We start from the raw sequence: 72,089 nt of genomic DNA, 5'->3' as shown, positions 1-72,089 counted from the left end.
TGTAGTGTGTCACGATGTGTCCCACAGTGTGTCTGTCTGCACATCTTCAGTTGCAAATGTTCACCGCAATGACCGGTCTGATTCCAGGGCTTAGGCTTCTGTGACAGCAACATTGGAGTCTCACTAGGTCCCCTTCCAGTTACCCTGTTGTTGCCCTGTGTCATGGAGACGCTGCAGCACTGGAGCAGTAGGACCTGCCCTTTATGGACTCCAATAGTTCACACAGTAGGCAAACTCAAAGCCAAGGAGCTGGGCCTGGTTGGCAGTTGAGCTGGTCAGCCCACTGGATATCATTCAACTACACCACCAGGATGAACTCTGCAGCACTGGCCAGCCAGCCTACCCAAAGCTGCCACTGGCAGGGTGCAGGGCCAGCTCACACACACACTTGCTGCCAGCTCCACTGTGCAGCCCAACTGAGACGGGAGTGGGACCTGTCTTCTAAGTCGAGAAAGAAAAGACATGGAGTTTGGGAAGTGGGAAAGATCTGGGAGACATTGGGGGAACAAAAAAGTGTGGTCAGACTATATTGTATAATTTTTTCGACAAAAAAAGATTTTCCAGAACAGTGGTGGCACACACCTTTAATAACAGCACTCAAGAGGCAGTGACAAGCCGATCTCTGAGTCTTGGGCCAGCCTGGTCAAAATAATCAAGCAGGGAAAGAGGGAGCTTTAGGATGTTGAACTGATAAGAAGTGGAGTTCTTGGTTAATATTGTCAACTTGACGGGACTTACAATTATCTAGGACACAAGGTTTATGCATGCCCATGAGAGATTCTAATCAGCAGTTCTCAACCTATGGGTTACATCCCCTTTGGGGGACAAAAAACACTTCCACGGGGGTTCCATATCAAATATCCTTATATTAGATATTTACATTAGAACTCATAACAGTAGCAAAAATTAGTTATGAAGTAGCAAGGAAAATACTTCTATATGGGGTCACCAAAACTGAGGGTCGCAGCATTAGGAGGGTTGAGAGCCGCTGGTCCAGACTAAATTACCTGGAAGGGGAGACTCAGACTAGTTGTAGGTGTCACCGTTTTGTATTTGGGGTCCTGGACTGGATAAGGAGACAGGCACCAGCATTCATGACTCTTGGCTTCCTAGGTGCTGTCATGACTTCCCTGTAGGTTGTCCTGAAACTGTTGTATTTTAATGTTAATTTTACTTCCCCAAGAAGGGAGGGCCAGTCAGTGACTCCAACTGGACCTTCCCATTTTAATTAGTAAAATAAAGGAAAGCCAGTGACTGGGTGGGGCGGGCAAGTAGAGAGGGCTGAGAGGTCGGAAGGTGAGAAGATGGAGGTTAGAGGCTGAGGCAACATGGAGCTTCCCAAGGAACACAGAGTAACTAATTCATCCCTCAACTGAATCTCTTTTTTCTGACTAAGTTTTATGTTTTCACTGGGTAGAGATTCCTTTTTGACATAAATCTATCTACCTAGGCCTAAGGGACTATGGCCTAGGATAGGGTTATATCAGACAGAGTTTGGATTAGTCATAGCCTAAGCTAAGAATTGGAATCATTATTTTAGGGTTGGAACTAGGTCTAGATGTAGGGTTAAAGTTCAGGTAGGGTTTGGACATGGATTAGGTTACAGTGATGGTAAAGACCAGGTCTAGTGTTCAGATCGGGTTTACAATAGAAAAGTTAGGGTTTGGCTAGGCTATGGGCACATTTAGGAATTAGGATAATGCAAGGATAGACTTGTCTATGTTTAAGATTACAGTTGGGGTTGTGTTAGAATTAAATTTAGGGACAATACTAAGCCTAGGCTAGGATTAAGGTTAGTGCCTGATTTCCGTTAGGGCTGGGTTTCTAGTTTAAATTAAAGCAGGTTGGGAATATGACTAGGAGCTAGGTTACAGTGTGAGTAGAGATTGGGCTAGTGTTCTAGGTTTGTGCTAAGCCTAGTGTTAATATTAGACTCAAAGCATACCTACAGTGGTTTTCCTGCTAGGTTCAGGGTTAAGACTGGTATTATGGCCAGGGTCATAGGCTAGGTCAGGGTTAACTTTATTCCTAGGGTTAGAATTAGAGTTAAGACTGGGCCAAAGCCTAGGGCTCAATCTACAAATACAATTAGGGTTAGGGCTAGAGTTAGAATTGCAGTCAGATCTATGACTAAGGATAGGGCTAGGGCTAATGTAAGGTTAGAACCTGAATTATGGCTAGAGCCACGATTATTCTTAGGTTAAGGGGTTAGAGATTGGTGTTAGGTTGTTCAGGCTAGGGTTAGGATTATAGTTGGGGTTACATAATGTTGTCTGCATACATTAGTAAGACTGTTTTGTCAGAACTCATGCCAGGTGTCTTTGGATACCTGGGCAATGGAGTTACAGATGGCTGTGTATCATCATGTGGGTCCTGGGAAATGCAGGGTTTCTGCAAGAGCAGATGAGTCATATCCATCTCCCCAGTTTGTAATTTAGTTATCTTTAAAACAATCTCTTAGCTCTAGATTTTACAGGCCACGAAAGATAAAATTGAGCAGCACTTGCTAATACTGCATAAACATCGAAAGCTAGTAGCTTCCTGAGGCTGCTGAACCTGTGGTTGTTTTCCATTCTCTCTTAGGAGTTGCTAGGACACAGTCCAGCAGCAGGCTGCCGAGGGAGTGTCTGTAGCATGCCCTTTCTGACCAAGCACTCAACTGCAGACTCCATCAAGTGGGGGGGGGGGGGGGCGGGGGCTGCAATACATGCCTTATCCACTCCTCTGCAGGCCATAGGAGGGAGTTCATGGGGAGGTCTGGGTCAGCACTGCAAGAAGTTCTGACAATCCCAGCCAAGTCCCTGAGGCAGTTCTACAAGACTTTAGTAGAAAGCCAAGGTCACCCATCATCACACCACTAGTATGACGTAGGCATGCTGCTGCCCACTTTTCTGAGAAAACCTAGCAATTCAAACCAGTTAAATTAAATCATAACCAATGATCATTTTCTTTTTATTAGGTTCAAAGAAACTCCCAATTCCCCAAAGACAATCCAAATAGACAGGAATGAGCTCAACATAGACAAACAGAATTTCTGGCAGTGAGATAAAGCCAGTATTCCTCAGGAACTGGAGAAGCTAGTTTCCCTCAACCAAAAGGATTAATTCCTCTTACCTTTGGCAGAAGAAACATATGGCTACCTGTAGCACCTGTCAGGAGCCATCCAGGAAAGGCTAAGACTAGTAGGTAATTTTCCCAAGATGGTTTATTATGGACTGCAATGAATGAGCTCTGGGAGCTAAGGAGCAAAGAGACATCTCAGGATTGATTTGTTTTTTAATTTTATGTGAGTACACTGTAGCTGTCTTCAGACACACCAGAAAAGGACGTCAGATGCCATTACAAATGGTTGTAAGTGGTTGCTGGGTCAGTGCTCAATTGTTGAGCCATCTCTCCAGCCCTTCAAGATTGATTCTTGCTATTGATATGCCTTTCCTGTCATTAGTAAATCAATATAACAAGCACTAGGCATCAGCCCACCCTACTGAGCAGATTATCTGCAGATGTCTTGTAGTGATGCTGTAGACAAATAGATTTAATTCCTAATGATGATTCTATAAGAATTCCTAAATTTATAAGTCTATTAATAGTCCTAAATTTATAAAAAGGTCTATTAGATTCAGCTGTAGTATGAATACCACAATTAGGATCCTGCAAGTCCTCATGTGTCGGGGGCTAACTGTTTTTCTATTTTTACATAGAAAATAGACAGACTCACAATTTAGAATACATTCCTTTGGGCAGTTAAACCATTAACTAAAGGCCATAAACTGGGAATGAACAGTTTTTTGTAGGTGCAAGAACAGAAGGTAAAATATTGGCTGGACTTATTTACAAACCTTAAATGCTAACTTAGACCTGAGAATTATAGTTTTAGACTTTCAATGAGCCAACCTGTAGAGCAAGTGACAGATAATGACTGTCTAGTTAGATAAGTATTAATGGAATGATTTGAATTTATGTTTAAAATTCTTGTAAACTTTAAAAAGAAAATGGATATCTGGAATACAATATGATCTATTCTCCTAAGACAGTAAGAATAGAGGCATTACAGAGATGAGAACTGAGCAGATAAGGAAATACAAAGAGAATTAAGAAGGTGGAAAACTGAAGAGAGTAAAAGCAAAATAGAGCAGAGACAGAAGAATACGCAGAGCAGAGCTGGGGTGAGAGAAGTGGGGTAGGTGGTCCTGAAGCTGCTTGTGTTTTAATGTTAGTTCCACTTCCCCAAGAAGGGCTGCCCAGTCACGTGACTCCAACTGAACCTTCCCATTCTAATTCATAAAGGAAAGGAAAGCCAGTGACTGCGCGGGGCGAGGGAGGTGGAGAGGCCTGAGAGGTCTGAGGTCAGAGGACGGAGAAGGTTGTGGCAAGACGGAACTTCCCAAGGACCAGCTGGACCCAGGTGGGATTGATTGGTGTTAAACAGCTATGAACATTAAGGATTTCACAGGTCTAATATCTCATATAGAAGGGCAGTTTGTATCTTTGTCTATTTGATGTAATCTTGTTGTGTAGAGGGTTTGTGGATTGAGAGTTGAATATATGAACCTGTATGAAAAGCTGTCGGGCTGCAGAGTTGTGTTTGTGTGGAATTTTGGGGTACAGAAACACGAACAGGTGGTGGAAAACCGCCAGGGAAGGGAACTGAGCGGATGAGTTGGGTTGTGCTGGCGGCTCAGACCGGGTGCCTGAGGTGCGCGCGGCTCCGTATCAGGGTCGGGCCTGAGGAGTGAGACCCCAGGGCTGGTAAAGAGATAAGCATTAGTAATTTTTAATATTTACTGCAACAAAGTGTGACAGGATAGGACACAGAACAGAAAATACCGCAGAGAAGAGCAGGCAGGCACTCCTTACCGTGCGACAGGGTGTCTTCTGATAGGACAGGGCTTTCTCATGGCAGTAGAAAAGCAGATCCTCTTTCTCTATGGAACACAGGCTGACGCTCACCCCATCCAGAGTGAGTGAGCTCTTCTTGCACTGGCACTTGTTCAATGAAGCCTGCTGGTGGAGGCTTTTGCTCCATTAAATAAAATGCATGTAAGTCTAGGTATGTATATGTATGTAAGTTGGTAAGACAAATGGCTGGGCCCAACTGGAATGTACGGAGGTATGTGCACATATGAATGTTTATGCGATATTTGCTTGTGTAAAGTTTTTCTTTATGCGAGCACGACTCTCTTCTGGTTCAACAAGAGTTAGTTGCTCCAAGCCTCCCCCTTGCTGGCCAGTGAGAAAGGTGTCTGGTAAGAAAGGAGCACTAGAATTAATCCTTTATTTAATCTCCAGATTTTTTTTTCAAGAAACCACTTTTTAAAGATCTATTTAATGTATATGAGTACACTATAGTTGCCTTCAGACACACCTGAAGAGAACATCAAATTCCAGTACAGATGGTTGTGAGCCAATAGGTGGTTGCTAGGATTTGAACTCAGGACCTCTGGAAGAGCAGTCTTAACTGCTGAGCCTACTCTCTAGACCATACCCCCATTTGTTTAACAATAGGGTGTTAATTTGCCTTCTGGCCTCAGAGTAACTTAGCATCAGGACAGGTAAACATTATATTAAGCAACTTATACTCCCACAAGACCAAGTCTTCAGTCCCCACTCACCCCATGCTCCAGCCACTTGGCTGCCTCAGGGCCAAGCCCTCGGGAGTCCAAGCTTCAGTCCCACCCCTTCTCGCCTCACACCCTAAATGCCCTCCAGCTCCCTTGATGTTCTCCCTCCATGGAAGACAGCCCAGGCCGTGTTCAGTCTACTTAAGTCTTTCTGCTCTAGACTATTCCAGATGCCTCTGGCTGCTCTCTTGGTTACATGTACAATAAAAGCCTTCCGAGAAAATGTACCGTGGAGCAGTCACGTTGTCAGTTTATAGCCTTTTAAAAGAAACCCATCAAAAAAATTCCTATTTTTTATCTTTCAAATATTAGTACCTAATTTTAATATTACCTTTCAAAATTAATTTCAAATATTATTTCCATAAGAAAGAATATGCTGCATTCACAAAATATCAACCGGGGTAACCCTTTTATGTAACCCTTTGACACCTCTCCTGTCATTGTTTGAGTTACTATTTTACCAAAAGACTTAAGTGTTACTGAGGGGAAAAAAGTAAATTTTCCAGTTTTTCTTCTGGGCTGAAAAATGACACTGAAGTGCAATGCTGCTCAGTGTAGCTGGGACTGATAATCAGCGTTATCTTGAATGTGGATGGATGTTAAGGTGATACATGATTGGACAGTAGAGAGGTAGGTGGTGAAAGGCTAGGAACACGGAAGAGGCAGGGCTGGGGGGGGGGGGGTCCAGGAGGAAGGAGGCAGATGTTTATGTCAAAGGGTGTAGTGGAAGTTGGGATGTGTGTCTAAGGCTTGGCACAAACACGCCAGGGGAAGTAAGTGAAAACAACACGCTGGGGTGGTTGTATCCACCCAGCACAGATGCAGCAAAGGGGAATGAACTGAGCCACAGGGGGTGGAAGGCGGTGGGAGGATAAAACATTAAGACATCCATTTAATATTTCCCACATCATAAATCTTACTAAGAACTGTAAATTACTGGGCTGTTTCAGAATCTCCAGATAAGCAGCTGGCCCCTGTCCTGGAAGGGAAATGTGGGGAAGACACCCCGGCACCACCCTGTACCTGTGTACGGTATGTAAGGCCTCCAGTCCTCACACCACATCTGAAACTGTTTCCTCTGAGACAGTTTAAAGCTGGAGCTGGTTGTTCATTCTGTTAAGTATTTACTGATTTCACTATTCTCAAAGAGGCGGGGGAGACAAGGAATGTTCCATCTGGGAAAGTTAAGTATTGGCTTAATTAAAGACAAAGTAACCTTTATTTTCTTCTAAGATTAATTTAGAAAAGGTGGTGTTCTCTCTTTAGACTTGGGAATGTTACTACATAAATTTCTTAGGAAAAGTTGAGAGTGAAAGATAGGACAATTCTTTGATATTCCAGACAAAAAACAATCACAATGCAGTTAATGGCTCAGTACCGCACCTGCCAATTCTAAAGCTTAGGAAAACAACTTTAAGGTCTAAAACTGGTACGATTTAGTCAGAGATAGGGGGAAAACCTGGCTGGCTAAAAAAGCCTTTAGAAAGCAAACACTAAAAGTTACTAGATGATAACTTTTAGAATGCAGAATTCCTTGAACATATTTACTACATAAAATATACTAGTACAGAATTATTCTCACAAAGCAGGGTTCCTTTCACATTGGCTTATTTATTTTCACAATGCCACAAAGAAGTCCCAAATCTTTACAATTCTTTACCTGCTCTCATTTTTTTTTTAAAAAAGAAAAGCCCTAGAATATCAAATCATGTTTAAAAAATTTTAACTGAAATTATTTAAGTTATGACAATGATAAAATGTGCCAGTCAACCAAAATTCCAAACTACTAAACCTCTGAATTAAGAATGAACCGTGACTGGATCTCACCCCGTTTCACAGCTCTGCCGGCTGAGCACCCATCACTAATGCTAGTGCGCGGCCATGCCGTTCACATTCTCAGAGCATGTGTCTATATCCAACACGCTGAGGTGTAAAGCCATGGCTTACCGACTTTTTATTCATACAAAAATCCTTCCACAATGGCAACTGTGTTGAAAACTCCAGTAAAACTAGCCGGCCTGTGATACATCCACGATCATCTGATTAACAGAGCACGGACATTTTGTAACTATACAATTTATAAGCAACTAATAAATTTTGAAATGTTAGTAATATAATAAAGTTATAAATAGTTTATCTTCTTCTTTATATATTTTTATATTCATGCACCTCATTTATCTGTCTAGTAGACTATTAAACTCTGGATTTAAATATGACTAAGCATAAAATAAAAGAGATGAGTGTGAATGTCTAAGCCAGTAAAAGCTACTAACTTGGAGACAAATTCAACCTAAGGCAAACACGGAGAAAGTTGGATTTGACATTGGGTTCTTCATAGTTCGACCTGTCAAGCACACATGGCTGAAATTATGAATGTCTATGTGCCATAAAGCTAACTCCATCACCAATGGAATGTCCACTACTTGAAGAAAGGCCCCTCCAGTGTTAAGCTCTGCAGGATGTGGAGACTGAAGTGGTAGGCAGCCATATTAGCAAGGTTTCAAGACCTAGTCAACATACACATCTATGTGGAATTTCCATTTAAATTACAATGTCTTATACCAAGAGAACCTAGGCTAGCAGTGCTACAGTGCTGACCAAAAGCTACCATTCCATCCGTTCTCTCCTGTCAATCATCTGAAGGCCACCGCAGACTCCACTTAGGCTGTAAGAGGCACTGCCGGGATGCACAGGGTAAATCCAGTGGTCAAGCTGCTCTCAGCATCAAGTCCCCACACTGTGTCCCTTAAGCTCATAACCTCACGACCAGGTCATGGCAGCCTCTTCCACTTAACCCTTCTGTTGCCACAGCTGCTATGTAACTGCTACTCAAAACTAGTCTCTAGTTCTGGAAAATCATTCTTATTGTCTTTGTCAACTCTAAGTTTTTTTTTAGAACTCTGGAACAATATGAAAACATTAAAAATATTTTTAATTTTGTCCTTCAAATACAATAAAATTCCAATATATGATGTTTTAAGATAATTCAATTACTAGACAAATGATCTCCGTTTACATAATACCTACTTTGTAAAGAGGTTTCATTGAATTGCTCTTTAGTGAGGTGAGTTTCACCTGTTCTAAAACAGTAAATTAGCTCATTACTTGTGTGTAAATCTAAAGTATGTCCGTTATGAGATTATCTTTTAAGTCAAAAACAAAAAAATTAGGCAGATGGTTATTTAAAATAATGCTAACAGATACACTGAGCAATAAACTTTTTCATTTAACTTAACATCTGCTCAGTTTCTTAAAATTAGTTTAGTATAAAGGGCCCATTAATTAATTCATTAGATTGGTCAAGGCAGGACATTTGAACTACACAATAGGATTTTTAAAGCAGTTGGTTTTGTCTTTCTTGATAATCAATCTCTCTCTCCCTCCTTCTCTCTCTCTCTCTCTCTCTCTCTCTCTCTCTCTCTCTCTCTCTCTCTCTCTCTCACACACACACACACACACACACACACACCACACTTACTAGGCAACACACACACCCACACACCACACTTACTAGGCAACACACACACACACACACACACACACACACACACACATACACACACAGAGTATTCTGGATATTGGATTTCCTCCCATAATCCTGTATAATTTACTGTTCACAAACTTCAGTGTTTTCAAAACTATGTATTAAACATGGCCAATTAGAGCTATCTGAGGAACTCTTAAAAATTATTTGGGAACTTCAGTTCAAAAAACTGATGCTTAACTATTTTAAAAAAATGAAAATTCATATAAAAACACAACTGACTTAACACAGGTGATGAAAAAAACTCAAGTTGTAACTCAATTCTGTACTTTCTCAAACATGACTGAAAAAGAATTACAAGTAGTAATACTATGTAAGAAGAAACTATTAACCATGGGCTCGGGAACGCTACACAGTATCACTGCACTACAAGTATGTGCAGAATTCAGCATGTGCCAGCATGGAAAACTGTCTTGCACTGAGGTTTTCCAAGAGGTACAACGAGCCTGCCAAGAAACATCTGGTCTGTACTAACAGCTTGCTGTCTTCAGTACAGGCCTTCATAATGTCAGCCACGCTGCTCTTGCAAAATTCCTTAGTGTCTGAAACAAACAGAAAAGAAGAACATCATATTTCAGTAGTCACTCTTATACAGACCCTTGGGAAGCTAACCCACTGATCCTCTTTACACTTACACATCTGCTCAATCTTAAAGCATGTTTAAAATGGCACACATGCTTAGGAACTAATTATTTGAAAGTAAGGAGAAACTATGTATCTACAAACTGTAATAAAACCATCAGTTCTGACTACTAGGAGGTCAGAGTCTGAAAGACATATTCATCTGTTTCATTTTAAATTGGAAATTGAGCTAGTATAGAGCATATCCTAGCATTTGTGGTTAAGATTAATGGAAACCAAGAAATAGCTACTACATTTTAAAACTACTTACAAAAGAGTTTTCAGTGCTGATAGGCAGGGCTATGATCGATGATGTGGGATTGAATCCATATGCACATTGAGTTTCATTTCATTGTCAAGAATCTGAACAAGTTGTTGCATGGATGGAAGATGTCCAGACTCCAGCTTAGACCACACTGGCACATCTATAAAAATAAATAGCCAAAAACCCCAAGCCCACCCCAAAAACACATTAAAGATGCTTCCACAGTAGACAACAACCCCACAAATATTTATTGAGTTTCACACACAATTAGCGATATAGTAGTGTACTTTTTATTCCTCTTTCAAACTACTGAAATATGAATAAACAAACAAACAAACAAACAAAAAAACCCAAAGGCATTACAAGTCACCACAGATTATACTTGGGATTAAAACCTGAGTGTTACAATGCTTTGAGGAGCATCAGTTAAACAAACTAGAGCTATAAAGAAAGAGAAGTCACTAAGGTAGAATCATTTTACATGTCTGTCACACTTAGTTTGCACAGCAACCTGAAGGCAGCGATGGGAACACATTTTAAAATTGGGCATAGTTGTGTTCAAATAAAACTATTAGACGGGCAACAGAACATAAAACATAGGACCATGGCCCCAAATTAGATTTTGTAGAACCCTTGCTCATACTGAATACACTGGCATTATATTGGGGGAAAAAAAAAAAAAAAAAAAAAAAAAAAAACAAACAAACCACCTTACTTAAGGAGTCTAGCCACTCAAGTGTAACAAAGATCACCGTGGCAGCAATGATGGCACACCTGTAACCTGACCCTTGGAAGAAGTGCTAAGAGGGTCACGAGTTTTAGGTTAGCCTGGGCCATTCACTGCATAACTAGAGAACATACTTCTGTGAACGTCCCCTTGATTAAACTCCAATGTTTTCTTATAAACACAGAAATCTGGATTCCAAGTATTATTTTCATCAACTTAAAAGTGGCCAAGCTTGGTAGTGCATCCCCTTAATCCCAGCACTCAGAAGGCAGAGGCAGGTAGATTTCTCTGAGTTCAAAGCTAACCTGGTCTACAAAGCAAGTTCCAAGACACAGAGAAACCCTGTCTTAACTTAATCTAAGCAATGTAGGACGAAGAACAGAGGATCTGGTAATCCCTTCACTATGGAATGGAGGACTGTCCTATGTCTCTGTGAAATTAGACAAATGCTGAGATTAAATGAACAAAACCCAGAGGAGAACCAAAGCAGCACATAAGAACCAAAGGTAGCTAAGAGCTTGTTTTGAAGCCAGCTGTTAAAGACTCCCAGGTAAAGCAGCCCAAACAAGTGTAGAGCATCCTAATGCTAGGCATTCAATCATTAAACAGTGTTTCCTTTAAAGCCATGGAATAGAGAATATTAGCCAGATAGTTAGCACACTGAAGCTAACTCATCCAGAAATCCTAAAACCTTAAGTCGTAAAGATTCTTCAATTTATATCATATAAACTCTTTTATATGAATATCAAAGAATTTTCTCATGAAAAATAGGAAGCCTACTGTTGTTCAGCATGTAAAACTTATCACAAATGCACACTGCTCAGAACTTACCATTTAAAGTTATCTCAAATGCACCTGTTGACATACACTGGTTCTCAATCATGTTGCTCAAGAAGAAAACCATCATACATGCATAAACCTAGGAGTCAAATAGCACAAAACAAATTAGTTTGATACACAGGTTCAACCTTAATTTAATAGTGCTTTATTTTAATGTATGGCTAGTGTCCATATAAAAAGCTATCTCACATGTTCAGATATCATCTACACATTAAGAACAATTCAGAGCTCTTTACATATGAAAGAACAAACACGAAGCACTCATGTTATATACACATTTTCTAAAACATCTCAATAACTGCAGCTAAGTTAAAAAATGCCAACTTAATGGTTAGCTTTACCAAGATTGTATGTAAAATGTCCGTATGTTCAAGAGGAATGATACAATCACCAACAACTCTGTCTAGTACAACAACCTACTTACCAGTTTTAAATCATTTTAAAACCACCTGACGTTTAGAGTGCCCCAGCACAGAGAAGTACATGCATTCGCCTTTCAAAGGCAAAACTGCCTTTTTCAAAATGAGAGCAGAGACACTGTGCTTTAATTTAGTGAACTTACTGGATATTGTGAAGACGCAAAAGGAAATGTCTGTAAGAGAAAGGGCTTGCTGGACTATTCTTTTTGTTAGGTGGTAATTGATGTCACAGCTTTTTTTTTTAGGAACACAGAAGGCATTGTCATAAAATCTCTATGGCTTGTCCAAAGCTAACCAGGAATAGCAACTGTACGTCCAGAAGCCAATGCACTAAGCACAGTCTGCTACAGACACAGCAGCAGACACAGGAGCACTGGTGAGCACTCAGCTGCACACCCACATCTACAGATGTGACCAATGCCTTTCCTAGAAGAACCGTATAGGAACCTGTTAAAAATATCAACACTGGAACTAAAAGGCAAAGCTAGAGCACTCCCCAGAGAACCTTGCTTTATAAAGGAAGCATCTATAAAATTAGACCCATTTTCAATAATGGAAAATGACTCAGGGGAAAAAGATTTTAAGTAAAAAGATAAGACTACCAAGCAGGTTACAGGCTGCATCCATGAAGGAAGTACGCCCACCTGGCTGAATAAGAAAAGCCAATACTGAGAAAGGCGTAACCTTTTCTTCTTTCTCTATCCTAAGTATGTCTTCCTTAACACTTTGGACTTTCCATCAACATGTTGGGCTTCCTTACTCTTTCTCTAAAGCTTCCCTCCCTACTGTAAAAATGGCTGCTGACCAATCACAGGTCTGACTGCTGAGGTTTGACTGCTTGTTTCTCTTCTGAATGCTAACTGTCCCCATGGCTTAAAAAAAGTGATCTAAAACTGTATGCTACAAAATTACAGATGAGAAACAAAGCATATGATTTCCAACTGTACTCATATTGATTCTTTGTAGCAATCTGTCAAACAGCCCTCTACGAACAGAAAAGTCAAAGGGTAAATCCTAAGAGTTTCGATAACAAATTAATGGGAGCACATACCCATTAACGCTATATTACAAAAAAGGGCTGCATTACAGAGATATGCTCTGCTAGATATGACTTAACCTAAGTCATAATCAAAATCTGGTAAAAAATGGGTGTGTGCCTAGGTTTTACTAGAGAAACTAAAAGGGTTATGAGGAATGCCCTGCAAAATATTCAGCATTCACTATGCAAATTGAAGCCAGGGGCTGCCCCAGAGACAGGAAATGGGGCAAGTTAGAAGATATAACAGGTCAATCACTAACAGTGACAAAATAATCACAACAACCACACACACACACACACACACACACACACACACACACACACACACACACAGCACTCTCCCAAGCACTTGTTCGCCCTCCTCCCAACACAGAGTCAGTCACTACAACCTAAAGGCCCACAGCCACATACCTTATTTTCTTGGCCCCACTGCCAGATGCTAGGAGCTTGCATGCCGAAAAAAGCAAAAGGGTCTTTGCCAACAATTATTAAGCCTATTAATACTAGTTTGAAGACTGACAGGAAAGATGCTATGTGTCTATCAAAAGAAAAGAAACAAATTAATCAGAAACAACAACTTCTTATCTATTTTGAAATTTCATAAAGTTGATGTAAAGACATTTACTGGATATAAAACCCAAGTTATTAATTACATTAAACTTAGAATCACTGATTTTCTAGGCAATGTGGGAGGCTTAGGGTATGGTTCAGTGGTAAGACGCATGCTCAGATAATAGTTTGGGTTCAATCTTAGCCTAATTTCCCAGCATAAATTACTTAAGGAAATATATTTTTTTTAAAGTCTTCATCCCATGTATTATTTACAAAGAAGTATTCTCTGTAATTATTAGAAGCAAATAAGAAATTACAGGAACCAGTAAAGGTGACTGAGCTTGTAAGTTCAAAGACTATACTCAAGTTACTGAAATTCACTCACCTATAAATTGGTTGAGGAAGATAGTTCTCCCCTTCAATACGGATGTCTGGATACCGCTGGCTAATAACCCGCATGTACTCCTCAAACACCCGCCTGTACCCTCAGGATACACTGCCAAGAAATGATGTTTTCATTAAGTGTTCTGAATGTATCTAGACTTAAAGTAAAATTATCAGATTACATTTTTTTTCTCAGAATCCTTTAAAATTACTAACTAAACTCAAACAACAGATATATAGCAGGTTTTCCCTCCCATTTAATAAATTTGGTATGTTTATATCTCCAACAAATCAGCCAGTTATAACAGTACACTTTATAGCTTTGTGTTCGGCAACACCAACTTACATATGCCTGTACTGAACCCTCACACCAACTGATCCTCTGATACGACTACAGAAAACAGAGACTACAATACAGGTGGCAGAGAGCATTTAGAACTGCTTACAGAGCCCTGGACCTGCATCTCAGGAGTTCTCAAAATGACAAACAAAACAGGTCCAGCACCCGTGAGAGACCAATTAGGGAATCCGAAAATCCAAGAAGACCCCCTCACAGGTTTCTGATTCACATCTGTATTTCCCTAACAAATGTATATATTTTTCTCTTCTCAGTCCTATTGAAAGATTTTAACTTTATGTCCTCCATAGATTCTGATATTAAATGTTACTTAATAGAGAGTAACTTTTAGGGCTGGAGAGATGGCTCAGTGGTTAAGAGCACTGGCAGCTCTTCCAGAGGTCCTGAGTTCAAATCCCAGCAACCACATGGTGGCTCACAGTCATCTGTAATGAGATCTGATGCCCTCTTTTGGTGTGTCTGAAGAAAGCCACAGTGTACTCATATAATAAATAAATAAATAAATAAATAAATACTTTAAAAAAGATCATGTCTTCCTCCCAACCTCCTTTAAAAAGAGAGAGAGAGAGAGACACTCTAGACTTCTTAAATCTAAACTTCCTAACTTTCTAACTTCCTACGTTTCTGTAAGTTTCCAGTTCCACTGTGTGCATTAATTCTCCCCAAATATAGTCTCTGAAGCCTAGGTCCGCCTACTACTGTTCACCGGTGCTCCCAGAGCCTGCGGCACACTGAAATAGCATGAGAATAGACATAGGTTCAATTCATTTAGAGGACTGTGGCTGTGTCAATCAGCTTTAATGCGGTTTTCAGATAGAAGTATTTAGTCTACAGAGATAACTGTAAAATGTCAGAGAAACTTTTTAAGTCTATTCTCCTAATCCTAAATTTACTCTTCCCTAAAACACTTACAGCCAACAAATGCTCCATTTATTGTCATGTCTCATCTGTTTTCAAGTAAGAAACCTTTGATTTGTTTAACTGTTCCTAAATCAACTGTATCACACACAAATACAAAAACCTTTCTCATAAAAAGCCATGCTGGTCACGCCCCAACCCCATACTAAGTGTTCTGGTTATCCCATTTGGCTAAAGTCTAACCTGAACCAGTTTAAGAACTGCCAGCAGGGAACCTTGCCTCGGTGTCACACAGCACAGGGGTCATCAGCAGCACAACAGCCAGCTGCCCCTGACGTCACACCGACGTCACATGCTTCCTTGACTGTTAGCTGTCTTGCTTATACCGATTATTACATTAGCTCCCATGAACTCACTGTTTTTTTGAATTAGATTATTTCCAATGGATAATAAGTTCAGAACCTGGATCAAAAATCAATCTGGATAAGATAATTCAGCAAGCAAAGGTACTTGCTGCCAACCCTGAGCCACATGACACAGGTGCTCATGCAAGAGCAAAACATTCGAGTGCATGAATGCGCATACATGGCCACGTGAATACTAATTAAATGGCCTTCTAACTACAGACAAGAGGATGGACACAAACACAGCCACCACCTTCAAATCTTATTTCTCTCTTGACTTCCCACACACCTGATCAAAGCTGTGAGGTTTGCCTTCCCTGCTTTAGACCTGAGCAGACTCAGAAAGAGTGGGCTGACCTGGAGACCAAGTTACGAGAGCTCATTAATAAACATATTTGATCCCACTGTCCAATTTCCTCAAGGGCCAATAAAGCCAAGGATTTTCCAACAGAAGGACAGATGCACATAAAAAAATATTATGGGCCAGCGACATGGCTCAGTGGGTAAACAGTACTTCCCACAAAAGCTGGTGGCCAGTGTCCAATCCCTACAGCCCATGCTGAGGACAACCAGCTCTCTAAGCTTGTTCTTTTGACCTCCACACATGTACTGTAGCCCCACGTGTGGGGACGGACGGAGTCAGTGCTCTAATTATAATACCTGTATAGGCCAAATCTGCATTCTGAAGATCACCGTGTCAAAGTGACAGAGTGTGTACAAAAATGATCATCCCTGTTACCAGAAAAATATCAACAGTACTTTGAATGACTGTAGTTCTTAGTCTCCTGAAGGAGTTTACAGTCTAATTTGAGAGAGACAAATACACACAATCTCTGGAGAACAATTATAAGGTAACACACGTGAGGCCATGATTCAGCACATAAATCAAACAGGTGTTAAAGTGAAAATATAGCTGTAATTTTTTCACTGTTATCTGTAACTTTCTAACACTCTTTTCTCAGGACATAAGCTATCTGGCTTCTATCCTTTTTCGAAAATCATCTCTATCCTCTCCCCTTTATCAGCAAAATTGGCAATAATAAACATGGACTCATATACTGAACATTAAGGCTGATCTGATTAATCACACATGAAGGTAACTACACACAGAATATACAACCACCTTCCAAACAAACTGGTCACAGAGAAAGGAAGAACAGATGGAAGAGTCTGCCTGTCAGGCCACAGATGCTAAGTTTAACACAAGTTCTGTGGCATCTGAAAGCAAATGCTGTGGTTGCCAGAACACAGAACAATGGCAAACCACCCAGGCTTTATTTTCATCCTTACAACAACCACTGCAGGACTCTTTAACTTCAGTGACTCCCCGGTTCTCCTTTTCTTCTTCCAGTCAAAATCACTTAAAACATTAAACTACTCCTATGCTGGGAAACCACTGTGGTACGGAATAGTCCGCAATCTTTTCCCCTTGGAGACAGGGTCTCACAGTAAGATGCCTAGGCTGTCTTCACGCTTGCCATCACATTGGGATGGTAGGTATGTGCCTCCACAGCCAGCCTGAAATGTCTAAAACAGTTTTTAGTGCATAGCCTCTATCAAACTCTAAAGTCTGAAAGCACAGAAATGCACATCAGTGGGGCACACTCAACACTAACAATGACTGTGACTAAGGGAAGAGCTAAGAAAAAACTGTGAGGGAAACACAAAGACCAAAATGAAGAAAAATTACCTAAAGTTTGCTTCTGGAAAGTTCCTACTTGAAACTCCCAGAGCAAAGACTTAAGAGACACTGGACAGGTATCTTCACCTCTACAAAGAGTCCCATCCCTAGGATTCTATGTCCCAACAGAGGGCTGTTTTGTAAAGATTTATGTATGTACAGAGGACGTCAGATGCCATTATAGATGGCTAGGAGCCACCATGTGGTTGCTAAGAACCGAGCTCAGGGCCTCTGGAAGAGCAGCCAGTGCTCTTCACCAGAGCCATGTCTGCAGCCCAGATGTTCCCAGAGCACAGGTGGGATGGAGGCAGCACAGGTGCACCAGAGTGGCGGGAACAGGAAAACAGCACTGGCTCACTCCAGACTTGGATCAGTGCCCTGGAGGCCAAGAACACAGCATGTCTCACAAAGAGCCACTTCTGAGCTAAGCAGAGGCCAGCCAGGTAAAACCTACCAGACTGTAACTATCATCTACACTAAGCAAAGGCTTAGGGAAGGATCAGGGAGGACAGAAGTCTGTGGCAGATCAGAATGAGCTCTGCCCATTTTAGTTTTTGTAATGAAGGTTACACTTCAACTTTCTAACAAATAAGTCTTCATATCAAAGACCGTTTCTCTTAAAAAGGGGGTGGGGGCTGAGTCTGAAGTGGAGGCTTTGATTTTAACACTTCAGAGCAGAAGCAGAGACAGGTAAATCTCTGTGAGCTCAAGGCCAGCCTGATCTACAAACAGAGGCAAGTTCCAGGATAACCAGGGATATAGACTAAGACCCTGGCTCAAAAAACAAAAACAAGGAAGGGTAATATGTAAATGTAACAGAGAATATCCAATAAATTAAAAACAAAACAAAACAACAGAAAGGAAGAAAAGACTAGGAGGGAAAGAATCCACACTCTGGAGAGAGCTCAGAGAGCACACACCATGCTCATCACCCCTCACCTCATGCCTGTCTCTCCTTCACTGTTCCCTTCAAGTCTCCAGGGGAATTTGGTGGCAGGCCTTGTCTAGATCTAATACAAAATGGCACAGCATTTGCACATCCTACGTATAGCTTCCTGTACACATGAAAGCAGATTAATTATCACACAATCAAACAGTTTGCATATCCTACTGTTTGGAGAATGCTAGTCTGGTGCAATACCACCACCCCTGTCACCCCCACCCTCTGCTGCCACCCCGAAGATACTTTCAATCAGAGATTGGCTAAATTCATAGATGTGAATCTCAAAGATACAAAAGACCAACTTCAAGCTGCTAAATTACCTGCCTCTTAAAGATCCCTCTAACCTCCTTCTATATTCACTATTATGTTGTGTTCCAAGTTTTATCAGCTCTCAGTTGGACAATTCTAAAATGATCCTTCCCTTCTAAATGTACTCCCTTTCATTCTTGTCTCTGGAATACCTTTTCTACAATAAGACTAGTTGTCTTTTCTGATACTAGTTGAAACCTCAAGGGCCTACTCTATTCCTTCTTTAAAGTCAATAGTAGCCTTGGGCTTCTCATGAAAAGTATATTTTCCTACAATAAGGTCACTGTCTACAAAGTCCTATGGAAACAAATCTCATTATTAGATCTCTGTTCAAGGGCAGATGAGATGACTCGGTTTTGAAATGCTTGTCAAGCAAGCAAAAGAACCTGAGTTCAATCCCTAGCACTAACAAAAAAGCCAGGAATGCTGGTGTATGCCAGGTCTCAAGTTTGAGTCCTTGTCTCATAAATAATATGGGGCTCCTGAAGACCTGAAGAAAAATAACAAGCTCTCCTCCATTCCTCCCCGCTCCTCTCCCCTCAAGAAGGAAACCTTGATCCCAGACTGAGACTCTCCTATCATTAAAACTTTCCCTTATAGCTCTTAACAGAATTGCAATTTTATGTGCTAGTTTGGTTTTGCCAATAAAAACCACAAGAGCACAGAAATTAATTCTGTGCAACACATAAATATTAGAGCAGAAATATTAACGTGTGCAAATATCAAGTGTCAATTCACTAATATGATCTATCATGTCTCTACTTCAGCATTTTGCTAATTTTGTTCAGTATTAATCACTTTTGTTTTTATATAAATCAATTTTGGTCTTTAAAAAATTTTAAAATTATGTGTATTTGTAAAGAAGGGGTATATGTGCCTATGGAAGAAGTCAAAGACATCAGACATCATTGGAGGTAGAGTTACTCTAGCTGCCTGGAATCGAGTATTCCACTAGTAGCCTTCAGATGAAGCTGGAGACTCTTAGCTCCTCTTGCACCATGCCTGCCTAGATGCTGCCATGCTCTTGCCTTGATGACAATGGACGGAATCTCTGAACCTGTAAGCCAGCCTCAGTTAAATGTTGTCCTTATAAGAGTTGCCTTGGTCACGGTGTCTGTTCACAGCAGTAAACCCTAAGATAGGCACTGACAGCAGATACTGAATGAGCAGTTGTTGGGAAGAACACAGAACTTGGTCAGAAGCTTCATCTCTTTCACATCCAATTCCATTGTGTATTGTGTTGCTATTTTGTTCTATTACCAACTGGGATAACACACCAGAAGGTAGGTATGCTGAGCTGTGACAAATATTACTTTAAAAAAGCACTTACAACAAATATATAACACAAAACTCACAGAAATGAGCTTCTTTACAACTGTTAAGCTGATAAAAAACAAAACCCTGAGTTTTTTATGGCACTGAAATTTCAAATCTGTTCATATGTTTATGTTCAACAGTATTAGTTTCTTCTCCCTTCACAAACTTGAGTCAAAACCTGAAGCCTAATATTCATTTTACTATGAAGATTAATCTCTAAGAAACAGCAATAAGCTAAATTTAACTGGGTATGGTCTTATACTAAAGCTATTTCTGGTGTATATATTCTAAAACATCAAAGGGCTTAGGATGGCAGCAAAACAAACATTTGACATTTTAAACAAGTCTGTACCTGAAGTACAAAGAAATACTAAACATCAAAAGTTCAACTAAAACAATTAAGGTTTTTTTTTTTTTTAAAGCTTAGTATTAATGAATGCTATTCCTTCCATCTGCTGCTTTGGTTTTGGGGGTTTTGTCATGGTTTCTGAGACCAAGACTAGTGTAGCTCAGGATGGCTTTGAATCAGGTAGTCAGAGATAATCTTGAATATTTGACTCCACTGAGATTTTTGGTGTCACCTTAAGGAAAATGCACATGATAAAACTAAAACAAGAATCCAAATTCAGAGAAATTCGAAAATTGAACCTGAGTTCACTCCCAAACATGATGGAAGAAAAGAAAGAAAAAAAAAAAAAAAAAACCCAGTCTTTGAAAACCTAGTAAAATCCCAACCAGCACATTTAACTATATTTGTCAGCTGTTAAAAAAAAAAATGTATGAGGGGCTTTGGGTGTTGGTCAATGGAACAGCAGCGATCTGTGATGTAATAAATATCAAATATATGGTGAAAGTCCCAGTGAGTTTTTTGTTTGTATCCAGAAAGAAGTTGCCAATTTTTCACTCCCAGATTAACGCTTCGCCGTTTTATTTTCTGATTCTCTGATTTAAATGCCACAAATTTGATTTTTTTATTTTAAATTTTTGCTTCGTCTTCAGTGATTAAGCAAAATGATTAAGTAAAAATCTTAACACGACTGGTACACGTTTTTAAAAGTCAGCGTTAAATAAATTCTCCTCAACAACACGTTAAAGTATCCAGACTCTGAAAAGAATTATTAATCTGACATTCCATCTTGATGTCGTTTGAGGTTACACTTTCTCCAGCCTTTTGGCTTTTCGCTTTGTTTTGTTTTAAATCGGAGCTTTTCAAAGCTTCCTCAACCCCTGCTGCCTTAGTAAAATGGATCCCGGTCCTGCTTTTAATGTTCAACCAATCAACAACAAAGTCAATTACTAACCGTCGTCGAAAACTGCCGGCTCCCTTCCTTTTTCTATGAATGAACAAGATCTTTATTTAAAGGGGAGCTTCCCGGGAGGCGTGCGGAGCTGCGGTTTTTCGGAGCCGCGGGCTCCACCTCGCGTCCTCGCACCCGGCGGCCGCCTCGGAAGGCCGGCGCCCCACACCAGCGCCAGAGAGAGCCGAGGGCCGGGCAGAGCCCCGACCCCGGGCCGCCCGTGCGGAAGGCGCCGGCGCCGCGCTCTCCAGCCAGGCCAGCAGCAGCCGGCTAGGCCGCGAAGCCGGGGTCTCGGGTAGGGAGCAGCCCGGGCAGGGCGGCCGGGGGTCGCCCCGCGTACTCACCAAATCTGGAACTTGAGCAGCGGCCCCGTGGCGTACTGCATCTTTAATCTCTTGCTGGGCACGCCGCCCAGGTTGGCAGAGGCCTCGCTGCGGACCACCGCCGACGCCGCCACCAGCAGAAGCAGCAAGAGCCTCATCTTAACTGAGACAGCCGCTCCGGCCGCCCTCACAGAGACTGCAGCCCAAAACCTAGCCTCGAACTGCTCCCCAGTGCGCAGGCGCGCTCCGCCAAGGTCGGCGAGGGAAGCCGGAACGCGCCTGCGCAGCCGGCGTCTGCGCCCGTTCTGGGAAGGAGAGCTGACCTGTTTCTCTACTAGATCCACCACCATCTTGGATGTGTGCAAATACTGAAAGGGTACCAGGGAGAAAGGGAGAATTTTTGCTGGTGAGATATAAAAGGGGCTCGTAGTTGTTGCTCTTGGCAGATCTGAATTCAACATCCCTCTTTTGTTTTTAAAGACATTCTCATATAGTACAGACTGAAGCCAACTATAGCGTTGGATACCTGATTCTCCTGCCTCCAATTCCTAAATTTTAGGATTACAGGCCTGCTTCTTATCAGCATCAGCATCATCACATCGATTGACCAATTACTTATGCATGCTAGTCATGGACTGTACATCTTATTGAGCTACGTTCCTTAGCTCTTTTACATGCAAGGGAACGCCCAAATGTATTTAATGGCGTTCCTTTACTCTTACAGTATTTATCTCTTCTAAAAGAATATTTAAAACATTTTATTTTTCCTGCAAGATGTTTACATCTGCTCCAGATTACAGCTTGATCATCAAAGATAACTGGTCTCATGGGGGTGTGATGGTGGCGGGCAGTTTGTCCTACAAGATTCCTGTTCCCCTTATCATAAAGATGTTTATTGCTCTAATCTTGTCACTCCGGGACTCCAGTGGAGGCCTTCATGGGCCTTTGTAGGAGGACATTTTAGATAAAATCGCACTGTGAACAGTTCCTTTCAGCACATTTGTCAGAGAAAGTGGCATTGCTGAAGTGTCACCTTGCCGGTTGTGTGTACTCCTATAGGACAGTTTGTGGGGTAGAAGATGCTGAGTCCTGGTACTAACACTGTGGACACTATGTTGCTGGAGCACAGTGACCTAGGCCTTCCTGCTGAGTCCTGGTACTAACACTGTGGACACTATGTTGCTGGAGCACAGTGACCTAGGCCTTCTGTCTCTTCCGTGTCTGCTCTCCAGCAGCAAACGGACCCATTTTGAGCATGTTTATCTGGAGATCTGCCCCTTCCTGCTTGCTTTGTTCTATATCTGCCTCCCTCCCCTAAACAACGGATACACTGGTTTTGAATGATCACAAATATATTCTCTACTGTCTAAAATGAGGATGGGAGAGAGGACACAAAAAGTGTCCTCAGGAATCTCCTAAGAAAACCCTTTGCTTCTGTTTACTGATTTGCGTTTGGGTAGTTTAATCTTTTTCAGACAGATTTTTAGTATGAGGCACAAGTTGTCCTGGATCTGTGTAGCCCAGGCTGTTCCCAAATTTAAGTGGTGGGACTATAGGTGTGGTGGGACTATAAGTGTGGTGGGGCTATAAGTGTGGTGGGACTATAAGTGTGGTGGGGCTATAGGTGTGGTAGGGCTATAGGTGTGGTGGGGCTATAGGTGTGGTGGGGCTATAGGTGTGGTGGGACTATAGGTGTGGTGGGACTATAAGTGTGGTGGGACTATAGGTGTGTATAGTCTTTCTTTCTTTCTGGTTGAGATGCAGTCTGGTACAACACAGGCTGGTTTCAGGCTACCTAGGTGGCATAGTCTTGAACTGCTGGTCTTCTTGACTTCCATTTCCAGTTTTGAGATTAGGTGTGCACTGTAAGATTAATGAGAAGACAAACAAGGAAGTAAGCTACATGGTCAGTGAGCTCCAGGATTCATCGGCCTTTCTTTTCCCATGGCTAGCATTATTTAAAATAATCACGCCAGGTTGGGAGAAATGGCTCAATGGTTAAGAGCACTGGCTGCCCTACCAGAGGACTTGGGTTCCATTCCCAGTACCCACATGGTAGCTTCCAACTGTCTGTTCCAGGGACTCTGACTTCCTCTTCAGACACAGACATACATGCAAGCAAAAACACCATACAAATAGAAAGTAAGGATAAATAAATCTTCAATAAAATTAATCTTATCCGGATTTTTGTTTTTGTTATTAAAATCTGGGTGTCCTGGAATAAAGCATCTGAGCCAGGCTGGCCTCGAACTCACAGAGATTCACCTGTGTCTTCCTCCTGAGTACATGGTTTTAGGCATATACACTAAGCTTGGCTTTAAAATTTTTATACTTATTTATGATGTGTGTGTGTGTGTGTGTGTGTGTGTGTGTGTGTGTGTGTGTGTACTTATATGCACTGGGCAAGTGTGGTCAGACAATGAACCTATTGGGATTGCTTTTCTCCTCCCACCATATGACTTCTGTGAATTACATGCATGTTGTCAGGTTTGACAGCAAGCCTGTCCCCCCCCCCCCCCCGAGCCATCTCTCACATGCATGTTGTCAGGTTTGATAGCAAGCCTGTCCCCCTGAGCCATCTCTCACCAGCATAAACCTGGACAGCCTGAGACTGAGCGAGCATTCAGCATTTTATGCAGATGTTGAGATCCAAACTCAGATCCTCATACTTGTTTGGCAAGTACTTTGTCAGCAAAGCTCTTTCTGACCTCCATTTTAGTTTGGCACTGATACTTTAATATTAAAGTTTGTTTGTTTGTTTGAGACAGGGTCTCACTATACAGCCCTGGCTCTCCTGGAACCCTCTATGTACACCAAGCTAGCCTCAAACTAACAGAGCTCTGCCTGCCTCTGTCTCCTGAGGGGTAGGATTAAATGCCTGGGCCACCACGCCCAGTTAACATTGTTTACAGCCGTTTGAGAGCCGTTAAACTGGATACAAGCACAGAGCAGACATACTTTGTGGGACTTTGGTCCGGGCTGAGTGACAGAAGCCCCACACAGATAGGAGTGGCTTCTGCCTCCTCCCCTTCTGGGTCTGTCTTGTCCATGTTTCTACTGCTGCTTGAGTGCCAAGCCAGGCTGAACCAAGCTCTGGCTTTCAGGAGAGGAACTAGCTTTCCGAGCCGCAGTGTTAACAGCTCCTAAGACAGAAGCTCTCAGACAGCAGAATGATTCTTGCACCTTTACTCTCGAGTAATCTCCCCATATATATAGAATTTTTGAAATGGTTTGGAGACAACAGGTGCTCCCTATTGGCTTGACTTGAGGACTTGGGAAAACATTGTTTACATATTTGGGGGTGTGGTTCTGCTTCTGCCTGGAGCTTATGGGACCTGTGGCCACATCTTCACCTTTGGAGAAGGGACTTGGAGCCTGTCTGAGCCTACCTCACCTTTGGAGGAGAGACTTAGGATGTGTCCCACACCCCAAGAGGCAGTGTGGTGCTTACGGCAGCGTGAAGAGGCTTGATTCTTGGGAGAGTAGGAAGCTTCCTAATGTCTCACTTAAATGTTCCCAGGGCTTCACGTATCTCGACCGAGAACCAGGGTCCTCTTCACCGCCCACCAAACCCCATAATACTTACCACACAGACATTTTATGAAACATCTCTTGGGAGTTATGAATACTATTTTTCTTTAGCAGGGGGGGAAATGATCATAGTGAGACCTGTCTCAAACAATGTTTTTAAATGTGTGTGAATGTATGTTGGTATGTATGCTTTTTACTGTTTCTTGTTAGAATCCTGATGCCATAAAAAGAACTCTGGCTTCATAATTTCATTGAGTACTAACTACCCCCAAACTTTTCATCTCCAAATGTGAATTCTTGTAGAGACTATGTTTCAACAACAAATACTGAGCCAATACATTGAACTAACAACACATCTAACATAAAGTTCTCCCACCAACTTGAATTTACACACTTATGTGCAAAGGAACTCTCCAAGTAATGAGTGAAGTTGCTTCCAACATTTGGCCTCCTTGATCCACTCACAAATATGTGTAGAACCAACCATTCTTTGCATTTGTAGTGGCTATTCCTGGTTGTCAACTTGACTATATCTGGAATGTACCACAATCCAGAATTGGAAGGCTTGCCTGTGATCCTGATCTTGAGGCTGAGAGATACAAGTTTCTGACTTGGATCTTGGCATGGAGATCTTGAGGCATAGTGGCATTTTAGGACACCAAGGCAAGGAAATCTCTGAGTTCGTCGTCTGGGACAAAGTAAATCCAAATCCAGGCTAGGTGGTTCACACCTTTAATCTGGGCCACACCTTCTGCTGGAGACCTACCTAAGGACATTGGAAAAAGGAAGATTCTATTCTCTTTGCTTGCCTGTGGGACTGAGCAACTGCTGGATTCTTGGACTTCCATTCACAGCTGCTGCTGACCATTGTTGGGAGTTGGACTACAGACTATAAGTCATCAACAAATACCTTACTATATAGAGACTACCATAAGTTCTGTGACCCTAGAGAACCCTGACCAATACAGCATCTAACATCTCATTTATTGAAATAGCTGGACAGTGATAAATTCAGTACTGAAAGAAGGAATTATGCACAGGCAAAGGAGAAAACATGGCATCAAATGCTCCTCAGGGCTGCTGATGGGTTCCAGGGTAACTGAAGAACAGAAGTTCTGTTAAAAACAAACAAAAAACACAAAAACTTAGATACCTGTGAGAAATGAAGTCCAAAATAAAGTAAGCTGAAAATGTATTTATAACCATTTATAAACAAACAAACAAAAAAGCCTGTAAGGTTATAATATAAAAACAAACCAAAACTTCCAGTTGAGCCACTGTGCATCAAAGATTCTCCACACACAGTGGATACGGTGTCTCTGTAAAACAGAATTTACAGTCCGTACGACAGACACGGAAGGAAGTAGGCCAGCTGCCGATCTCATTGTCAGTTCTGCGCGGAACATCTGCAGGCTCCCTTCCTCTGGGCACTCATCTCCAGTGGATCACACATCTTCCGCAAACATCTTCCCTTAACTCCTTGTCTGTCCCAGCATGCAGCTCGGGCAGGAAACCGATAGCCCTCCCGCCAGTGAAGCAGGAACTTAACTTCACCTCTCCCTCCATTCTTTCAAGCCACAGCCTCCAGGCTGATCCCAGCTCTGTAGTAGCCTTCTACTTCCACTGTGGCATTTTCTCACTCGATGCTCCCATTCCCGTGAGAATAACTAGGCAAGTTGTGCAGGAACTTCCTGATTTCCTCACTTGAAGCCCCTCACAACCCTCAGCACATCCCCATTCCTAAGTCTGAGGTTCTAATACCAAGAAACACATTTCACCCCCAGTGCTCGTACCTGTAAGGACACCAGAAGATTTTTCTACCAGCCACATTAGCTACCACAGTCTCCCTAGAACCAGAGACGAGAGAGGAAACAAGAAACAAAACACCCATCCAACAAAGATAAAATCAAAAATCACCTAGAAATTACAATTTGCCCAACCCTAGATGCCTGGGTACCAGGGTAAAAACATAACAGCCAGGATACAATGTCTCCATTGGAGCCCTGCAAACCTACCACAGCAGATCCTGGATATTTCAACATAGCTGCAGCACAAGCAAAAGACCTTAAAATAAGACTTATTAATATGGTAGAGACACTTAAAGAGGAAATGAATAAATCCCTTGAAGAAATCTGTGACACACAAGCAAGCAGTGGAATAAATAAATAAAACCATTGAAAAGCTGAAAATAAAAATAGAATTTAAAAAATTCGAACTGAGGGAAATCTGGAAATAAAATTTTAGGAACCTAAATAGGAACCACACTTACACTGCTGACTAAAAGTACGAGAGATGGCAGACAGACTCTTAGGCACTGAAGACCTGATATAAACTGGGTGGTGGAAATTAAGGCTAGAAAGTGCTTTCTTGGACTGACTGCTCTTCCACAGGTCCTGAGTTCAATTCCCTGCAACCACATAGTGGCTCACAACCATCTGTAATGAGATCCGATGCCCTCTTCTGGTGTGTCTGAAGACAACTACAGTGTACTTATATATAATAAATAAACAAATCTTTAAAAACCACTTTAAAAAAAATCACTGGCACATAAATGCTTTTGCTTACAAATGACACACCTCTGTCCTATGATGTGACTAGCTGAAACAAATCACTTATCCAGAATCCATAAGGCATAATATGAGGAGGTATAATTTTTTGATGTGCCTGAGAGATGGAACCAATAAATATCTGAGATGGGCAAGGTAGCTCAGTGGGTAAAGGTGCCAAGGCTGGTGATCCGAGTTTGATTACCAGGAACAACGTTACAGGAGAGAATCAATTCTCAGTTTGTCCCCTGATCTCCACACACATAACTAAATAAGTATAATAAAAAATAAGTACTTACTGTCGAAGATGGTAATCCCACAATGAATGTCACTATAGATTGAATGCTTATGAGTGTTTTATCTTTTCTATCTCAGGTTTTAGGTCTTGTTTTACCCTCATAGAACAACTTACAAATATACAAATAGACCTACAGATAATGAATTTCCCAAACGACTTACATATCCCTTTGTTACCTAAACTATATCTGGCAAACACCTGAAAAACTGTTACACACAACCTGAAAACATGGCAAGGTTATTGTTTATAAGCCAGATGTGACTTTATGGCACTGGTGGCTGGGAATGACAGAACAAGGCACCTGATGCTGGCTTCTTCCACTTTGCCTTCTTCCCTGTAGAACGAGAGAAACCTCACCCTATAACTTTATTAGAATTAGCACAGGAGTCCGTCACAATCAGTCGTGTTATTTTACTATTCACAAACCGTGTCAGTCTGAATGAGAATGGCCCTTAAGATTCATATTTGAATGCTTGGTTTCCAGTTGGTGGCATTGTTTGGTGTGGCCTTGTTGGAGGTGTGTCACTGGGAGTGGTCTTCGATGTTAATGCCTGTCTGCTTGCTGCCATGTTGCCCACTGTGACAATGGACTAACTGCCACTGTAAGCAAGCCCTCGATTAAATGCTTAGATCAGTTGCTGTAGTCATGGTGTTTCATCACAGCAAAAGGAGAGTTACCAAGACACAAACTCCCAGTTTGGGACACTCATATATTAATGTATTTGGGCCAAACTGCTTTGAAACCCCACTTGAATAAACTCTTAGCACACTTGTCCTTTCTAGTTTCTCACTAATTCAAAATGCACACAATCAGAAATGACCACACCAAGCACCGAAGAAACCAATTTTCCAAAATCTAAATAAACCCAATCCTATGTATGTGGGTGAGAGCCTCTGATGTGCTGTTCAGCATGTGTTCCCATGTATGTGGGTGAGAGCCTCTGATGTGCTGCTAAGCATGTGTTCCCATGTATGTGAGAGCCTCTGATGTGCTGCTAAGCATGTGTACACATACCTGAGTTTATGACCTAAATGTGTATCAGTGCGAATTTATTTAAATGCTACATTGTACCTGATAAATTTTTATGAATTATATATAATAGAAGTTACTGATATGAAATGATCTCCAAAATATTTTAAGAGAAAAGGTGTATAAAAGGGCATTTATTGACCCGTTCCTTTCTTCTTCATAGTTTTTAGCCTCAAACTTATGATCCTCGTACCTCAACTTCTAGCCCCCACCCCTTTGGAAAAATCAAATAAAAGAAATAATCAAAGGAAAAACAATCTATAAAATATGAACAACTGACAAATTTAGCAAAACACATAAACACACCCCTAAACACATAAAGAGAAATATGACAACAAAAAAATCAACTGTTTTCTTAATTTGGCAAAATCAGAAGCCTTACAGTCATCCCTGAAAAAAGTGAAGAACTTTAATGATGGAAAACAAACTGTCAGAGCAATTTGGCAATGTTCATAAAAAAATAAATTTTATGACCTAGCAGCCGCGCCGTCGGTGCCCACAGGAACCTAGCACACAGGCTCTGGAGCCGACTACCTGGGTTCAATTCTATTTCCTAGCACTGGCAGGCCTCTTTCTTTGAAAGATATTTATTTTTATTTTAGCACAGGGATGTTTCGCCCCATGTGTATTTGTGCACGCCTGCTGTGCCTGGAGTTGGGAGTTAGAGACACGGCTGCATGCGGTGCTGGGACAGCAGTGTCCTTATCCAAGCAGCAGTCTCTACTCTCCAGACCCAACAGACCCCTTCCTTTTCTGGACTTAAGTTTCTTCATCGAGAAAATAAAAATTATAGTAACACACGTCACACTTTTCTGGAAAGAATGATACATCTGTAAATTTGTGATAAAGAACTATTTCTGAGAGCGTTTGTTTGTAACTCTCTGCAGAGCAGGCAGACCTTGTACCCAGACCCACCACAGCCAGGCTATCCAGAACTTAACTGACAAACTTGAAGGCAAACACAAATTTAAAATGTCTTTATTTGTTTATATAGAAAATACTACTCCCACTAAAAAACAAATATCTGTCAATTTATTAAGCTTATCTAGAAAAAAAATCATCTCTCTTTATTACACACTGACATGATACAGAATGCAGATGTAAAAGTCAACTGAATAGACATCATTAAATAATTGCACATATTCAACGTTGGATAAATGGTTAAAATATAGACTGATGTTAATGGTGGGCATAGGCAATCCCATGAGCACCATGGGATTATAGACTTCGTGTGTTTCCTGCCAACAAAGCCGATTTCTGTGAGTCTTCAAACTCCCAATTCCAAATCTTCAAGCTCTTGGAGAAGGGCTGTCTCCTTTTGAATTTTCTCCAACTAGAAACATTTTAAATGATAATATTATTAAATAGAAAATAAATATACCTGTACTCAGACAATATAACGAATAAAATGTTGAGATGCAATATTTTTACACTTCATCAGATTCACTGGTAAACCAGATTAGAAAGCACGTCTACCCGGTTTTTGTTAAGCACATTCGGGGGCAATGCACGGCTGCCTCACTGTCCCTCCCAGTGCAAGGTTTCCTGCACCTACCTGCATCACACGTAGGAGAACATGGAAAAGGCCAGCGGGCCATGCAGGAGGCAGGAGGAAACTTGTTATTACCGAAAACTTGTCACTCTTGCCAGTGAGCGTTAGGAGCCAGTCTGGGCCAGTGCTCTGTGCCTTCCCTTTCTGACTGAAGGGTTCCTGTATTAAACAGCACAGGCTGCTAATGCCTGAACCAGACGGAAAGCGAAGGCTTACCTGATTTTTTTCTAGCTGTTTCCCGGCGGCTGCCTGCTCTTTCAGCTGCTCTATGGCCTTCAGTTTCTGAGAGACCAAATATGGGGAAGGAGGAGGAGTTATTTTCTATTGCAGTTTCTTGTATTAACAACAACCATACTACATTTCTTCCAAAAATGATTTGTTAGGATACAAGGATAAATTCTTGTTAAAAGTTAAACATAACATTATATTTAAATACATTGGGTAAAGTAAGTTTTGCATGTTCTGTCTAGTCACTGTGTGAGTGTGTGGTGCCGAAGTTGTAGGACACACTTGGAAGGCAGAGGGAAGCTCTGCGGCATCTCTTCTCCCTTCCTTTCCATCTCTCTGGGAGCTTTCAGAGCAGACTTGGGTTGTCAGGTTTGCACAGCAAGCTTTTCATTGATGCCTGAGTGTACAGGTGTGGACTCCTAAGTACATCCCAAACCTCAGCATAGACTTCAGCATCCCACTTAGGCAGGGGCGGGGTCTTTGCATTTAAGAGAAGCCTCACCCCAGACCATAAGCTGCCTTTTGTGGGTGTATTCCTTTCAGAAAAACTGGAATAAGGCATCTGTTTATTTGAAATAAGGCATTTACTTCATCTAATAAAGTGTTTCTTGTAGCTAATGAGGTGCTGGATGAGTGAGTGTTGCAGCTGGGGATGTGTCTCTGTAGAAAAGCGCTTGCTCAGCATGCATGAGCCATGGGTCCAACCTCCAGTTCCTTCCCTACACAGATGTCCCATCATTCCACATTACTTCACAATTAAACACTACAAGCAGTTTCAGTCACTAAAGCATTGTGAATGGAAGTGAACTAAGATCTCTTCGAAATTACATTTTTACGGAAAGAAAGCAACAATGAGAACTGTTACCAACTTTTAAAATCTCAGTTTTAAGCACCCAAGTCCCACTCTTAATTCTCATGTACATATCTGCTTTTCACTCAGGTCTCACCTTCTTTAGATTCTTAATTTTTTTGTCTACTTCAGGATCACCCGAAACAGACTGGGTGATAGTGTTCTGTGGTGCGCTCTGTGGGACAACAGTTGGAGCCAAATCACTTCTTGCTTCCTAAAGGAAAACCAAATTTGAATATTTATTTATCCTTTCTATGTACTGGAGACAGATCAGTGAATAAAGGTGCCTGCTGCTAAGCCTAACAACCTGAATTCAGTTCACAGGACCCACGAGGTGGAAAGTGTCCTAACTCCTGAAGACAGCCTGCACGAGTTGCTTTTTCCCTTCCATTCTGTGGTCTCAGGGATCAACGCGAGCCTGACCTATTAAAACACATTTCCAGAGATGGAATATACTAGCTGCAAAAGGAAACAATGATGTTTTAATTTCAAATTTTAGAAAAACTAATGTAATTTTCCCTTTGAAATAACATGAGTGGCCAGTGAGATGGCTCAGGAGGTAGATGCTTCTTGCCAAGTCTGACAACCTGAAGTTGATCCCAGGGGCCCAGCAGGTGGAAAGAGAACTAAGTCCTTAGGTTGCCCTCTGACTTTATGGTGGTGCATTTTCCTCCCAGTGGACACCCCTCCAGCAGAGGAGGAAGGAAACAAAAGGCCACAGATCTAGGAAAGCAGGACTCAAAGGCTCCTCCCAGCTTCCTAAAAGGAGTAAACAGATGGTGGATGAAGACTGAGCAGCCAGGCCAACAAGATTTTAGACAGGGGAGCAGGCTTGGAGTTTTTATAACTTATTACTCACACTGGTGTGGGGTTTTCAGTAACTGAAAGTGAGCTGCTTTTTGAGTCATCCCTTTACCCATAGTCCTGTTAGTACCAATGAAAAGGTACTGGTTTGCCAAGCTGGACGTTGTACAACTATTTCTTGGGCTGTTGTAGGTTCCATTTCCTGGGCTGAAGAGGTGTGTGCTGCATTTCCGCTGGAGAACTTTGTCATGTAACAGCCCTCTACATGTGTGTTTGTATGTCACAGGTGCTTGCTCAGATAAGTTCAATCTTCAGAAGCCACTTTAAAAGCCAGACACACAGGACAGGGAGGGAGGGAGACAGAAGAATCGTACCCTGAAGCCCACTCATGGGCTAGCTAGCCCGAAATACGCAGCGCAGAGGCAGAGACAAGGACGGCCTGTTCCGCAAGGATGGAAGGTGAGACCATGAAGTAAGTGCTCCAGCACCATTCATGGGGTTAGTAAGTAGTATTTTTAGGAGGCTTTATGTCCTCCACCAGAGGACACAAAAAGGAAGTCCTTCACCAGAGAATGAGTCCACTGGCACCTTGCTGAGACTCTAGCCACAAGGTTTGTGGGCAATAAGCTTTTATTGCTTAGAAACTATCTAACCTAAGGTGTGGAGAGCATTTTTGGCACCTCTGAACAGTTGATGACGGAGTAATATTAATATTACCCCAGGACACCTTGGGGCTGGCCAAGGCAGGGATCTGGCTTCTGTGCTACGCCTGGTAAGGGCTAATATCAGGCACTTTGTCATGTGTAGCTCTAGGCAGGCTCTCAAGAATGAGGCTATAAGGAAGTACATCTACATCTGAAGTTCAGGCAGGGCTTTTAAGGATGTGGCACAGGGAAGTACGTTCGTATTTGATGCTCCAGGCAGTATCCTTGGGAATGCAGCTCAGGGCAGGTGGAGTTCAGAATGTAGGCACAGCAGTATCCATTTTTGTCTCTGACCTTTTCACCTGACCTCCAGTAAGATGTTTGCAGGATCTTTGATCCCTGTCTCAGAACTAATGTTACCTTTTTGCATGTAATTAAAGCGATTTAAAAGAGAGGAATTAAACCAAGCTTCACTTCGGCCATGAGGCTTAGGCCTCAAGTCCAGCCAAAGTCATGCTGCAACTTTAACTAACTTGTCTCTTTTCTTTCAATCCTCGCTCCCGCTCTGGGGGACCCAAGTTGTTTGCCTGAGCTGGTCTCCAACACTAAGGAAGGTATTTTGATGTAATAAGTATTAATAGACTAAACTATCTGTTCTGCCTTAATCTCTAAAATATGGTTATTCGGATCTCATCAACTAGATATTCTTAATGCAGCTGAACACAGTATCAATTACTACAAGCACATAGATGTTTTCTGTTTAAGTATTGTCTTAGTCGGGTTCTCATTCCTTTTCTTGATCTTCTTTTGGAACCAAAGCCCTGCCCGGTCTGGAGCTTATGTTTCCTAGGCCAGACTGGGCTCAAATTCCTAACAACCCTCTAACCCCTGCCTCCCGAGTGCTGGGACTACAGATATGAGCTGCCACACCCATCTTTGCCCTCTCTTATGCCTTAAGGAAAACAGACATAATCCCACTGAAAGCTCAGGTTTTAAGGTGAGGTCTAGTTTCTTTGTCAAGGTGGTGTTACTAAGACAGTAGAGCCTTCAGGAAGTGGGCCTAATACAAAGTTTTCAGATCATTGGGGCAATGCTCTTGAAGAGTACAGTGGAGCTCCAGCCCTTCACCTCTTCTCTGTTCCCTCCCTCTCTTGCTCCCTCCCCCCCATACACACCACACACACACACACACACACACGCACACGCACACGCACACGCACACACACACACACAACACTTTCGCTACACAGCAGGTTTCTGCCATGATAATGCTACAAGCCCATAGTAACAGGGCCAATCAATCATGTACTACAACTTCCAAAACTGGTTACCAAGCGCTGAAGGTGTAGGCCAGAGGCAAATCATCTGCCCACCATGTGCAAAGCCTTGAGTTTAGTCCTTAACACCACTAAAAGCTAATGGTGGTGGTAACTTTATGTTTGTAAAACACAGTGGTACACACTTATCCTCAACACTTAGGAAGAAAAAGAAGGATCATGAGTTCAAGGCCAACCCTGTACTACAAGACAAGACCCTGTTACAGAACCAAACAGTCCTATGAGTCAAAATAAACCTTCTCTCCGTCTTTAATACTTTATTATCCCAGATACTCCACTGATGTAACAGATGCTACCTTACCCACGATATAAATACAGATACTTAGGTCACAGGCAGGTACACCAGAAAGCTACCCAGCTATTTACATCTAATTCCAACTACAGTTTATCACATCATAATCATGTCTTTAGAAAAATAACTGTTAAAAATATCATGGGTTAAAGGTAGGGTAAGTAGCTTTTTGCTTAGGTTTGAAGGATCAGCACTCTAAATACCTGCTTTGCAGCTTTTTTAGCTTCATGCTTCCTTTGATTTTTAAGAGCTGTTTTTGATAATGGCTTGTCGCGTCCTAGATGTGGCTTCATATTCTGGGGAGGCTCCTCTTCATGCTACAGAAATGTAAAACAATACTTCTGAAGTAGAGTCCGTGCTTTGAAAAGCATACGCACTAGCAAGTTGGGTACCTTTTCCTGTATAAGATAATCTTATCCACATCACTCAAGAAAACTGGCAGGGAGTATCTCAACTGTATAACTACAACAGAGTTAAAGAAGGACCTTCCATTAGCTGATACGTTTCTTCTCGTTACATAAGCCCAGGCAAAATTTACTTTTGGTTTATAGAAACAATAACATCTGTCTCAGGACTACTAGAGACACGTGATTCTTATGAAACTGAGTAACAACAGCCTCTTTGAGGTCTCTTTGATGTGCTCAGTAGCATTAAGTTGATGTGATTGACATTATTAGAAAACAGCTGCCACATTTGTTTTCTTCACACCCAGAATCATGTGACAGATCTTCACTGGTAAAGTCTGAAGTTGAAAGGTTAACCAATATTCTAGTAGAATATCTACATAGGATTTGAGAAGCTTTAAGAATTTTTTTAGTCAAGAAGGAAGGATATTGCTTTGTTTTTATGCAAGCAAGGAACAAGATAAAAAAAAAATTATCTTTGAAAATGTTATTTACTTCCCTGGATAATTTATCCCTAATTGATCAGCTTCTTTGAAAAGAGCATTCCTAGGTCTCAGCTATGGTAGAGCCCACTTTTCTAAGAACCCAAGGACAAGGTGCCCATGCTTGACAGTCCTTTATGATTAACACAATCACAAAAACTGAGAGCACTAATCAGTGTTCTCCCCTGAGTTCTCAAACTACTATTTAAAAGATATATGAATCTACCAATACTCAGAAGGTGAGAAAGTAATGGCCTGCAGACAACAAATATTTCTACAAACCAACAGTGCCTGTGGCTTCTAAAGGCTTTCGTTTGCACGCTTAGTCATCAGGAAGTGGCATTACTTGGGAAGGATTAGAAAGTATGCACTTGTTGGAAGAAGTGTGTCACTGGGGTTGGGCTTTGAGGTTGCAAAAACCCAAGTCAGATGAATTGTCTGTCTGTCTGTCTCTCTCCCCCCTCTGTCCCTCCCCTCCCATCCCCCTGCTGCTGTGGATCTGGATACAGAACTCTTAGCTACTTCTCCAGCACCATGTCCAGCTCACTATCCCCTTCTATCCCCAGCCTCAGCTAATTAGCATCTGAATTTAAGTCATGAACCTATAAAAAATCATGTTGAGTTATGTTAACTAGTACTATATGCTGCATGGTGTAATAATACTGACTTTCTAGACAAGATGTGCCTACTGTTGCAACAACTGTATGCCTGTTACACAGTAACTGCTTTCTGATTGGATTTGAGGTTTGTTCTACAGAAGAGAATTTCATGCCTCTTACTGTATATCCTGGTCAAAAATTCTGATATGTTATTTTGCTAAATAGTCATGTTAGCGAATTGCCTTCTAAATTTTTATATTTATACCCATAGACCTGAGCTGCTTTCCGTATTGGTCAGAAAAGCTTCCTTTTTCAATGGGCAGAAGTCAGGGGAGAGATGTGTTGCTGGTCTAAGTGCTAAGGAAAAAGAGATAAGTGCTTAGTACTAAAGAGGAGATGAGATCAACCTCACCCTACCACTAAGGCTCAGTGAATACGACAGAAAAAGAGTTGAAAAGAGCCTAAGAGCTCTTTTCACAGCCTAAGAGGCTGTGAAAGGCTGTCTCCTGGTTAGCACAGGGATAATGCACTCAGAAACTCAGTCGCTGGGGTTACCTGCACAAGCGAAAGCTAGTCAAATTCAGACAGATTTGATGGGTAATTTCTAGGCCACTTCCCTTACTTGACGAGTTACTGGTTGCTAGGCTAGGCTTCTGAGGAGATGGCCATTGGTAGAACTCCATTTGCTAATAGATGGCCTCATTCCTATGCACATACGGACAGCACTAAATGGGCTTACAGGGGTATTTTTAAAAAGACACAAAGCTGGAGGCGGGTATGGGGATAATTGGTTGTGGAGACAGAGCGGATATAATCACATCTCATTGCATGTGTAAAATTCAAAAATAAAAATTGTGTTTTTTAAACTGTGAGCCCTTTTGAATTAACCTTTTTTGCTGGCTTAATATATAAGCTGCTCAGCATCTCATCTTCTGTGGGCCCTAGTGATCTCTCTGGAGCATATCCACATATGCACAAACCAACAAAGAGGAAAGGCCTGCAGGGCTCCACACAGGGAATCACTTTCCTCTGTGCTAGTCATCACTTACCAGCTTGGAATTGGTGACTGGCTTATTCCTCAAGGCTGGAGGTCTATAAGCTGTTGCAACTTTAGGCTCCTCATTAGGCACTTCACTTGGAACTGCTTGGTACATTATCATTTTTGCTGGAAATATTCCATCCAAAAATGGCTGCCAAGAAACCTGCCATAGCTCTCCATTTGATGGTACATCATACTTATGCAAGAGGGAGCCAGTATAATGCCAGATCTTATACCCATTATTAACACGTAATCTAGGAGCACATGTGGCTGTCAAGATATGCTCGCCATCTGGGCACCAGGCAAAATATGTAGAATCAGAAGCCACTGGCTTAGAAATAAGCTTGTAGTTTTTAACGTCCCATACTTCCATTTGTCCTCGAAGATTTCCAAACCCAGCCAGTACTAATATATGTCCATGAGGGCTATAGAAGGCTGCATTGCGAGGACCGGTCCCAAAGTCAAACACAGGATCACACTTCAGGTTAAAAACTGTTGCTTTTGCAGGCATAAAACCATAGACAGCACAAAACTCTGTAGAACTAGGATTCCAAACGACATCATAAATTGGGCCATTTTTTGCTAGAAAAAGAATATAAGACACAAATCAGCAGGTTCTAGTAACATGGGACCCTTACTCTTACTCAACAGTTTATATTTTCACCTTTCCCAACCTATTATGCTAAAATGTATGGCTTGATTTATTTCCCTTTGGTTTAATTACTGTTATCTTTTAATAATTAGAAGTAATTTCATTTACTTTCTGGTAGACTGAATTCTCCTGCATCGGTCTCATTTTTCATTGCAGTTATTAACTAGCCATTCAGGTAACTTGAGAAATTAAGAAGCCCACACTTCTTGCTTTCTTATTTTTGGATTTTTTCCCTGAGAGAGCAGTTGGACAGGGTCTTCTGTAACTAAGCTATCCTTAAACTTGCTATAAGTGAAGATGGTTTTAAATCTCTGATGCTCAGCTTCATCATCCAAACGCTGGGACCACAGGTTCTCATTACTATGCTCAACCCCTGTTGGCTTAATTTTCTTCTTATGTTAGTTAATAGATTCTTTTAATATATTTGTGCATTACAAATTTATCATTTTTTCTCACATTTCTGTCTTGTTTAGAAAAATGTTTTTTTTTTTTTAATTCCAAGATTATAAAAAAGTTTTCACATACTTTAAGGTTCCTTTGAAATTTTATATATAATTTTGAGAAACAACTGGAATTTATTTTGGTAAGAAAAAATAACAAATTTATGTTCCAAATGATTCACCAATTTTTCAAGAACCACAAATTAAACAGTCAATATTTTCTTCACTGTTAAGTGTTAATTTTATCTACAAGTACACAGATCTATTTCTCAATATTTCTATTTTTTCATAAGCCAGATCCAAATACTCTTAAACTGTTTTACATTTTAGTATCTCCTAGTATCAGAATTTCACATGTCCTAACAGCTTTCCAAATATTCTTGTGTTAATTTTTCATTACCAAATTTCAGAAAAGTTTATCTAGTCAAAAAACCAAAAAACAAGTTTAAGGTTGTGAGGAGTTTTTACTCCATAGGACTTTACAGTTGTTGTATGTCTCGGTATGTCTTTCTTTGTCTAAATGGCTACTGTTCATCCTGTGACTTCATTAATACAAAAACACAAAATTAAGTGTCTTCTTTTGATCTGTTGAATTTACTTAGTATCTCAGGTCTCTATTTTATTTCTCTCTCTTTTTTTAAAGATATATTTATTTATTTTATGTGAGTACACTGTCTCTGTCTTCAGACACATCAGAAGAGGGCATCACATCCCATTACAGATGGTTGTGAGTCACCATCCATGTGGTTGCTGGGAATTGAACTCAGGACCTCTGGAAGAGCACTTAGTGCTCTGAACCACTGAGCCATCTCTCCAACCCTGTCTATATTTCAGTGGGAACATGGGGTGTTTTTTTTGGTTTTTTTTTTTTTTGAGGGGAAAGTATGGAATAGTTCTTTATTTACACATGCTCAATTTAATATGAAAGAATGAGGGGACCTCTAAAATTCAGAAAAACCAGTATTTGGGGCTAGAGAACTGACTCGGTAGTTAAGACCTACTTGTTACTTTTGCAGAAGATCAGTGTTCAATTCCCAGCACCCAATGTAACAACTGTAGTTCACAACCAATGTAACTACAGTTGCAAGGGATTCAGTGCCCCTTTCTGATCTTCTTGGGCAAAAGGTATGCATGTGGTATACAGATATCAATGTAAAAAAAAACACTCATACACATAAGACTTTTTTAGGTAAAATTACTATTACTCTATAGTTAATAGAATAAGCTTCACATAAGAGGTGAACTGGTAACATGCTGGATTTTATTCTTGTTTCTGCAGCTGTTACTGAACTCACTACATCCATTTGCTGTAGTAAAATGCTCAGAGAGCCACTCCAACAAACCACATCACTCAGGTTACTCATACTAAAGTGAACTGACTGGAGTCTGTTAAAGTGGGGCTTGCTCAAGGATGACTTTAAGCTTTTCAATAAAGAGGATTTTTATCATAAACGTTATGGTATTCGAGTTTATGCACTTGATTAAGAATTTGACTGTATGACCTTTAAGACACTAACTCTTCTTTAGGAAGACTGTTAAGGGGTACTCACGTAATTGCACCACGGCACTTTCTCCATTTGTTGCAATGTAGTGCAGTGTTTGCTCTCCATAGTAGGAAGCGCCCGTCTTATCAACATCTGTACTGGCTATTACCAGCACAGCAGTAGCTATAAGAGAAAAACAGTGGTCAATGAGATTTAAAAGTTAAAATCATCTACCATCCTTTATTTATACATATATGAATGCTGAAATTAATATTTAATAACAAAAGTGAAAAATTATTCATCATACCTTTTCTATTCCACAGCATTGTAACCTTATCAGCTTTAAAGAAGCTTTTATTGGCCAGTGCTGCCTGAGGTCCAGCAAAGTTGGGGTACTGATACAATCTAACAAATGAAGGTGCACCTTTACTTCCTGGGACATAAACTGCCACCTATGATGTATATACATATAAGTCAGCACCTTAATTCTTAGAAGCAGGTAAAAACTGAAATGGATGTTTTTAGACATAGTTTTTAAGAGAAAAGACTTATGTTCTATATAAACAAATAAAAGCAAGAATTACCTTATAAGGTTGGGTTCCAGGTGATAAATTAAAGTCATTAACTTTTTGCAAATGTAATTTATTTGCAATTGTGTCTAAAATGAGAGGAAATGCATTAGTGATGGGTAGTAAGTTAATAAAACACATCAAACTGAATTCATTACAAAAGGCTGGTATAACTATACAGTGTCTACTGCATGTCATGCAATGAGGCAGAGCGATCCAGTGGAAAAGCTGGACAGAATTAGGCTTGAATTCCATTCACTCATTGACTAGGTGTGCAAACCTGGACAAGTGATAAGATGACCCTAATCATCACAGCACCTGCTTCCCGGGGGCTGACTTTAAGAATGCAATGCCAAGCACAGGGTATATGCTCCAATGAATATCAATCTCCACATTAAAGAACTCACAGAGCCCATTTGATGGGAAAGACTGGCCTCAGCCTGCTAATATAAACTGTGCATATAGAAATTCTATGATAAATAATAAAGATAGCTGATCCTAAGCAATAAGCATCCATGTTAATAAGCAACAGTGTTACCCTAGTTAATGGGATAAAGAGCTATTCTCTTTATTCAGTTTCAGATGACAGGAAGTATTCAAAATGTAGCACAAGAAACTACCAAACTTGAGGCTTCCCTTTCTGCAGCAAACTAAGAAAGTGGGCGTTAGTTTTTGTCACCTTGATATAAACTACAGTCATCTGGAAAGACCTCTTGAGGACATGCCTCCATCAAATTAGACTGTAGGCAAGTCTGTGGGACCCTTTCTTGATGACTGCCTGACGTGGGAGGACCCAATCCACTGTGGTTGTGTCACTCCAGGTACATAGTCCTAGGCCCTATGAGAAGATAACCTGAGCCTATGGAGAGCAAGACCATAAGTAGAATTCTTTAGTCCCTGCCCCCTGGGTTCCTGCCTTGGCTTCTCTTCATGATGGACTGGTAAGCTGTAAGATAAAATAAGCTATTTGCTTCTCTAAGGTGGTCACAGGTACAGGAAGCAAACCAGGACCCACTGAAGAGATAAATGGGCAAGCTAAGGTAAATGCCAATAGGGTAGGCGTGTCAGCAGCAGGGAGATGTAGTCATAGTATGATGTGCACAGTGACTAGATGCTGCACTAAAGGAGCTACATGTCTTCTTTGGCACATCCAAGCACAATTGCCAATTCCTATTTAGTACAAAAAAATAACAAGTGTTCAAACACTAGATGGTATATAGGCAAAGGAACAGAATTATCTTCCCTTTATTCTCAATAATTGTGTTATTGGTAATACTGTTGCTATTATTCTCAGAATACCATGTGGATAGTGTAGAACACAGCAAATAAATACTTATGTGATTGGGATATTCCCAAATCACTATCTTCAATATATCAAAGAAATAGGACCCTCGACACAGTAAAAAGGTAATACAGATAAGGTTAAGTTAAACTTTGTATTTCTTTTAAAGGGGCTGGAAAAATGCTCAGTAGTTAAGCGCATCCTCTTGCAGAGGACCTAGGTTCACTTACCAGTGCCCCATAGTGGCACACAACCACTAGTGATTCTCTTCCGACCTCCACATGGCATGTGTATAAATGCATGTAGGAAAGTAATCATACACATGAAATAAATCTAAAAGTATTTTTAATCTTGCAACTTTTAAATGGAAGTTATCTGTACAAACCTCAATTTTGTAGCCTCCAAAAGAAAAAGACAGTCTAGATACCATGGTTACTATAGTGCAGTGAAACCTTGAAGGCAAGGCTGTGTCTGCAAATATGGCTTTCCAGAAAAGGACTAAGCTGTCTTGGAAAACTAGCCAACTCTATATGTGTATCAGAAAATATGTGAGATAATCCTAAAACATCTTATAAACAACAACAACAAAAAAGAAAACAACCCTAAATCCAACTAGCAACTTATACAAGACTGATAACATGTTAAATTAATGAGAAATAAAAACAAACTTAAAACTATACAAAAACACAAAAGACAAATAATTTTTCGAAATAATCTACTGTTGCCCAAGTGTAGAGGTATAAACCTTTAATCCCAGCACTCAAAGAAGCAGAAACAGGCAGATCTCTGAGTTCCAGGCCAGCCTGGCAAACAATGCCAGTTTCAGGATAGCCAGGGCTATAAAGAGAAATGCTATCTCAAAAATCAAACAAATATACACACCAAAAATTAGAAGGAAACAATCTATTATAAAGGGTAAAAAAGAGATTGAGAGGAAACCTAGAAACTACAATAAATGAGAGAGATAAAATTGATCTTGAGTTTTAAAACAATAGAACATTTGCAGTTGGAAGTTTGAACAATAATCATATTTAATTATTTATGATAATAATATGGCTGTGTTTTAAAACTAAGGGACCACCCTAACTTTCAGTGATACAAACTGAAATACTTGTTTGGCTTTATCTTAGTAGAGAAATAAAAATTGAATAGATGTTAGAAGTTAAAATTAGCCATGGTTGACAATTATTGAAACAGAAATTCTATAAAATAAGGTACTTTAGGGCAGGTGTGTTAGTTAGCACATGCCTTTAATATTAGCATTTGGAAGGTAGAGATAAGATCACTGTGAGTTCCAGGATAGCCCAGTCTATACATCCAGTTCCAGGCTAGCCAGGGCTACAGATTAGTTGTCCTGAAATTTACAAAGTAGACCAGGCTGGCCTTCTGCTCAGAGATCCATGTCTCTGCTTCCCAAATGTTGAGATTAAAGGCATGGGCTACCATAACTGCTGTGGCACATGCTTTTAATCCTATAATTTGGGATGTAGAGGTAGGAGGGTCTCTTTGAGTTTCAGGCCAGCAGAGCTGTGTAGTTTAGCACTGTCCCCAAAGTTAATCAATGAAGAAATTTAAAAATAAACATAAATTTTAAAATTTATTACAGAATTTCAACACCAAGAAGTATCCTCATATTTTAATAGCTACTGTCTATTACTTAATAATACAGTTATTATAAAGAGAATCTCTGTGCTCTGAAGTGTCACTAACATTCAGATTTTCAAAGATCTATGCAAATGAATATAAATAACAATTGTAAATACATCAATTATATTTAGGATGACCCTATGATGTCACCGAGGATAGAAAAACTATTTTCCTAGCACTAAAGACAAACAAACAAAAACCTTTAAAACTGTACTTTAAAGTAAATAATAAAATTATTTAGTAAGTCTTTCCATACTAAAATTGTTGTTCTCAAAGAAGTGAACTTCATTGTTAACATTCCGGGCACAAATAATTTCATCATCTGACCAGGAAGGACACCTATGTCAAAAGAAAAAAAGAAATTGGAAAAAAGTAGAATCATGTTAAAGCATATGATGCTGTTTAAGATAAAACATTTACATTATGTCTGCTACCAACAGTACTAGTAGTCTTTTTTTTTTTAAAGACGTATTTATTTATTAAGTACAGAGTTTCACCTGCAGGTATGCCTGCTGGCCAGAAGAGGGCACCAAATCTCATAATGGATGGTTGTGAGCCACCAAGTGGTTGCTGGGAATTGAACTCAGAACCTTTGGAAGAGTGGCCAGTGCTCTTAACCTCTGAGCCACCTCTCCAGCCCCCAGTACTAGTAGTCTTATTAAATTGTTGTACCTTAAAAAAATACATTGTTTCTTCCTTTTTAAAAACTAAAAATAATATTTTTACTATAATGTATTACTATATACTTAAAAACCTAGATTTTGGTCTAACTTATTTTCCAAGTCAGTACGAGAGAAACAAGTGTATATGACGACATCAGCGGTATACATCACTTTCCAGACTAAAGAGCGCAGAGGCTAACAGCACATGTTCTTGTAGAGAACCAGGATTCCAGAGGATCTGAAGGCTTGTGTTGCTCTCCAAGGTTAGTCGGCATACATAAGGTATAAACACATGCAGGCAAAAGCATCCATAAAATCTAAAATTTCTTAAAAACTGTACTTTAAAAGATTTTATTTACCAATTTTGCATTTTTTTCTGTATGAATGATTTCAAACATGTTCCAGTTTTCACATCATAAAGCTGTAGGTTAGGTGTCCCAGCTATGCCGTCTTTAGAAGCTGCAACAAAAATATTTTATAGTGATTGTCTTCTAACACTTGTAAAATTTGCTTCGCACAAAAATCTTGAACAGGATTAAGAATATTAAATAAACGAATTCTCAACGTTGTTTCCTGTCTTTATTATGAGTTAGCCACTCACTGCTAAAACCATGACAACATGACCCATGAGTGAAAGCCCAACATCTCTGAAATGATTATAGTTTTAAGTTTTAAGAAGACTTGGGTTTACTTATTCATTCTGACATATTTAACTGTCAGAAGGATTAAGTCATGAAGGTTTGTACCCATGTATCATAAAAATAAAGTTATTTATGATTCTCAATTATGTTTTAATTTACTTGGAAACACAAGATAATGGGAATCCAAGCTTTTTGAAAGAATAAAACCTGAGGTTTATAACCCAACAATGAATGATCATTATTTATTTACTCAAAGATTGCCATCATTAAATAATGGGTTTCCCCTAGCAACCCTTTCCTTTCCCATTTTTTATAAGACAGGTTCATATATATACTGGACTGGCTACAGATTCCTATGTAGCTGAGCGTGACCTTGAACTTCTGATTCTCTAAGTAATGTAATTATAGACTGTAACACCTCACCCAGTTTACACAGTGTTAAGGATCAAACCCAAGCTTTGTGAATGTAGGCAAGCACTCTACCAACTGAGTTACATCCCAGTCTCCGAATAAAATGTTGTTAAAACAGCCTCTTTTATAGTAACCTTGCTATATTGTGTCATGAATAGCTAAAGCATGACTATATAAAAGTTCACTTAACATTACCATTAGATGGCTTTAAATGTATCAAAATAGTACATTGTTTTCTACTCTTTGCTTTTGGACACAAAGTCTCATTCTAGCTAAACTCATCTCCAGTCCACAGTCTTCCTCTAGAATCACAGGTGTGCAACACTACATACTCTCACATAACAAACACTTCTAATAGTTTATCTACTGTACTGTCTTTTTCTTATAGTTGACTAATTCATCATTATTCCAGATCGTTAGAAATGTTTTCTAGCCAGAAGTTACTTATTTCCTAAATTTTCTTCATAGTTTTTCTTCTCCTTAATTTCATAACTTACACTTTCTCTTCATATCCTGAGGTATGTTATTTACAGTCAACAAGGCCCAAAAATATTAAAAGATCCCAGATATAACTCGTTAGCTTTTTTTTTTTTTTTTAAGATTACACTGTAGCTGTCCTCAGACACACCAGAAGAGGGCATCAGATCTCATTACAGATGGTTGTGAGCCACCATGTGGTTGCTGGGATTTGAACTCAGGACCTCTGGAAGAGCAGTCAGTGCTCTTAACCACTGAGCCATCTCTCCAGCCCCAACTTGTTAGTTTTAAGTTGGATATCATCTTGAGTCATCCTCTCTAACTGGAACACAAGTCTCTTCTTAATGAAACATCTTTTGAAAAAATTGTTTTGTTGTTAGTTTGAGAGAAGGTCTCACTATGTAGACCAGGCTGGTCTTGAACTTAAGAGATCCACTTACCTCACTAGTCATGTTGATACTCTGTATATCCATACTAAATCCGTATTCTACCCACCCAATAGCCTTCCTGGTCATTAGATTCACTCCTAGAGCACACAGTGCTTTCAAGTAACCTTTATTTTTGCATAATGAGTAGAAACCTAGAAGTAGTGATGCTAGCAATTTAGATAACAAAAGCCATAAGGAGCTGCCTTAAAGTGAGAAGGTTAAAGTTCTTAAATATTTAATGTAAGCAAAGGCTGTATGCTTATTGATGATAAGATTGGCAATGAGAATGGTCTATCTATGAAATTATGAACAAATTCTGTGCTGATTTTTCTATGATATCTCAAACAGTTAAGGTTATCATCACAGTACAGATAAGTACCGTGTTAGAATGCACTTAGAATGAAAAGGTCAGGTGGTAGAGTGCTTGTCTAGCAAGCATGAAGCCCTGTGTTCTGACTGCAGTATCCTGTGGATGGACAAGGTGGACTCACTTGACATCCCAGCATCCAGGCAGTGTAGAGAAAGATCAGAGTTTAAGGCCATCCGTGGTTACATAGTTTGAGGACAGTCCAGGCTACTTGGTATGCAGATGGCTTAAGGGATGTGGCTTACTTGCAGTCTCAGTCTACACTAAGATCATATTCCCTGCAGATGGTGGTGTGTAACGGGGTGTGTGTGTGTGTCTGTGTGTATGGGTGTGTCATCTTGACCTTAAATTACCATCTTACAAAGTTATAAACCTAGTTTTTCTCCCACCAAATGTAATTGCTCCTGTTGGAATACTTTTATAAGGGGAAAATACTTACTAGTGTAAGGCTGCCACGTTGCCAAGACAGTGTTATTTGGTGAGAATTCAAGGCAAACTGCTTTTGGAAGGTCGAAGGAGTGCAGTAGTTCCTTGTTAGCGACATTGATTATATTTACTCTGGTTTCAAAAGAAATTACTTCAGCATAAAAATTACTATCTTATAACAGATAACACTAACCAAGACATTCATACCTCTTTCCAAATACAGAATACTCCCAACTGTTCACTTTTCATAAAAACTACTTTTCAGGAAGTTTCAAAAAATACCAAGGCAATCAATACTTTAAAGAAAAAAAAAGTAAAATTTACCCCAAAAAGTATTGAGAAATAGTACAGAATTAGCAGAAAGATCCAGAATAGGACTACCAATGGAGTGACCACATGGCTAGGCTTCAGGGAAACTGAGGGTCAACAAATCAAAGGGCAGGCAGGCCTGAGGCAGAACGGAGAAGACTACTTTTTAAATGTGAATAAGTAGTTGTAACAGTTGGAGAAATCTGTAAGCAAGTCTATTAAAATCTCAAAAGTAGTCTAACATATAGGCCAGTTAAGAATCAGTGTAGTAGGGCTCAGTGGTTACGATCACTGACCTTCCAGAGGTCCCAAGTTCAAATCCCAGCATCCACATGGTGGCTCACAACCAACTGTACTGAGATCTGATGCCTTCTGGTGTGTCTGATGACAGCTACAGTGTACTCATAATAAATAAATAAACAAATACATAAATAAATATAAAAGAGATCAGTGTGGTATAATAATGACAAAACGGACTCACAGAATAAAAGTAGTCCATCACTCCACCTTTTATGCTTCCTACATAACACCAACCACGGGCTAAACCACGTTCTGTAAATCTATTGAAATCCTTACAAGCATCATTATATTGATTTTATAAACAAAGTCACTTAGACTTAAAAAAAAAAAATCAAATGAGTTGATCTGATCAGCATATCAGTGATAAATGCTAGAGCCAAGCTGTGGGAATCAGCATGTCCTGACTTATGTCCAGGGCAGAACTGCAGAGATGGCTCAGAGGCTGAGTATAAAATACTTCCATTATATATAAACAATATGGTCTTAGCCACAATGTTAAGGGTGTCTCTACATAGCTCTGGGCTATCTTCAGACTGTGTAGAGCAGGCTGGCCTGAAACTCACAGAGATCCACCAGCCTCTGTTCCCCGCGTGCTGTGATTAAAGGTATGTGCCACTATGTCCAGCTCAATTTTTCAATTAAATATTTATTTACATATATATGTTTCAAAAGAATATGGGTGTTTCAAAAGAATAATTATTTTCTAAATGGTAGTAGTGAATTTTAGAAACCCTAACCAATAACTCAGAACACTATTTCAAATAACTATTTGGTTTCCTCAGTAACAGTTTTTCTAATTAATTTTTAATTCTAAGTCACTTATAACTCAGTTTATGGCATATATATATAAAAACACCTTGAAGATGTTCAAAGTACTCTCAGTACACATGACAATAAGAAATAAACCTTATCAATGATAAACAAATGCTGCGTTCCAAACCATGCCAGGCATGGCTATATCCATGGTGCACATAACATTCTTGGCTAATAAACACTAACTTTTCTCCATTGCTCCAAGCAAACAATGTCCCATCCTTACTAAAAGTGTAGACTTTGCAATTTTTTCCAGATTCTCTGAAAAAAAGAAAAAAAAGGTTAAAAGGCATTAATAATAGTTCTTTAAAATCCAATTAAAATGTCTACAATTCATTAATTCAATGACTTAATAACTTACACAAATTTTAGAAAATAGTCCAAAATGTTTTGGTCTATTTAAGTAGACCTTTAAAAAAAATGTTAGCAACCACTGTAAACTATGCTGGAATCTGGTTTCATGCAAGCGGAAAAACCCTCAGCAATAGATCATTTTTAGAATGGTAGTTTGAATAAGAATGTCCCTTTATAGGCTAATGGATTTGAACATTTAGTTATCAGGAAGTGTCCCTACTTGAGATGGACTAGGATGTGTGGCTTTTGGGGGAACTGTGTCACTGGAGGTAGGCTTTGAGGTTTCAAAAGCCCAAGACAGGCCTAGTGTCCCTGTCTTCCTGTTGCCTGTGGATCTGGATGTAGAACTCTCATCTACATCCAGACACAAATGTGTGCGAGTAACATGTACATGTTCTGATGTGTGTAGGTAAACATGTACATGTTCTGAGGGTGTGTAGGTAAACATGTACATGTTCTGAGGGTGTCTATGCTCAGCCCAGGGAGTGGCACTGTTTGAAGGTGTGGCCCTGATGGATTAGATGTGTCACTGTGGGCATGGACTTTAAGACCCTCAACCCAGGTGCCTGGAAACCAGTCTTCTAGTGGCCTTCCATGAAGATGTAGAACTCTCAGCTCCTTCTGCACTATACCTGCCTGGATGCTGCTATGCTCCCATCTTGATGAGAACAGACTGAACCTCTGAACCTGTAAGCCAGCCCCAATTAAATGTTGTCCTTTATAAGACTTGCCTTGGTCATGTTGTCTGTTCACAGTTGTAAAACCCTAACTAAGACACATGCCTACTGCTGTAGTGACATTAACTGAGAACTTTGTGGCAAACAATATTTCAATTGCTAAATAACAAAAAATATACCAAGAACTGACTAATAAATACAGTCTTTTAAACAATACGACTTCATTGATTTACCTTAAGATAATTTTTGCTTTTGGTTTTACTAAATAATGGTAGCCTATACTCACTTAACTTAACAAAATGTCTTTCCCACAAAAATATCTATGAGCACTGTCTCTTGTCCTGTCATAGTACAACTCATTCTCCAACCTCAAGACAGAAAATTTCTATTACCCTTATTAATCCTACCCACATTTTGCCCTGTTCCAAGCTACTTATTTCTACTTTCCTCATTTCTGACTCCACAACTATACTCTCATTGTTATAAACACATTTGTCTTTTATCTGAGACTAGGTTTCTCCAGACAAAGTTTGTCAGTGTAGCAGCACTAGCTGTCCTCAAACTCACAAGGGATCCTTCTGACTCTGCCTCCCAAATACTGAGATTAAAAACTAATTTGTTTTCTGTTGTTGAGATTTTATTTATTTTTATTTTTGTTGAGGCCTGTCCTCCTAGCATAGCTGCAGCCATGCTATTTAGTATTACTGTAATATCCCTGCCAATCATTAGTGCAAGAAATAACTCAGAGCAGAGTCATACTCACCACATACCTGATTATGTTCTGTATGTTATGAGGTCTGTTAATCTTAAGAAATTCCATAAGCTTCACTTAGGACCCACCAAATTGCCAATATAACAGACCCACCAAAAGGTCAACGTAGACTGTAGTGTCTAAAACAGTTTGAGTCAGGATGGCGACTAGGCAGCACTTCCAGCACCTGCACATGAATGGGCTCACTGTGGTTTTGCACTTTCAGCCTTTATAAGTTGGCCCTGAGCAATGTCTAGCATGCAGCTTTCAGCTCTTGACTCTGAGGCTGTATCCCTGGCTGACAAATCTTTAGGTGTGTGTTCAATAAACCATCCCTATCTGAGACTGTTGTTCATGTGGCTTGTGGGGCGACTCCTGCACTTCATGTTTATGAGTGTTTTGCCTGAAAGCAAATCTGTGCAATACACGCACGCAGTGCCTGGGAAAGCCAGAAGAGGTCATCGGATCCCCTAGGACTGGAGTCCCAGGAGGTTGTAAGTTGCTGTGTGAATGCTATGAACTGAACCATGGTCTGCTTGAAGAGCAGCCATGTTCTTAATCACTGTGCCATCCCTTCATCCCTTACTCCTGATTTTAATCTTGGCCAATGAGAAAACTTCACTATATACATAAAAATATATCTAACAATAGATGTAATTATAAGTTATACAGATTTGTTTATTTTTGAGAGAGGGTCTCAATATGTAGCTCTGGCTGTAGACCAGGTTGGCTTTTAATTCACAGAGATCTCCCTGCTTCTGTCTCTTGGGGTTTGGCTTAAAGGTGTGGGGCTCCCCGGTCAATATTATTTCTAAATTAAAAAAACAAACAAACAAAAAACAACTTTAAGTAAATACAAAATATAGGCACTCATTTCCAACCTCAAATACTAAAATGAACAAAACATCAGAGGCTGGAAAGGTGGATCAGCAGTTTAAGAGCACTGGCTGTTCTTCCAGAGGACTCTGGTTTGATTCTCAGTACTACAGAGCTGAAAAGACCAGGCTACCTCATCTCCTAATACCACCACTTGTTCTCAGACACTAGCGGGGTGACAGTCACACTTAAGCATGTGGCTTCTATCCTTGCTACTCAAAGTATGGAAAAGGAGTGGCTCTGACATTTAGATTACAAATAAACACTAAAACATGCTATAGAGCTACGGATGTCTTAGGATTCCAACTATAGGCTAGTAAGTATTTTACTCAACTAAATCTCCACCTTTTTCAGATAGCTGATGTATCTTAAAACGTTAAGAGGCACTTGTCTAAACACAAAATTTCTTTCTGGTTACAAAATATTCACTTATTTTTCTGCATTTACTAGCAAATCCTATAAAGAGTCTGTATTCATCAACTATTTGGGTACTATGAAATGTGGGGTTTTTAAGCCACATGTATGGTGACACACGCTTTTAGTCCCAGCACTCAGGAGGCAGAGGCAGATGGATGTCTACAAAGCAAGTTCCAGGACATCAAGGACTACGCAAAGAAATGCTGTCAAGGTAATGGGGGTGAGTACAAAGAAAAAAGGAAAAAACATAAGGTATGGAGGTGGAGACTTTTTATGGAGTATTTATATTTAATATCTTTATTCTCCAGTATAATTCTTGATGTTCAAATTGTCCTTCTTAGGTCGGCATTCAACTCTTTCTAGTTGATTCCTGTAAACCTGTCATGAACTCCATTATTCTTTCATTATTACTTCCTGCTTCTTACCTGGACAAACTAGGAATCAAATGCTTTACTTAAGATTTATTTGTTTGTAGTGTATGTTGTGTGTATAAGTGTGTTCATTCAAGCAATGTATGAACTGTTGCCACTGGAGGCCAGGGGGTGGGGGCGGGGGGTTGGATTTCCAGGAGTCACATGTATAGGAGGTCGGAACCACTTACTATGGGTGCTAGGAACTGAACTTGGGTTGTCTGAAAGAGCAACTGGCTTAGCTACCAAGCTACCTCTCTAGCCCCACAGATTAACTCTGTAAGAAGCAATAATGGGCTCACATGGATACAGGCAAGTCTCTTTACTCATGCTGAAATAATTTAGATCCTAATGAAATTAATACAATCACTCTAATTGTTAATTTTTACCATCAACTTGACTGGCTTGAGAAATATCTAAAAGACCAGCAAAGCACGCTTGGGGATGTGTCCATGAGATCATGTCATGAAAACTCTCATCTAATGAATGACTTCATCACTGAGAAGTTCAAAATGTGAATGGAGCATTGGAAAGTGGCCAAACTGAAAAACAGGCTCTTGTTAGAGGAAGGTCACTACTGGGCATATCCCTAAGGCTACATCTTGCCCTGGTCCTGTCCTGTTGCAGCTGTTCTGCTTCCTGGCTTCCATAACAGGAAAAAACCTCCTCTAGGACCTGCCACTGTTATGCTCTACACAGTGTAAGGGACCAATCAACCACAGTTGGAATTCGGAACCCAAATAAACTCCATTCCTTTGTTTACTCAGATATTTTGGTAAAAGCAACACAAAGGTAGCAGAATTTCTTTATAATTTCAATAGACTCAAGTGACAATAGCAACTTTTTTACAAACAATAACACTACTTAATGTATTCAATAATTTTGTAGGTCTCTGCTACCCCAACATAAGCTAAATTTACTTGTTTCATTTAGCCATTTAATTACTGTATTATTATCCAATTTTATTATTTAAAAAAATCATATGGACCATCAAAAATATGTATACCAAAGTTCACTCACAGATGTCTCCTGAATTATATATTTTCTCACCTATTATTGGTTACATTAAAAAAAAATATTTGTTTTATTTACTTTAATGTATGTGAGTACACTGTATTTGTCTTCTACACCAGAAGAGGGCATCAGACCTCATTACAGATGGTTGTGGGAATTACATGTAGTTGCTGGGAATTGAACTCAGGACCTCTGAAAGAGCTGTCAGTGCTCTTAACCACTGAGCCATCTCTCCAGCCCCATTGGTTATCATTTTTATTCAGTTTTCTTTTAATTTTCCTTAGTTTCTTTCTGGAAAAAAACATATATGTATTCAGATACATATTATCCACTTATATTTTCTCTCTTTTTTTATGCCACCTTAATCTTCTGGCAGCATAGTGATTACTAATAGTGACTTTAATTATATTTGCTAATTTTTCTCATTCTAGATGAAACTTTTCCGAAAAGCACAAACTCAATTACATTAAGCATTAGTTAAGTCTTTCATTCCTCCTCTGTTTTTGCAAAGATATGATCTGTTGTATGTGTACATGTGCTTCATCTACAGGAGCCAGAATTATGAGCAGTTGCGAGCCACTTGGTGTGGGTGCTGGGAACCGAACTTGGATCCTCTGGAAGAGCAGTGTATGTCCTTAACTCTTTCCAGACCCTAAGACATTGATTTTCAAATCCAAAAATTATTTTTTTTGATAAAGAAATAGTATTATTCCCACCCTGTTAATAAGACATCCCAAGAAACTAGCTTATGTATTATTCTTCTTTCTTAATCAATGAGCTGGAAACATGGCGTCACAATTAAGAACACTCACTGCTCTTCCAGAAAACCCAGCTTCAGTTTTAGCACCTATTCAGCAGTTCACAACTGCTATAACTGCAGCTCCTGAGAATATAACACCCTCCTCTGGTTTCCATGGGCACCACTCACCTATATGTTGCTTAGACACATACATAGGAAAAACACCTATACACACATAATGAAAACTAAAATATTTTAAGAAACACACCCCCAGCAAGAATCTTTTGGTGTGCATTGTATTTGAAACAAGCTATACCTTGGAAGCACTGTGCTTTCTGTGAAGTGTGGTGGTCCATTCACCATGTACAGTCCTTCTGATCCTCTGACTAAAGAAACAATGGGAAAAAGGTTGGTTACTCTGCTAAGAAACATCCAGCCTTATCACTGAATGTTACTCAAAAGCCAAAGGCTATCAAAGTACAAAGAACTCACAAAACATTTTCTTATACTATAAAATGTTAGCATTTCAAGTCTGCTTTGCCTTTTTACATAAAATCATATAACTGGATAAAAATAAACCTGCAACTTAAAAACTTTAAAACAATATCACCATCAAAAGTACCCATGCCACAGTAGAAAGGGTAGGAACTTAGCTGAATACAGTTAAGCAAAGAGAACAGTAACAAGTCCAAGCAACCCCAGGGAAAGATAGGAAAGAGCATCAAAAAACTGGAAAGAAAGTTATGTGGGTAAGAGAAGCTGGAAAAGAAAACAGGCTTCAGACCTAGAAGAACATGGATGTTGAAGTAATGCTGCTCTTAAGTATCTGAAGAATAAAACCTCAAGAGTTTCATGCTGATTTCTAAAGCCAGATTTGTATTTTGAAAAGATCAATCTGGCTTAATGGAGAAAATGAACTGAACTGGGGAAAGTCTGCACTGCTCTCACAGAAGAGCCTATTCATTTGGTTCATAGTGAAGCCACAGGGATGAAGGTGGAAATGAGGATGTAAGACTTAGAAAAATGTAACAGGACTTAGTGAAGAATTGATCCTTTAACAGCACTTTAAGCAATAACAGAAGAAACTGTAACCAATGCCATGGCTTCCACTACATTTGCATTTCTGCTTGTCAAAGGCTTCCTCTTAGTTACTAGGAAAGCAATAAAGTTAATACCAGGGGTGGGGCTTAGCTCCAATTCTAATTCTTTCACTTCTTTATTTGTCTAAGAACTGTTAAGAGACAGTCATTAGAAAATCACCTACCCTGACTAAGAATTAACTAGCTCAACTTCAGGTATCAGGCAGGTCAAAAGAACATCAAGTCAGAATAAAAACCTACATCTTTATGGAGTTGCCAGTTTAACAATAGAAAACAAGTAAGTAAGCACATAAGACCTCTAAGTTTGTTAGACAAATGTAAGCAAACAGGTGGATGCCCTTCCTCCCATGTGGACTCCCAGCTGAGCTACTTTGGGAAGATGGTGCCTATGAGCACCAGACAACAGAATGGAGCCTGTCCAGCTGCTCTGTATGCTTCAGAGCAGAGACTGTACACTGCGGCTTACAGACTACTTGCTGTGCTTCTGTGCACCTTCACTGTGTGCTGACTGTTCAGGATGATTTCTAGCTGGGTATGGCAGCACTCACTCACCAATCATTCCAGCACCAAGGTGACTGACGCAGGAACATAAAGTTTGAGGCCAGTTTGATCTACTGCTATAATTTAAATCAAATGCTTAAGACATCTAAGAAACTATAACAATACTTATAAAATGTCCTAAGATAAAGTATGCCTTAGATTTTAAAACTGTGAAGTTTTGTAAATTTTTTTTCTTTTTCTGAGTCAAGGCCTCATGATGTAGCCCCAGCTGGCCTAGAGCTCTCTATGAAGACCAGGCTGTCCTGGAATTCGAGGTCTCCCTCCTAAGAGCTCCCATGCTCAGGGTGAGTAACGTAAATAAATTATAAACACATTGTTGTTGTTCTTGTCATTGCTTTACCCTTTCACTTCGGGTGCCTTCAGGGAAGTATATGCACCGTGGAATTACCGCTATAGCCTGAAGTTTCATTCTTTACAGCATTAACACTGTCACCACACAGGGATAGCAGTAGCATTTCTCAGCACCAAATCAAACTGCTGCAGTCTATATAAGAAACATTATGATTTCGAACAGGCCACATTATCTTAATGCTATAATTAATTTAAAAAATCAATATCTCATTATGTAGCTTTGGCTGGCCTGGAAATTTCTTAAGTAGACCAGACTGACCTTGAACTCACAGAAATCTGACTACCTCTGCCCTCTAGTACTGGGATTAAAGGCTACCATACCCAGCATAAGTTATATGGTTAACAAGCATTAGAGGGATAAACCACAAATAAAAATTCCAAATTAGGGAGTTTATTAAGATCATACCTTAGTTGTACATTATGTAGAAATTTAGCCAGTGTAAGGTCACACTCACAAAGGTGTAGTAGGATCTAACACACTAAGACCTTTTTCAGAATTTACGTATGAATCTATAATAGAATGGCAAACTGTCAGTACAGTCCTAATAAGGCTGCAATGTAACTATAAAATGTGAATGTGACTAAATGGTTACTCCCACTGCTAGCCCAAGTACATGGCCTTCAACCGATGGACAGAGATCAGGAAAGCTTTTCCTCACCACACCTCAACTTCCTGTATTTTAGCAGCTTTCTCCAGCTCTAGTGACGACACTCTTTCACTTCTGGCAACATTATGGGAACTCAGGATGTCCTAGACAACCAAAAGTGGTTTCCTACTATTCGTATTTGAGATCTATACTTCATACTAGAGCAGAGAGTAAACCCCAAAACAACAGTGATCATAAAAAAACAAGAGGGAAATAAGATGCACATCAACCACACTGTCTAACAGAAAGAGCTTGAGAATTCTCTTGGGAACACTGGCCAAAGAGAAGCACTTTTCTTTTCAGTCACTATGCCTGAGCATAAATCTGTCTCCTTTCATAAAAGAAAAGCAACAACCAGGAAATACAAAAAATAGATTTTTTGGGGGATTTCTGTGAATACTTATATTTATCAGCACTAAAGCTCTTAAATTAGTGTTTAAAAACTTAAGTTTCATATGTTTTGGTCTTTTTCTCATTTCTGACTTAAGACTCATAACAATAAAATTCACTGTTAAGCTACAAATTATTCACAGGTCTATAAATCTTGTAAGTGTACATTAAACAAGATTTAGAAATTTAAAAACTTAAAACTAGGAATGTCTAAGAGTAAACTGTGTTTTCTTGGTAGATCATGGACCATGGAATGAAAATATCTGGATATAATCCTGACCCTGCAAATATGTATAATAAATTTGGTCAAGTAATGTTTGGGCATTTAAGAATATGATACTGGCAGCGTATTCGGCCGGAGCCCAAGTACAGAGACCACATTTACAGTCCATGTGACAGCTATGAGTGGGACTTTAAAGGGGACGTTGGAGGACGCTGACAGCGCCTCTCTCTGCTCTTTTGTGCAGGAATCAGATGATGTTTTTAGCTGTAACGGTGCTGAGAGTCTTCATAGTGTCAGTCCGTCCACACCTGGTCATTTACCCGAAAGACACACAGACAATATTCTACCTCTAACAGCAAAAATAGCAGGAAACAACAATCACTATTCCTTAATATCTGTTAACATAAATGGACTCAATACCCCAATAAAGAGACATAGACTATCAGACTGGATACATAAACAGAATCCAGCATTTTGCTCTATACAGGAAATTCACCTCAGAAGCAAAGACAGACACTATCTCAGAGTAAAAGGCTGGGAAAAAACCTTCCAAGCAAACGACCCCAAGAAACAAGCTGGAGTAGTCATTCTAATATTGAATAAAGTAGATTTTCAACCAAAAGTTATCAAAAAAGATAAGGAAGGACACTTTTTACTCATTACAGAAAAAATATATCAGGATGAATTCTCAATCCTAAACATATATGCACCAAATACAAGAGCACCCATATTCATAAAAGAAACCCTACTAAACCTCAAAACATACATTGAACCACACACAATAATAGTGGGAAACTTCAACACCCCACTCTCAACATTGGACAGATCATAAAAGCAGAAACTGAACAGATACACAGTGAAACTAGCAGAGACTTTGAACCAATTGGAATTAATAGACAACTACAGAACATTTCATCCTAAAACAAAAAAAAAAAAAAAAAAAAAAAAAAAAACACCTAGATGCAAAAATACTCAATAAAATTCTTGCAAACCAAATCCAAGAACACATCAAGCAATCATTCACCATGATCAAGTAGGCTTTATCCCTGGGATGCAGGGATGGTTTAATATACAAAAATCCATCAATGTAATCCACCATATAAACAAACTCAAAGAAAAAACCACATGGTCATCTCACTAGATGCTGAGAAAGCATTTGACAAAATTTAACACCCTTTCATGTTAAAAGTCTTGGAAAGAGCAGGAATCCAAGGCCCATACCTAAACATAATAAAAGCAATATACAGCAAACCACAGCCAACATCAAACTTAATGGTGGGAAACTTGAAGCAATCCCAGTAAAATCAGGGACTCGACAAGGCTGCCCACCCTCCCCTATCTATTCGACATAGTACTAGAAGTCCTGGCCGGAGCAATTAGACAGCAAAAGAAAATCAAAGGAATACAAATAGGAAAGGAAGAAGTAAAAACATCACTATTTGCAGATGACATTATAGGATACTTAAGTGACCACAAAAATTCCACCAGAGAACTATTACACCTGATAAACAACTTCAGCAAAGTGGCTGGATATAAAATTAACTCAAACAAATCAGTAGCCTTCCTCTACTCAAAGGATAAACATGCCAAGAAAGAAATTAGTCACAAACAATATGAAATACCTTGGTGTGATTCTAACTAAGCAAGTGAAGGAAGAACTTCAAATTTCTGAAGAAGGAAATTGAAGATTTCAGAAGAAGGAAAGATCTCCCATGCTCATGAACTGGGAGGATCAACATTGTAAAAATGGCCATCTTACCAAAAGCAATCTATAGATTCAATGCAATTCCCATCAAAATTCCAACTCAATTCTTCATAGAGTTGGAAAGAACAATTTGCAAATTCATCTGGAATAACAAAAAACCTAGAATATTGAAATCTATTCTCAACAACAAAAAATCATTTGAGGGAATCACCATCCCTGACCTCAAGGTATATTACAAAGCAATTGTGTTAAAAACCACATGGCATTGGTACAGAGATAGACAGGCAGGTCAATGGAACAGAATAGAAGATCCAGACATGAACTCTCACACATATGGTCACTTGATTTTTGACAAAGGAGCTGCAAACATTCAATGGAAAAAGGACAGCCTCTTCAACAAATGGTGTTGATTCAACTGGCAGTCAGCATGCAAAAGAATGAAAATAGATCCTTTCTTATCTCCTTGTACAAAGCTCAAGTGCAAGTGGATCAAAGATCTCCACATAAAACCAGGTACACTGAAAGAGAAAGTGGGGAAAACCTTAGAACACATAGGCACGGGGGAAATTTTCTTGTACAGAACACCAATGGCTTATGCTCTAAGATCAAGAATCGATAAATGGGACTTAATGAGATTGAAAAGTTTCTGTAAGGCTAAGGACACTGCCAAGAAAACAAAACAGCAGCCAACAGATTGGGATAAAATCTTTACCAATTTCACATCTAATAGAGGTCTAATTTCCAATATATACAAAGAACTCAAGAAGTTAGACTCCAGAGAATCAAATAATCCTATTAAAAAATGGGGTACAGAGCTAAACAAAGAATTCTCAATTGAGGAATATCAAATGGCTGAGAAGTACCTAAGGAAATGTTCAACATACCTAGTCATCAGGGAAATTCAAATCAAAATAACTCTGAGATTCCACCTCACACCAGTCAGAATGGCTAAGATCAAAAACTCTGACGACAGCAGATGCTGGCAAGGTTGTGGAGAAAAAGGAACACTCCTCCACTATTGGTGGGGTTGTAAGCTGGGACAAGCACTCTGGAAATCAGTCTGGTGGTTCCTCAGAAAATTGGACATAGTACTACCTGAGGACCCAGCAATACCACTCCTGGACACATACCCCAAAGATGCTCCAACATATAACAAGGACTTAGACTCCTGTAAGAAAAGTTGTTAATTTGATAATTCACAATCTATTCTTCATTAGTTAATTCTCCTATGTTTCGTGTCTTTTACTGGGTTCTACATTAGGTACTGATAAGGCAGAGATGAATAAGACTTTACCCCAAAGAATTTAATCGTCTAGCAGGGAAGGAAATTAGATGAAACAGAGAATTTGCTTTGTGATAGTGAAAAATAGCTCACAACGTGACCATCCAGAAAGTGTGGGAAACTGCTTGGAAGAAGCTTTCCAAGTCAACAGAAAAATACAGGATAATTCCAAAGAATAGCTTAAAGAGCTTTGACAAAGAACTCAGTACTGATGGAACTCAAAATAAGACGGGATGCACTATGTCAGGGGCTGTTCTAGAATTGTAAGTGATTTATATGCTGGGCTAAATAGGATAGATTTTACACTGCCTCAAAGGGGAGAACCATTCAATCGCTTTTTAAATACTACTTTTTAAGTAGAATTCAAATATTCATTTAGTATTAAGCCTTTGAAGTAACAAAGTTATCCTTATAAAGTTAGAGAAACAAGTGATTTAAAAACATAATTATGCCATTTAAATAGTGTCAGAGGGCTGGAGAGATGGCTTAGCAGTAAGAGTACTTGCTTCTCTTCCAGAAGAAATAAGTTTACTTCTGAGCACTCACTTAAGGTGAGACCCACAACTCTAACTCCAGCTCCAGGGAAGCACACACCCTCTTCTGGGCCTCTTCCGACTGGCACTCCAGTTTACATGCTCATATACAGACACACAAATAAATAAATAATAAATCTAAACAAAAGAAGGCAATGTGTCTGGCATAGTGTTTAGAAGATTACAACTCCAATTTTATAAATATTTGGTGAATAGATTATGGTAGCCTAACTGAGCAAGAATAAGCATGGATCATAAAATATTCTTAGACTGCCAAGAAATATTCAAGTTTTGCCTTGTCTCAGAAGGACATAACTTCCAGTTCTCAAAAATAAGACTTTTGTCCTAATGATTTTATCTTTGTTCCTACATTGTTATCAACAATTTTTTCCTTCCCAATTCTTTTCTATTTGAATTTTTTTGTTTACTCAAACTTACACACCCAAGCCATACCATACCATAGCACCTTTCCCAGTGCTGTCCAAGTATTTTTGTTTGTTTGTTTTTAAGCACCACAGTCTGTGTCAGCTTCAAAGTCTTCTAATTCTAATGTTCTACTTCTTAAATGCTCATAACTGCTTCAATTGATAGACTGTCATTTTCCTGCTCACTGCCGCCACCCTACGCCAGTCTTTATTATGAAATCTAACCTATTCTAGCAATGTCTTGCAAGCCTCATAAAATTAGGGAGTACATAATTTTTTTATTACTTAAGTTCAGATGAAATGATGTGGAGTCACGTTTCTTCTATTATACAGGCAGGTGATTTAAGAAGGGTCCAAACAACACCCATTACTGCAGATCAGAGGTCACACATCGAACTCGTACTTTCTGTTACCTGTCTACTCCTATGGAAGATGAAGAACGACGGATGGATAACTGGGAGGAGGGAATATTGGAGACGGAGAATTCACTTCCCATTGGTATGCTATTATCAAATAAACCAAAAGACAGTCTGGTCATGCCAGGAGAAAATGCAAGGCGTACTTCCAAAGCTTGCTAAGTAATCCTCCAGCGCGAAGACACAGAAAGAAAACCACTGTAAAGAAAGAATCTGTCGCTCTTTCGGAACTCACCTGTCAACAGCGGTGTGGACGGCGCCATCTTGTCCCGGAAAGAGAAACCCATGCGCTGGGGTGAGAGTTCAAAAAAGGCCGAACCCGGCCTCTACACGTCTGCCCAAGCACAGTGACTGCGAGTTGGTGTTTCCGGCGCCGCCAGCCTCCCGGCCAATTCACTTCCGGTTTTTGAGCGCGCACGCGCAGCTCTGGCTCCTCGCTTTCCGGAGCGTGGAAGGGCCTGGCCCTCGCCCTCCTTCTCTGGAGCGGGCGGAGTCCGTACTTCCGCGGGGCGGGGTCTGCCTAGTGCTGACGTTGGCAGCCGAACCCGAACTAGTTCGAGGTTGCCGGCTGCACTGTCCGGTGGTTGGGCTCTTGCTTCTCGGCCCTGAGGCCCGCTCTCCCCAGCGCGCCGCCCCTCGGCTGCTCAGACCGCCGTGATCGGAGGCTGCCAGTGATCCAGCACTCAGCGTCCGGGCCCGGAGGCCGTAGGCGGCGTAGGCAACCGCAAACCGAGCCTCCCGGTGGCCCGGGAGCGGCGAGCGAGTGAGTCCGAGAGGTTCCTGGGGCAGGTGGCGCCGCGAAGATGGTCGCCAAGCAGAGGATCCGTATGGCCAACGAGAAGCACAGCAAGAACATAACTCAGCGCGGCAACGTCGCTAAGACCTCGGTAAGAAAAAGCGGGCACCCTTCTCCATGCTGAGGCCCGCGCTGGGGCCGCGCCGAGCCCCCCCCACCCCCAGCCTGACTCGGACTCCCGCTGCGGTGGAATCTGGGGTGGGGGGAGAGATCTGTGAGTTGCCCGGCCGGCCACCTGGCCTGGGGTGCAGGCCATGGTAGCCCGGCATCCGAGAGTGGTTTCTCTGCATTTGAAACAGGGTTTTTCCTTTTGCAGAGAAATGCCCCCGAAGAAAAGGCGTCGGTAGGACCCTGGTTATTGGCCCTCTTCATTTTTGTTGTTTGTGGCTCTGGTAAGTGTTTGGAGGCTCTCGAGGTTTGGAATGACGTGGATGAGTGGCGAGTCCTACCCGCGTGGTTCTCAACCCACCTGCTGAGAGAATTGTTTCTAGTGAACTAGATTACTTATACTATAGAGGGTGGCGCCCCAAAATTTCTCTTACCTTCATTTGTGCTCATAGAAGATCAAAAAAGGGATTAGATCTTCCTAATAATCCCTTAGAAGAAATTAAACACCAAATAACTCTTGGAATAAGTGATTTGTATTGTAACTTTATTGTTGCAAAAAACTCAAGGAACAACGTGAACATCTGGATACTAGAACAAGACTGAACGGTCCCAGTATCTAAGGTCCCTGTGTCAAAAAAATGTATGAAGTAAGGCTAGTACAAAGAATTGTTTTTTTTTTTTTTTGTTTTTTTTTTTTTTTAGAGGAAACATACCTGTTTAGAAATTTGATGTATGAGACAAGTGTTTTCAGGTAAAATTGGTTATTAAGAAAGCCTGCTTTTAGGTGATAGACCCTTGCCTCTGCAGATGTATTCCAGAGTGTCTTCCTGCTCTGTTATTATTGAGACAGATGCTTTTATTTGCCACATTCTACAGTTACTGTGATTTTCATTTAACACACTTTGCCTTTTTTTTTCTAAACTTAACATTGGAAGCTTTCTTGATGTATGGCCAAGAGCCAGCCAGTTTATGTAACAGGAAGATTATCTGCTCTCGGCTTTGTGGGAATGAAGGAATGAGGACATATTAGGAAACCAGGCCTTCAGGGATACATTAGGAATAAACTGAAATAAAGCTGGCAGAAAGGTGTGTTTGTTTTTGAGCTTTTAAGTTATTTCTAAAATAATTTCAAGTCTGGAAGCTCTCGTTCATCTTACAGGTAAAAGTCAAGGAGCCTGCATGAAAGAAATAATTTGCGTTGGATGTGTGGCTCAGTCGCACAGTGCTTACCCATCATGCATTACCTGTCGTCCCCAGCACCACAAGATAATAATCATTTAAAGGCATTTAATTGTTTAAATATGATAAACCTGCCTTCACATTTTATTATAGTAAAGTTAGATTAGCATTTGTAACTGGATTCCTCAGCTGCTGTAATAGATCACTTTTTATTTGAGAAACTGGTTTTATTCAACCTATTTTAATATTTGCTCTTTCTCTTCACAGCAATTTTCCAGATTATTCAAAGTATCAGGATGGGCATGTGAAGTGACTGACCTTGAGATGTTCCGTTCTCCTGTGAATTTTAACTTGAACTCATTCCTGACGTTCGATGCCCTGGTTTAAAACAATTCAGTAAATGGCCCTGCCTCAGAATGACTTTTTCATATCAGCCTTCATGTGTCATTCCAAGGTTTCTTCAAGAGTCATTCCAGGTTTGCTAGTCCATGCCACAGTGCCTTGCAAAAGCACCACATGAATAAAGCAATAAAATTTGATTATTGAGCTCCAGTCGCAGACCATACTTCTTCAGTACAGAGTGAGTTTTATGTGGTTATTAAAACTTAGGACTAATTAGATTAAATCTGTGTAGACAGGGTATAGAGTTTGTTAACCCTAATGTGTAAATGCAGTTAGCTAATTTAAATTTTGGAATCTTAAGGTTTTATTTAGCTAGGCACTTTATTACTCTTGGATTGAAAAGCACACTCCATTATAGGGACATGTAACGATCCTATAATAAGGTGCTTAGAAATGGACAACTACACGGCCTAGTGTACCACAATCATTGTCACCTAAATTTTCTAAAAGCTTCTAGGGCACATTGTAAGTAGAGATCCTTACAGCTGCACCTGTTTCTAATGACACTGTTCTGTCACACAGCCTCGACCCTTGCATGAGTAACCGTAGTCACCTAGGTCCCATTGTAGACCGGGTTGGGCTATTTGTAACTTAAGCAAAGTGATTGCAGTTTTGCTAAAAGCTGTCATGGTGAAATGAAATTAGGGATGGTTTGCTGATGTCATACTGATCAGAATTAACTTATCAAGGGGTTCACTGTGTAGAGAAGTTAAGGGGAAAAGACTACAAGAAGTAAACGCCTTGTCAAAGTAAGTGGAGACCTGTGTGCCATGTGATATCTTAGCATGTTAATTGCACTTTTAATACCAAAAAGGCACATCAACTAAAAAGTTAGGGTTGAAATGCCCATAGGGTTCTAGGTATATCGATCTAAACTAGCATTTGGAATTACATGAATTTACTGATAAGGATCAGTCTAGTCTTCCTTTGTATGACTTAGCAGGTTGTGATTGATCACATTTTCTTTTTACTAATAGTAAGGGTGAGAGTAATGGGGCAGGTTTGAGGTTTTCTGGTACTATTGAAAACTGCAAGTCCTGACTATGTACTTAGCCAGAAGTTGGTGCAGACACCAAGCAATATCTTTTTATGGATTGGAAGAAGCCCGCTCATGTTTGCTTTATTATTTGCCTCAGGAGATCTCTTTTGAAATAAGCCGTTTTCAAAGGAACAGAAGGGAAACTTGCTACCTGTTGTGAGAGTAGTGTTAACCTCACAGGACTTTGGATCTCCTCAGGTGTAGAGGAGAGTGAAGGAAAGGAGTGGTTAGGGATGCACAGGCATTTCAGTCTCTGGTCAGGAAAGAAAGCTGCCTCTGGACCGGCAGGGTCATGACTAATGGATGTCTGCCTCTTTCACCCTGCAAGTGAGTCCCTCAACTTGATTCCCTCTGAAACAAGTCTTGGTTAACTAATTCTATTTTACTATAACTTTAAAAGTAAAAGATATTCCCTAAATTTATAGCAGGTGCCTTATTTCCTTTAAATCAAATCATTCCATACCAGAATTTCCCTTGGTTTGCTATAGATAATTGGCTTTAAGGTACTTTTGTTTTTAAATATAGTGTTTTAATTAATTTGTTAAATTGCTGTAGCCATCAATCACTTCACATTTGTAAAATTACATTCCCTTTGTATCATGTAATTTACCTATTCAGTGCATTTTATATTCAGGTTGGATTATGCATATTTGGGTCAATGAAATTTGTGTCTGTTTGATTTATGGTTTAAAAATAAAGTTCCCTGGATATTTGATGCTTTTGTGGTAAAAGAAAATGCTTCTACAGAGTTCTTATTTGAATACTAGTTCATAGAAAATTATTTTAAAGGAATCCCTGTTTTTCCCAGCACTTGGGAGATAGAGGCAGGCAGATCTCTGAGCTCTAGACAAGCCTGGTATACAGAGTGAGTTCCCTGTCAGCCAGGACTACTACACAGAAACCCTGTCTTGAAAAACTGGAAGAAGAAAGAAAGAAAAATCTATATTTATGTGTCTTAGGGTTTCTATTGCTGTAGCTAAACACCATGACTAAAAGCAAGTTGGAGAAGAATTTATTTTGCTTAAGATTCCTTATCACTCACTGTTAATCATCAAAGGAATTCAAGCAGGGCAGGAACCTAGAGGCAGGAGTTTGCGCAGAGTTCATGGAGGGGTGCTGCTTACTGGTTGGTTGCTCCTCATGGCTTGCTCAGACTGCTTACCTATAGAACCCAGTAATGACAGCCCAGTACCACCTAAAATGATTGATGGACCCTCCCCCATCAATCACTAAGTAAGAAAATGATTTATAGCAAGGTATTATGGAGGGAAGCATTTTCTCAATAAAAATTCTTTCAGGTAACTATTTTGGTGAGAAGCTAACATAAGACATTAAGTCACACAAAATAATACTGAGCGGTATATATTAGGTCTGTAATTGGACATGGTAGCAAGAAAAAGTGTAAAAAGCAAGAAAACTCAATACTTACCTACCCACTTAGTTGTAGTTACTACCCAAGTATGGCTCAAGGAAAAAACACATTTATCCTACTTTTCTATATATTTTCCTATAATACTGAGCATATAGAGGGAATGAATTTGCCCAAATAGTGATTTAGCTCAGACAGAACAGAGTTACCATTTCATTGTATGTGCTAGGTTAGAAACAATGTTGCCAGCAATCAGCTTTCTAAAGTAGCAAAGGTTTTCATTGTAGCAGGATACGTTGTCTTGGGCTTTGGTTTACATTAATGTGTATACCTCTCTATTGGATTGTGGGGCCACTTGGGTTCTTCATGAAGCTACTGGTGGGATTTTGGACACTTGGAACAATCACACAGAAGTTTTATTTTAGGATTTGGTACTGGGTCCCATAAAACATAGTGCTTGACATCTGTAAACGTACAACATCATGACATTCTCTGTTTAGAAATTACCTTTAATTTGCTCTCCACCAAACTCTGCCTTAGTTTTAGAGTGATGTGATAAAATACTCAGACAAAAGCAACGCAGGGGAGGAAATGATGCAGCGTTCCTTTCTGCCCATTGTCCCATGTCATAGTCCAGCATAGCTGGGAAGTTACAGCCGCAGGGGCTGAGGAAGTTGTTCAGACCACATCTGTAATAAGGAACAAAACAGTGAATACACATGTGCCAGTACTTAAGAGGAAGAAAACCCCCGGTCTTTTTATGATTCAAAGCCATGCATGTCACAGAAACAAAGATAGCAGAACTCTGGGAAGTTTACAAACAAAATATGCACATTTATCCAGTGATTACAAGTAACGTGCAGGTAAAGCTGTGAAGAGTCCCATTGGCATATTCATAAGTGCTACAGTAATTCAAAGAAAACATGTAGATGATGTATGAGAACAGACAGAGCCAAGGCTTGACTGACTGCTCCTTAGAAACCACAGACCTGATCACAAGACTTACATGCATTTCAGATGTGCTTTTACAAAAGCCTTTAATTTTTCAAAAGTTGCTAATTCAAAGGAGAGAGAGGAAAAATTGTTCACTGATGCAGTTTCTTCCAAAAGTGAGTTCAGTTGACATTTACACTGGTTTTTCATGTAATAGAAAAATATAAAATTGCATCAATAATGCTATCAGTACAACATATTCCAGGGGACCTAAAAACTGCTACTACTTCATTGTATTGAAGTATTTTCATCTAGATTTCAGGGCCAGCATGTCCTGCAAAGGGAGAAAGAATGAATGCCTCCTTTTGACTAAAGGAAACGGTCCCCATGATTTTCCTGAGGTAAAATTTGATGGCACGCTAAAGTTTAGGGGCTTCTCATTTCTGTTGCAATAAAACAGCTCTCGAGCCTTGGTTCTCAGGGGCACCTTGTGCGGCTCAGCTTGCCCTCTCAGCCTTGCCTTTCACAGCTTTCCTCCTAGATTTGTTGTGGTCTGCAGTTTTCAGATACCCTGTAATTTTGGTCTCTGAGGGCACACACACACCCCACTACCTGTCTCAGATCAGTTTTCACTGCAGCCCTGTACTGAACCTCTTAGAACTTAGCATATTATCAAGCTTCTTAGGTTCATGCTTTGCTTTATTAGACTAAGTATGGGCTTCTTAACGATAAGGACTCTTTTGTCTGCTACTGCCACCACTTCCATGTCCACCAAGATGCCACACTCAACATGTTAGCTGAGTGAGGTGGTAACAGCTTTATCAGCAAGAACCTTATCTCACTGCTGGCCATGGTGGTGCATGTTTACAATCCCAGCACTCGTGACACAGAGGCAGGAGGAAGGTTAGAGGTCAACCTAGACCCTGTACCCCAACTCCAAATAAAAATGTGCTATAATCCCAGCTGTTCTGCTACAATGAGAATTCAGGTCTAGTCTGGGCAACTGAGCAATAACCTTACTTAAAGAAGTTAACGTGGAGAAAGAACACATCTCAGCGTTGCATGGCTTGCCTAGCATGCATGAAGCCTTACTTAATCCCTAGTACCACCAAAGTAAAATAAAAAAGCCCACCATAACAAAACTTGTGTGTTCCTGTAAGACCTAGAACACTAGAATAACAGTCACCACACAGCTTAAACCCTGGTGATATTTAGTTAAGAGCTGTGCTTGTCACCAAAATGCAGTTTCTTGGAACAAACCCCCAGGATCGGCTTATCGCTTGACATGGGGAGATACGTCCACAGTGTGATATTTACCCTTTAGTAAAGATCACATTAAAAAAACATAACGAACATTTTATCAAGGAAAGGTAATACCTCACCATACCAGTCAGTCTGGTTATAAGAGTGAGACACTATGTTTACCGTTTCCAGACTGTGCCTGGAGTCCTCAAATGGCTCTCTGCTCTCCTTCCATCTTTGGTTCAGGGGGACACAAGGACTTCCACGCGTCGTCTGTGCAAGATGTCTGCAAGCCTGCTGGCTGTATCCCATCTCTGTTGTAGCCCTCGGGAATCGATAGTCCTCACAGTGTTCCTTACAACCACACTATAAACCACACTCTAAGTCACTCTGATCTCATCTGGGCTTCTGACTGCACACATAGCCACAGTGTCCTAGAGTGCTAGCCGCTCCGGGTACAGCAAGTTTGTTTTTTTGTCAATGAGAACACAGTTACAAGTCCCAGAGCACCAATGCATTGAGATCTGAGCTGGGGGCGATAACTCTAACCAAGGCTAATCATAAAGGGAAGTAGATGTCCAGAGTATGGAAGCATTCTAGTTCCAGCCCCGGTCATGGGAGCACACTTTTCGAGTTAATTCCAGAGGATTATGTGGAAAAGGAAGCTACTACAGAGGATGAAACTCATGTCTAAAGTTACATCATCCATTCTTGCTTGAGAACAGTATTGTGATGTTTTCTGATGCAAGAACCTTGTCTTCTGCTAAGCATGACATGAAACTCCACCCTCATTGTCAAGTGCTCACAGGGAAAGCCATCCACACGCTAGTCTAATTTCCTGCTACTCAGTGTCCTGTGATTATTGGTATTCTAGAAGCCTGTTAAAAATAGTGTCCTACCCTGCCTTTGCCCTCTCAATCTGAGTCTAAGTATTCCCCGGGTCTCCCATGTATTCTGTCTGCAAATGGACATTGGAAAATGTTGGAAAAGACTAGACTTCCTTTTAAAAAGTATTTTATATGTATGGGTGTTTTGTCTGCTTGAATGTATGGACATCACGTGTGATGTGCAGTGCCCCTGAGGGGTGACAAAAGGCTACCAGGTCCTCTGCAGCTGGAGAAGCTGGAGTCACAGACAGCTGTGAGTTGCTAACCCTGTGTTAGGAACCAAGCCCTTATTCTCTGGAAGAGCAGCCAGTGCTTTTAACCACCGAGGCATTTCTCCAGCCTCCCAAAAGACTAGATTCCTAATCCTAGCTACGACACTAAACTGCTGGTTGGCCTGGAATCTTACAACTGGCTTTGCCTGCCTGAGAGAAAGGAAATCCCTCTGCCTCAGCAGCTGTGACAAAATCACTCTGTAAAAGCACTTTGCATAGTTAAAAATATCCAATGCAAATAGGCTATCACTGACTATGTGAACTTGAAACCAAAGCTATCTGATAGGGTAGGGACTTTCCTTACTGAGGACAGAAGACACAGTGGCCTTTACCTCAGTCTCACAGGAACTCACCCTTCAATTGCTGGCTATGCAGAGATTTTTTTTTTCCCATGTAATTTTTCCTTCTCAGAACTTTGCCTTTTGAATAAATACTGAAAACATGCATGATTATGATTCATATTCAGCTACCTATCCCACAACATGAAATACATTTCACTTGCACTTAGTCCTCAAAGATCTGATGCAATTGAAGGAAAAAAAAAGAGGAAGAAACTGGCGAGGGGGAAGATTGGCTTCAGCATTTGTTTATTTGAAGGCCCCACGACAGTAGAACAGTTCTACTGCAGTAGAAAAAGACGGTTGGCAGATGTACAGACTCAGGAAAAGAAAGCAACTGTTTAGAAGGAACGGACTAGGGTTGGATACCACAACTCCTTAGATGTACAGAAAAGGAACAGCCAGGGTAGAGAGTTCCTGTACCTTTTATTCAGCTGCCTTTAACATTGGCAGCAATACTGTGGTACATTTATCAAGTTCAGAAATGAGCAATAGCCTGGCATAGCTGTAAACAATGTATCCCACCCAGCACTGCTCCAGGAAGGCCAAGGTAGGAGGATCAGTTTTGAAGCCACTCAGAGTTACAAGGAATTAACACATGCTCTCGACAAAACAAAGTTATCTTTGTAACATCACTTGGGTCTTACAGGTGTCACAACCCAAAGTTACACAGCAAATTGCTCCTAACACTGCTGCATCATTTTCAGAGGCCAGCTTGTTATGTGGTCCCTTTCATGTGTTCTTCCTGTTGTTCTGTGCTTTAAAAAAATAATAATCTAAGCAATAAGTCTTGTGGTTACTTGTAAACTATAAGAGGCTCATAACGTGTACACGTGGCTGGACATGTTGGGAAGTAGAGGCAGGCAGATCTCTGAATTCAGGGGCAGCCCAGCCATCTGACAGCTCCAGGTCAGCAAAGGACCCTTTTTTTTTTTTTTTTTTTTTTTTTAATATTTTTTTAAAGATTTATTTATTTATTATTTATGAGTACACTGTAGCTGTCTTTAGACACCGGAAGAGGGCATCAGATCTCATTGCAGATGGTTGTGAGCCACCATGTGGTTGCTGGAATTTGAACTCAGAACCTCTGGAAGAGCAGTCAATGCTCTTAACCACTGAGCCGTCTCCCCAGCCCGCAAAGGACCCTTTTATCCTCCCCTTACACATGGGTGGAAATGTATAGGTGTGTGAAAATGTATATGCATGAGTAATTATGTAGGTATGCATATATAAAGTTTTTTCTTTATATCATATATACAATTTCTCTTTGACTATACATTTGAATTATTTCAGTGATCACTCTACATTCACTGTGTTTCAAAGCCTTAGTTTTCATTTTAAATAGAATTATTTTATTTAAAAGAAGAGGTGTTTTATAAATTTAGAAATAAAACAAAACTTAGATTAAAGGCAGTATAAAGATACACATATAAAACAGACTTTTCACAAAATAGATGAAAGGGCATGCTTTTGGATGCAAAAGGTTTTATATGAGGAACTTACAATTAAGGGTACCTGGAAAACACAATCACATGATTTCACTAATTAAAAATTATTCTGGGGCTGGAAAAATGACTTGAGAGCACTTGCTGATACACAGCAAACCAGTAGCCGACATCAAACTAAATAGTGAGAAACTCGAAGCAATCCTACTAAAATCAGGGACTAGACAAGGCTGCCCACTCTCTCCATACCTATTCAACATACTACTGAAAGTACCAGCCAGAGCAATCAGACAGCAAAAGGAAGTCAAAGGGATACAAATCGGAAAGGAAGAAGTCAAAATATCACTATTTGCACATGGTATGATAATAAACTTAAGTGACCCCAAAAATTCTGCCAGAGAACTCCTAGAGCTGATAAGCAACTTCAGCAAAGTGGCTGAATATAAAATTAACTCAAACAAATCAGTAGCCTTCTTCTACTCAAAAAATAAACAGGCTGAGAATGAAATTAGGGAAAAGATACCCTTCACAATAGTCACAAAGAATATAAAATACCTGGGGTGACCTAACCAAGCAAGTGAAGGATCCGTATGACAAGAACTTCAAGTCTCTGAAGTAGGAAATTGAAGATCTCAGAAGATGTAAAGATCTCCCATGCTCATGGATTGGAAGGATCAACATTGTAAAAATGACCATCTTGCCAAAAGCAATCTACAGATTCAATGTAATCCCCATCAAAATTCCAACTCAATTCTTCATAGAGCTAGAAAGAGCAATTAGTGAATTCATTTGAAATAGTAAAAAACAAACAAAAAAAAAAATCCCAAAAAACAAACAAAAACAAAAACAAAAAAACCAGGATAACGAAAACTATTCTCAACAATAAAGGAACTCCTGGGGGAATCACCATCCCTGACTTCAAACAGTATTACAGATCAGTCCAGATAAAAACTATATGGTATTGGTACAGAGACAGGCAGGTAAATCAATAAAACAGAATTGAAGACCCAGAAATGAACCCACACACCTATGGCCACTTGATCTGTGACAAAGGAGCTAAAAACATTCAATGGAAAAAGGACAGCCTCTTCAACAAATGGTGTTGGCTCAACTGGCAGTCAGCATGCAGAAGAATGAAAATAGATTCTTTCTTTTTTTTTT

The 72,089-nt window shown here is 40.1% G+C and overlaps 3 protein-coding genes across 3 annotated transcripts; 1 reads left to right on the top strand and 2 right to left on the bottom strand.

Annotated features, from left to right (window-relative positions):
- Positions 1–8,535: 8,535 nt before the first annotated feature.
- SELENOT (selenoprotein T) lies at positions 8,536–21,722 on the bottom strand. Its single transcript, XM_080929227.1, has 6 exons — positions 21,525–21,722; positions 14,014–14,124; positions 13,488–13,614; positions 11,610–11,697; positions 10,058–10,211; positions 8,536–9,707 (listed from the first exon to the last, which is right to left on the bottom strand). Exons 1-5 carry the CDS (start codon positions 21,659–21,661, stop codon positions 10,087–10,089), a joined length of 588 nt encoding a protein of 195 aa, XP_080785353.1. The 5' UTR covers positions 21,662–21,722; the 3' UTR covers positions 8,536–9,707; positions 10,058–10,086.
- An 8,148-nt stretch (positions 21,723–29,870) lies between these two features.
- EIF2A (eukaryotic translation initiation factor 2A) lies at positions 29,871–61,205 on the bottom strand (the record flags this gene model as incomplete). The annotated part of the gene is made up of 14 exons (XM_080929615.1): positions 29,871–30,241; positions 30,677–30,742; positions 31,636–31,752; positions 34,819–34,932; positions 37,150–37,721; positions 39,782–39,898; positions 40,023–40,167; positions 40,300–40,373; positions 43,470–43,552; positions 44,235–44,334; positions 46,639–46,757; positions 48,234–48,308; positions 53,602–53,671; positions 61,154–61,205. 14 exons carry the CDS (start codon positions 61,203–61,205, stop codon positions 30,176–30,178), a joined length of 1,770 nt encoding a protein of 589 aa, XP_080785741.1. The 3' UTR covers positions 29,871–30,175.
- Positions 61,206–61,454: 249 nt separating this feature from the next.
- Positions 61,455–63,548, top strand: SERP1 (stress associated endoplasmic reticulum protein 1). Its single transcript, XM_080929152.1, has 3 exons — positions 61,455–61,805; positions 62,031–62,106; positions 63,269–63,548. The coding sequence occupies exons 1-3, from the start codon at positions 61,722–61,724 to the stop codon at positions 63,307–63,309; spliced, it is 201 nt and encodes a 66-aa protein (XP_080785278.1). The 5' UTR covers positions 61,455–61,721; the 3' UTR covers positions 63,310–63,548.
- The last annotated feature ends 8,541 nt before the right edge of the window (positions 63,549–72,089 follow it).

This window comes from Micromys minutus (genome assembly GCF_963924665.1).
Source record: "Micromys minutus genome assembly, chromosome: 15".
Lineage (NCBI taxonomy): Eukaryota > Metazoa > Chordata > Mammalia > Rodentia > Muridae > Micromys > Micromys minutus.
Note: the sequence above shows the minus strand (reverse complement) of the source record. Positions and strands in the feature narration are given on the sequence as shown.

Bases quoted from the DNA above. Each gene is read 5' to 3' on its own strand.
- SERP1 (XM_080929152.1), top strand. From the start codon at position 61,722: ATGGTCGCCAAGCAGAGGATCCGTATGGCCAACGAGAAGCACAGCAAG. The intron at 61,806-62,030 runs GTAAGAAAAAGC...TTCCTTTTGCAG, and splicing joins GCAACGTCGCTAAGACCTCG to AGAAATGCCCCCGAAGAAAA. The intron at 62,107-63,268 runs GTAAGTGTTTGG...TTCTCTTCACAG, and splicing joins TTTTGTTGTTTGTGGCTCTG to CAATTTTCCAGATTATTCAA.